The 72089-nt window shown below is 35.3% G+C and overlaps 3 protein-coding genes across 15 annotated transcripts; 2 read left to right on the forward strand and 1 right to left on the reverse strand.

Annotated features, from left to right (window-relative positions):
- Positions 1 to 4659: 4659 nt before the first annotated feature.
- LOC18431218 (binding protein) lies at positions 4660 to 36441 on the forward strand. 12 transcript variants are annotated; one of them, XM_088858953.1, is made up of 25 exons: positions 4660 to 4949; positions 8696 to 8776; positions 9293 to 9392; positions 9514 to 9592; positions 9719 to 9768; positions 9876 to 9941; positions 11607 to 11686; positions 13788 to 13914; positions 16478 to 16577; positions 16681 to 16758; positions 17789 to 17856; positions 18005 to 18073; positions 18163 to 18240; positions 18320 to 18415; positions 26824 to 26894; positions 27132 to 27209; positions 27340 to 27433; positions 27662 to 27760; positions 30563 to 30780; positions 30880 to 30994; positions 33581 to 33772; positions 33916 to 34023; positions 34607 to 34719; positions 34824 to 34925; positions 35453 to 36441. In XM_088858953.1, exons 9-25 carry the CDS (start codon positions 16553 to 16555, stop codon positions 36045 to 36047), a joined length of 2199 nt encoding a protein of 732 aa, XP_088715079.1. In that variant the 5' UTR covers positions 4660 to 4949; positions 8696 to 8776; positions 9293 to 9392; positions 9514 to 9592; positions 9719 to 9768; positions 9876 to 9941; positions 11607 to 11686; positions 13788 to 13914; positions 16478 to 16552; the 3' UTR covers positions 36048 to 36441. The 12 variants fall into 12 exon arrangements, with proteins under 12 accessions (XP_088715079.1, XP_088715081.1, XP_088715083.1 ...); XM_088858955.1 differs by having other exon boundaries at positions 33632 to 33772; XM_088858957.1 differs by having other exon boundaries at positions 33641 to 33772.
- A 5531-nt stretch (positions 36442 to 41972) lies between these two features.
- Positions 41973 to 44289, forward strand: ATOEP16-2 (Mitochondrial import inner membrane translocase subunit Tim17/Tim22/Tim23 family protein). 2 transcript variants are annotated; one of them, XM_088858959.1, is made up of 7 exons: positions 41973 to 42438; positions 42545 to 42596; positions 42880 to 42954; positions 43294 to 43325; positions 43457 to 43490; positions 43577 to 43644; positions 43804 to 44289. In XM_088858959.1, the coding sequence occupies exons 1-7, from the start codon at positions 42310 to 42312 to the stop codon at positions 43945 to 43947; spliced, it is 534 nt and encodes a 177-aa protein (XP_088715085.1). In that variant the 5' UTR covers positions 41973 to 42309; the 3' UTR covers positions 43948 to 44289. The 2 variants fall into 2 exon arrangements, with proteins under 2 accessions (XP_088715085.1, XP_020520323.1); XM_020664664.2 differs by having other exon boundaries at positions 42093 to 42438; positions 42886 to 42954.
- Positions 44290 to 50891: 6602 nt separating this feature from the next.
- LOC18431217 (pyrophosphate-energized vacuolar membrane proton pump 1) lies at positions 50892 to 58379 on the reverse strand. The gene is made up of 8 exons (XM_006841344.4): positions 58033 to 58379; positions 54762 to 55336; positions 53941 to 54320; positions 53696 to 53782; positions 53047 to 53377; positions 51656 to 52066; positions 51459 to 51518; positions 50892 to 51353 (listed from the first exon to the last, which is right to left on the reverse strand). Exons 1-8 carry the CDS (start codon positions 58274 to 58276, stop codon positions 51147 to 51149), a joined length of 2295 nt encoding a protein of 764 aa, XP_006841407.1. The 5' UTR covers positions 58277 to 58379; the 3' UTR covers positions 50892 to 51146.
- Positions 58380 to 72089: the final 13710 nt, after the last annotated feature.

The raw sequence follows: 72089 nt of genomic DNA on the forward strand, positions 1-72089 counted from the left end.
TTATGGATGTGAAAATAAAAATAATTTCAAGCTCTAAAAATAATGTATACTGTAACAAATTATCTACACCATTTACTTAACCAAAAAAAAAATCTACATTATTTATTTCGCCTTAAAAATAAGTGTTTATAGATTCGTAAGATCTATATTATTTATTGAGTTTACAATTTCATTATGAGTGTTGGAAATTGATTTTAGAGTCATCATGAATTTTCCATTGCCAGAAAGTGCTTTTTGGACAAAGATTTAAAATGAAGCTCCATTTTGTTTTCATAATACCTAGGCCTTCTAAAGACCTCATCCATATGACAGGCCTATAGGGTTGCAGCCCAAATCAAGGGATAGGGCTGGAGCCCTATCAAAACATTTTCCTACTTTAAATAATAATTGATAGGAGACACTTTATTGCAAGCTTTAATATTCGAAAAAGAAAAGTCACGTAATGAACGATGAAAATAGAGGTCTAGGGCACGTGTATCATAAAGTTTGACTCTTGTGAAAGTCAAAAAATTGGTATATTGTTCTCGTGATGTGAAGCTAATTACTTTAAATAATAATTGGTACGACCCTCTTTATCTCAAACTCACATGATAAGTTTTGCTTTAATCACTTAAGTTGGGATAAATATCATTGGCGTATTTTTTTACTATTGTTTTTCTTTCTTTTGTATTTCATGCAGCTAATTTTATATTTATGGACACTTCACTTCATGGTCCGACAATGTTTCCGAGCGTTTAAAAACTTATTGATCTGATTTGGAATTGATCTGGTTTTTATTGGAATTGGGAATTAATATGATTTCAATGCATTTGCCCGATTTTGTCAAAAAATTGGATGATTATATCGGGCAATCAGAATTTTTACTGAATCGTCTAATTCCAATCAAAATTCATTTTTATTGTTTTTAAAGTTTTTATTTATCCAATTTTAATTAGACCTTTTTTTTTTTTACATTCCAATTCACGTACCGGAAAATTACTCCACTCCAACCCTGATTAGCAATTTGGATCGGTCTGTGAGAGATCCCGATCAGATTTTAAAGCATTGCCATTTACAAAACTCGTGGTCTCCACAATTGGATCCTCGCCACGCAAGTTGAATGTGGGATGGAGCTCCATGAAGACCAACATTCTTATAGCCATCGACCATCTCCCTCTTTAGATGGTGGGGATCATAGTAGAGAATTGCAACGTGTAACGACATGTTTGGTACAAGTAAAAATATTTATGTGAATGTATTTTTACATAAAAGAAATCTCTTATGTGATTAGGTTTGAGGTTTTTTTCACATCGTTCCCGATACGTTATTTCACACTAATTGGTGTGACACCTAGGGCATGTTTGTTTTGTATGAAAATGTTTTATATGAAATATATTCACATTAAAATAATTCCCTTGTGTGGCTAGGTGTTGAAATATTTTCACACAATCGGTCCAAGCCTGCATAGGAAAAATAGGTCAATTAGAATTCTAACCGCTCGGTTAATCCGAACTGGCCAGGTATTTTTAAAAATTTGATTTATTTTAAATCTCAAAAAATAAGAGATTTGTTTAATGTATTTTTTAAGATTTTTCATCATTTTGGCAAATATTGAAAATTGCTTTGGCCATTAATACTTATTTTTTTATATTTTCCCATCTTATTTGGTAAATTTAAAAAATACCTTTAGGACCGATCGTTTCTTTAAAATCCATTTTTTTTCATTAATTTTCATATTCATTTTGGATGTGCTTTGTTTAATCATAATTTTTATATTTTTTGTATTTTTTTAGACATTTTTCTAACCGCTCAGGACTTGCCCGGTTTCGGCCCTATATATGGTTTTGATTTTTCCGACACTGGTCCCAATGCATATTTTCACACCAATTGATAACTAATTGGTGTGAAAATATTTTCACATCTAACTACATGTTGGAATTTTTCACAATAACCAAATGTGCTAATTACGTGGCGAAGTTTTTTCTTGTGAAAATACTATTTCAAAAATATTTGTACGCATACCAACCGTACCCTCTATCACGTGGACCACAGTCGTGATTTTTGTATATAAATATTTTGGTGCTTTTTGGACACAAAAATATAGCAATACCATTTATTTTGGTGCTTTTTGGACACAAAAATATAGCAATACCATTTATTTTGAATGTTTAACTTAAGAAAGATGGGAACGAAATTGGTAAGTTTGCATTGTAGAACCCCCTACCTTGTCAAAAACTACGAAGTGCGAGTGTTTTTCTTTTTTTAATAGAAAAAAACAACAGTTGGGGGTGTTAATGAGCCGAGATGGGCTAGTTCGGGACGGGTTTGGTTTGGGGTTTGATAGGCCAAGCGTATCTTTAAGCAAGCCCATACTAACCCGAATAGGGCCAGGCCTTACCCAAAAAAAATCATAATTTTTTTTAAAAATAATTTTTAATTTATGCACTTATAAAAAGGCTTGGTACGCAAGATTTTTGCCCGGGCCGGGTTGGGCATACATTACATTGGCTTCGAGCATGGTCGAGTCTAGCCCAAACCTCGCCCTTGACAACCCTATTTGCATCCATGCTTATTCCTGCAACACCCAAAACTGGGCACAGGACGATCAAAATAATTTGTTAAAAAAGGTATTAATTTGAATTAAATGGGCGGGGCCACTTAATGCTAAAATTATTCATGATTTTAGGTAAGGCGAGGTTTGCATAAGGCGCCTCTCGAAATTTTGTGTGGTGATGTAGTTTTGAAACTCTAATAATTTTTTTTTTGTTTTATATAGTACAACTCGAATAACTATTTAACATTTTACCCGTCATCAACTATTCAAACTCATGAACATGTTTATATTAATGTGTTTTTAAAGATTAAATAAAAACAAATAAAAATATGTAGCAGTTCATCTATAAAGTGTTCAAAGTGGATGCATGTTTTTCCATTTTATCATGCACGTGAACATGACCAGGAACTACCAGCACCATATATAGGCTGCTCCAAAGTTCAAGTCATTGTGACTTTTTTCGGTTGAAGCCCATGCCTCAAAAGGGAGGCACTCATGCTTTTAACCTAGACAGCTCCCCAACAAATAAAAGACATGCTGGGGTATCTCACTTGCAGTTATTTCCCTTTAAGGTAAAACGAATTGCTATTTTCAAAATCAGTCCTTGTATATCAAACCTCTTCCACTAACTTCTGCTATTTTCCACTTTCTGATGTAGATTTTCAAAAGGGACGTTGTCAAATTGCACTGGCCATACTAACATGGCCTGTAAGAGCCTCGGATTCTTTCCCTAGTTGGTCATCGCAATTTTTAACCTTTCGATTTGGGAGTTAGTGACTCCATAATTATTTAAGATATATCCTTTTAGCTTTTGGCATGCAGTGTTAATGGCTTGACAGAGCACTTTCTTTTGTTTTGGCATTCCATTACTAGGGTTTTTATCGCCTAATCGTTATCGTCTAGTCTCACCCGTTTCTGAAAACAAATGTCGTGATGCTATGTATTTAGGCTTCATTGCATCAATGTCTTCATTCCCTGGTGGAGCTGGACAGTAATTGCATAGCTATCTCTTGCTACCATCCATTTATGGAAAATGGTTATGCTTATGCCTGTAGCATGTTAGCACCATAGTACACTGTCCAGCTTATTGTCCAATGACCACCGATGATGAAAATGAATTGAACAATATATAAAGTTGATCGATCCTTCTTTTCTTCAAAGAGCAAAGGAAGAGGTGACACACGAGGTTTAGTCTATGTGAAATGGGCTTTAGAGATTAGAGAGCAATGTTATTATAATCCTTGGTTTACTTAAATTTATTACACCGCCGCCCATCCAACTAGTTAAATGTGACTATTAAAAAACATATAAACAATAGATAAAAATTTGAATACGGTTAAAAATTTGCTTAACTTTGATCAATGAGTCCATCATCAACATCACTGTATTTTTCCAATTATTCACAGTAGGCTACACAAATCTTGATCCATCATTGTGATTTATCAAGGGTAATACTCTCATTGTGGCAATAAGTATCAATATTTTTGATAATTATTTTCACCTATGTCATTTTGGACCTACTCTTTGTCATTTTTAAGTTTTATACTTGAACTAACTCGCACTTATTGACAAATACCATATTATGTATGAGCCTTTGATTAATTAGTTGAATTAATAAAAATACAATCAGTCTGACTAGAAAAAAATGGTTACGTATCATTTTAATTAAAATTTTTTAAGACAAGGGATAAGTCAATAACACCACACAACTGAAACAGAGGAGGGAGAAAGTTATTAGTGAGAGGAGAGAGAAAGTTACTAAGATGAAGAAGCAATTGAAATTTGGAAAACAAAACACGAGTTTCATCGAATCAGCTGTCACGAGGACACGTGTACACGCATAGTACGGTCAATAACCCATCCTCCTTTCGCAACTCTTTTCACCGCCCCAAACCTTTTTCCCCATCGATTTTATACGTTCAATATTCTCCGAATTGTCCCTCGTGGTGATAGATTACCAAATTGCCCATGTCCGGTTTTAGTCCCCGCGCTTTGAAGGGGAACAGATGATACGAGAGAAAAACGGGGGAATAGTGAGAAGAAAAGAGCGAGGAATACTTTAACGAAATTTAACAAACAAGAAAGGGTTAATTTCGGAATGTTTTATAACCTTATATTATATCTTCGTTCTCAGGGCGGGCGCAAAGCGGGGCAGGAAAAAGAGGGGAATGAGAGAGGAGAGAGAGGAGGGTTTCTGCATCGTTCATGGCAGTTAGGGTTTTTCATATTTAGTCTCTTTCTCTCTCCTGATCCCTACTGGTTTTACAGCACCCTGTTCTTATCTGTCCCAATTTAGGGTATTTTTCTTCCTCTCTAATTCACTTGTATGGTGGGCATTTGTCCCTGATTATTGAATACAGTGGCTCCGAGAATGGGGCCTCAGGGGAAGAGCGTTGCTTCTGGTAATTCTATGCAGGTTTGTGCTCCTTAAACTCTCTGTGATTATCAAAACCCTAGAATCAATTGTCCTTTATGTGTTTTGTGAGAAGAAGCGCTTTGAGTCTTTACTACTAAATTTTATTCAGATTATCTATGCAAATATAGTTTACTGGGAAAGAAAGTGGGAGTTCTTCGGGGACTTACTATATCAATTCATGAACATTTCACTATTTTTTTTGTTTATTATCTTGTTATATTTCATTTTTTTACCGTTCGCTGAGAACCATGGTATCATTTTGGGGTTTCAATTCAATTTTTTATTTGCCACTCTCTGTTGTTTGGGTTCTTATCGTTTAAAAAATAAAAAAGCTTGTTTCTGATTTGTTATTCATCTTGAGTATTTGATGATATAGTTGGTTGGTCTATATAGTTGTGTCAAAGTCTTCGTATTGCTTTCTTGTGCACTATCAATTTTGTTTTTACGTTGATTGTATTATAGTCATAGGCAACAGTATGTGTCAAATTTATTTTCTGTTTCTTATTTCATCAGTGTCCACCGAGCCACTTGTTTCTTGCATTTCCTGTTGGTTGTTTCTTCAACACATCGTGAGGTTGCCCATTAACATTTTTTCCCACTTTGTATTTTGAACACAAGAAAAATTGAAAATGGTATTGTGAAGGAGCTCACTTTCTTTCATGGGTCGGCAATTCTTGAGCGGGGGTTGAATTTAGGTCCTTGTGAATGGTATCCTGTGAAGATGGTTGAAAAACTGGTGGTAAATTAGGAAACATTTATTTATGGAAGCCCCACATTCTGGACTCTATGTTTCATTGAAATTATAAATGTTCAATAACATTTAGTTGGATCTTGCATCAATTAAACTACGTTTCATACATAATTATAATCATGATGACAAATGATTTATGCTCTGAGTCATCCAAAAAGGAATATGCTTGTTGTTTGCCTGTTAATTTCATCAGAATGGGAAAATTAGCTTGCATATAGGAACCAAAACTATTTTTTTTAGATTTGTTAATAATGGATGCTGTCACACTTGCAGAGAATGTCTTCACATATTTTTACCTTTACAGCCAGCACAACCAGACCAAACAGTTGACTGTTACTATCTGAGTAATTACACTATTATCCTGGGCGATTGGTTGCAAATAGGATTCGTGTGGCTAAAATCCTCATGCCAGGTTGAGAATCCCTTTGTATTTCTTTCTTGCACACATAATTGACCACAGCTCTAGTTCCTCACATTCAATCACACAAGGCTCTGACTGGTGAGAGAGTTTCGGGCTTGAAACTTACAAAACTTGAGTGTTCAAATCTCTTGACACAGAAACTAAGTAGCTTGATATCTTGCTTAGCTTCCTTTGCTAGCTCCCATACCTTGGGTTTGTAAAATTCTTCAAGTCCTTTGAACATTTTATTGTCTCATGAAGAAGTATGGAAGTAGCTCGAGTATCGTTTATTTAGCTTGAGTATCGTTTATTCTAGAGGGAGTGTGAAGGAGGGAGAGCTCCATGAGCTGTATTGTGTAGCTGTGGACCTGTGTTTGTTATTTTGTCTTCAAGGTATAGCATGGTGATTTGGTAGATGTGATGGCCTATTTAAGGTTGCTGTGAGGCTGCTGCCTTGTTTTGTGGTGGTTGTCGTTTATCATATAGGCTGGTGTTGATGTTGGATTAAGAATAGAGTAGGTAAGAAGAGGTTGTTTGTTGTTCAAGAGGTTTCTTTAAGACAGGATGGGTTGATTTTGCAACATTGGATTAGGAGGCTCTACCCCCTCACTGCCAATGTAATTTTGGCTGGTCTTTAGGGGTTCCTTCATTACATGGAGGTTGGCGATGTTGGTGGGATTTATAGTCCTCAAGGGTGCTGACCACCTTTCTAGATGCACTTCTCTAGTGAAGTGACTCACATCCTGCATCAAGGAGAGAGGATGTTTGGAGATTCATCATTATCTCCTAATGGAGGGCTCTTTGAGGGGAGAAATCCTAGTCCGTAAGGAGGAGGGTTTGCTTGAGAAAGTTAGGAGTGTCAAGTAATATGGAGTATTTTCAACCTTTCAACATATGAGTCAATGCGAAGGCTAGTTCCCTAGCTAGGTTGTGAATCTCTAGAGAATAATTGGAACTTAACGTGCTTGTGCAATTTTGGATTGCAAATCTCCTGTTCTATTTGATTATCAATAATGTTATTATTTTTTATAAATAGGACTTATTTTTGCATGCTGGTTTTGGTATTGCTTAGAAACATTGTTTAAAACCTGGATCCAATTTCTGAACTGGTCACCTGCTGGACTGGTTTGGATTGGTGAATTGGACCAGTTCGGTGTTTTGGATAGAAGTACAGACTGAATGATTTATTTTATTAACAAAAAATTGAGAATCGGGGAGAGATAGGCGTTCCTAGACCCATGAGATTGCCACCCCCTAACCAACCAAACAAAAAAAAGAAAAAGAAAAAAAAGAAACCAAGAACTAGTTCCGGTTCGAACTGATGATTCGGACCAAGCAATTTTTGGAATCCTTCCTAGAGCTGTTTTGTGTAGAGCGTATCTTTCCTTTTCGTCGAGGAAGTATGCTACTATACTGGGTTTCATTGTCTAGGGCATGGACTTCAACACATATTTTGGAAAAAAGGGCATTATGGGCCTTCAATACAATTTGACAGTGACACATTCTTGTTATTGCAAATTGGTTTTTTGCTTTTGGTGGTACACTCGCATATCAGCAACATTCTTTATGGTCTCTCAGGGAGCATTTAATGTAGCAACAAGGCCTGACTATTGGAATTGGTCTTGGTTTCATTGCTTCTGGATTTTGTCCATGCTTTACTTTGGGGTGGTAGACACTTAGCAGCAAACATAGCTTCTCACTGAAAAAGTCAGGACATAGTGCATGATTGCTGGGTGTAGGTAGAAGTGTACACGGTTAGGTGCCTGTTTTCCCTTTTTTCTTTTTTTTTGTCCATCGCAATGTTCTCTTTTGCATCTAATGAAATTTCTTATTTTATTGGAGTATGATTTACAATATTTGGTGTTGCAGAATTGGATATTTTATAGAATTGCAGTTGAATTTCTGTTCACTTAAATACTATAATTTAAGATTATTTGTGCATATTTATTACTACATTTCTTTTGTGTGGTTTGTATAAAGTTGCAACCTTATTTGTAGAAATGAGGTTCGGATACTCTACACCGTCCATTTTATTTGGATGGTATAGATTTGACACATCTTTTAACACAATGTAAATACATGGCATGTCTTTTAAGATAGTGTCCAATCTAAAATGGATAGTGCAGATCAGTGCAACCTTATTTCTATGGATAAGGTTGCGGCCTTATTAATTTTGTTTCCTCAATACAAACACAAAATCATTTAAGAGTTAACGTTTTGTAATTTAAATTATGAGATATCTTCATTTGGTCTCATCTTTGGTTGTAATTTCAGTGCTACAAGAATTGTAACACTGATGCTTGGTGTACTACCATACTTGGTAATTCTAATTGCAAACATATTCTGTTGTCTCTAAAAAAAAACATATTCTGTTCATTTACAGAGGACCTATTTAATGTTATTGTTATTGTCTCGTTATTTTCGAATTATGCATTTTTTGAACCATGCCCAGATTTCTTTGATCCAAAAAGTAATTAAAAAAACACAAGAAGAAGAAGAAGTAAAATGTTCAGAGACTTCCCTGCGTATTTTATTGTGACATTGAAGGAATGATTAACTCGACATAATTTGTTTAACCATTTTCATGTTTGCCAGCGTGTCAAAGTGTATCGATTGAACAACGAAGGGAAATGGGATGATCAGGGAACTGGACATGTTACTGTTGATTATTTGGAGGTTTGTGTTTGCAACTTCTTTCCCTTCCTAACTGTTCTCCCATTAGGTTGAAAATAAAACCGCTCTCTTAGTTTCAAGTTTACTTATTTATTGTAGATATTATGTTATTATAACTCGTAGAGAGATTTTTCATGGACAACTCAAGTTCCGATCATGAATTTTTTCAGTTGTAGTAAATAAGAGTATTAGTTCCGTGCTCTATTATCTGGGCTTGTTTTTCTCGCATGTGATGAACCTTTTGAGGGTTGCCCCCTTTAATCCCTTTCTCTATACAATTGAGTGATGCTAGGTACATCCCTCCTGCCTGCAGTGATTGCTAGAAGTAGTTTGCAACTTAAATCAGTTAAAGACCACTCCTGTTACTATCTATCTTTTCTATTTGTTGTTTAAATGGTGCAGCACATATTTTATTTTGTGTTAGATCAGTTGTTCGCTTTCATTCTTATGTTGGCACTGGCATTATTCCCATCTCATATTAGGACATTTGATATGTTACTAGTAAGTTCTGATTTATAGGGTTCGGAAGATCTTGCTTTGTTTGTCATTGATGAAGAAGATGATGGAAATATCCTTGTGCACCGTATTTCTTCAGAGGAGATCTATCGCAGGCAGGAAGGTACTTAGCACTCTGGGGCCATTCTGTTTTTTAAGTTACTTTTTGAATTGCATGATATTTGACTATTCTTGACCTTTTTGATACCTTTAGCCTGCTTGCTTTAACACTTAGAAATTTTCAGACACAATCATTTCATGGCGAGAACTTTCCACAGAGTTAGCTTTGAGTTTTCAAGAGAGTATGGGATGCTCATATATATGGTGATTTTCATCTTTCTTGTGCTGATAGGTCCTTTCCCTGTGTAGCATTTGCTAGCATAATCCATCTTGCTTTTAATTCTTCTTTCTGTCTGTTTTATCAAAAAATATATTTATTTTTGTTGTCAGGGACCACATCTGTAGTGTGCAGAGGAATATGCATTTTAATTCTATCAGCAGTAAGTGCCCATTTTCTTGATTTTGCTATACTTGGTTCTGAAATTGTATTTTATGCAGACTTTTAGCTGTTGTCAGATGTTTGCAAACAATTTCTTTTCTTCTTTAGGTCTGGAGATGCCTCTGCGTCCGGCAAATGATAATTTGGAGAGTGCTGGGGCATCACATGCTAATGGTTTGTGTAGACATTTTGTTGTCAATTACAGTAGATTCTCCCAGTTTGGGGCTGTATGTTTGAGGCAGGAATTAATTGTTCTGGTCTCTGGGTTTTCTTTTTATTAGAAGAAGTTGCTTGATGTTCTTAGAATTACAATCTTCATAGATAGAGAAATTTAGTTGCTGGCATAACTTCTTTTCAGTCGAATTCATATGTTCAACGCTCTTTCTTTAAAAGATTTCATGGTTTAGTCTTGGTCTCTGAATCAGTTTGGATTCACTATGCAATGGTTCATGTGGGAAGCCTGAGAGGCTGTGACTTGCGTAGCCCTCCCTCTGCAGTTGTGGTTCCTTGTTTGGGAACAGGAGTGTGCAATAACCACGCTTTGGTTTGTTGAAATTGTGTTTGGTCTCGGAGGAACTGTTATTCTTCTGAGGTCGGATTTGCTTTTCTCCTTGCTATGGAACGTCCTTTCACTCATGGGGAAGTGGGGTTCTGTAATGACGTATTTGAAGAACCACGGCTTCCAGAAACAGCTACAAATATCGTCTCAGGGTGATCTTTTCCTAGATTTTACTTTTAGTAACAACATCGCTAGCACATTGATTAATCATGAATTTGGTGTGGTGGGTCTTATTGGTGCATTTGGTCACACCCCAGAGCTGTTGGAGAAACTTTTGAAAATGTGATGGTTCTATGCTGTTTAACAATATGTGACAAAACACATCTACACTGCACATCATGGAACTTGTGAAGCAGAAAGCAGTTCTCAAAGATAAAACATTCTAAAAGATTGAAATTTAACTAACTGTTATGTAATTATTATCTTGAAATGTGGAATAACTGCTTGGAATCCATAATTGTAAAAAGGGTCTACGATGTTAACAACACACGAACTTTCCAACCAACCCCAAGAGAGGGAGGGCAGCTGGTTGTGTTTGGTGTCTAGTATTGCCATATGTAGCACATTAACTACCTAGATAGTTTTGCGGTTTATACTTGGAGGACTTTGGCATGTTATACGCATGGGTCATTTGGCCTAGAATGAATGGGGTGTGTAGACGATGTTAGTTGAGCCCTGGTACACTCACAATCGAATCCCTTAGTTCTTAGTTGAGTAGGAAACTGTTGACATCGTTTGTGTGTTTTGTGCTTGTCTTGCTCTACAATGGGCCTGCAATATGCAAGAGAAAGTATTGAGCATAACCCACTCAATGATAAACAATTTCTTCGTTTGTGTTGGTATATTGGTTATAGACTGAGAGAGATACTTACTAGTGCTTGCCACCTGGTGGTACATTGGGTCCTCTTTCTGAAATAAAAAATAGTTTGAGGTGTTCTGATTGCCGATGTAGTCTATTTTGGGTGTAGGCCAGCTAGGTGGTAAATGATTTCCTAGACAAGGGTGCATAAAATATAATTGTTTTTTGCTATTATGTTTCCATAACACATCTTTGGTAATCATTTAGGTGATAAGTAGCCATTTGATTGATAAAAATGTACTTTTATGATCCATTGATTCATGAGTTTGATTACTCTATAAATAATTTGCATGATGTTTGCCCTTTGAATCTGTGTGTGATGTAAATTCCTTTGTGCATGCTTTTTCTTTAGAGGAAATGTTACTAGTCCTGTTAGATTGCTGTACTGATGAATTGCAACCTCGGTCTGTATCTTGTCCAGATGAGCCTTTTCCTGGAGTTAGTGGTGAGTTGCAGGAGCTTCCTCCTGTTGAGCTATCTACCCTTCCTTTGCTTGTAAAGGTGCCATTATTCTTTTTAACCATGCTTTCTCCCCTTTCATTTATTTATTTATGTGGCCTTGGCTTTCGTGTTTCTGGCTTTCTGATTCTTCAAAATTACTAGTGATTTTTGAATTTTTCTGCTTCTTAATTGAATTATTGAATTGCGGTCATCCTTTTCTTTGCTAAGTTTGTCTTTTCAACTTTGATGAATAGTCACTTCTGCATTGAATGTAGTGGGAAATAAACACAATTCGATCCTTCACATGGAAACTAGAAGGCTCCTGTACTTTGTCAGTAATACCATGGTCTTCTAAAGTTTCTATGTATTGTTTCTCACTTTCTCTAGGTTTGATCATTTGTAGTTTCTTCAGATGGTTTCATGAATCAGTGCTGAAGGAGTTCTGATCAATATCATCAATTGATGCTAAAAAAATTGTATTGCCGCACACACACACAAATAAATAAAAAAAACAGTAGTTTATAATATAAAATTGAAAAGTTGAGATTACTTTTGCGAAACTGGGTAAGAAGAATATTCTTTTTATCTTGAGAACAGATCTGCTGAGGGTCTATTGATGTTGGCAATGAGGTTTATATTGAAGCTTGAAGGGGATTCGTTAAATTTTTCCGTAACTTTTTGTTTGTAAATGGAGTTATCTTGCAAGTAAACATTTGAAGCTCACAATGATGGGAAAGGTGCATTTGTGCTGGAACTCACTCTGGAAACTCCATTTGGGACTGTTACTTCAGCCATCTCATCGGGGTTGCTTTGAGAACACGTGGCAGGGAAATGTCCACTCTCTCTATTATTGCTCTGGAACACAAGCAATCCTTCAGGTCCCCCAGTTGACTTACTCAAGCGACAAAGTTAAACAAATACAGAACTGCCTTCCACTGTTAAGAATCCAGTGGATAGCTCAGTCTGTTTAAGGATTAGGTATGCCTTAGTTTGAATCAGTGCTTAAAAACTTAAAGGGGGTGGCCGACTCAGTCACTGCCACAGCGTAGTGACTAGCTTAGCGAAAATGGCATACTTGGAAAAACGTGTTGAGTTTTTCAAAAATTTGTGTGAGAAGTATTTAAGAAAACAATGTGTTGAAATTGAATCCAGTTCATTGATCATGCGCAAGCAATGCTATTAGCCAGAAGAAACCATTTTCGGTCAAAGCAACAAAAAAGGAAAATGTTATGTAAAAGGAAAAACTCATGCACATCCTAAATTTATTATTTATAGAACTTGGACAGTGGCTATTTCTATTGACTCACAGGAGTTTTCTGATTTTGAAAATGGACTTTTATTCATTGGTTTAAACCTTGGTACTGCTGTGCTTCTCTTCACTGCTTTGGATGGGTCCTTGAATTGAATAAGACTCCTATATCAATTGAACCCTGTTGTCAAGACGTCCCTCAAAATTATGTACAAATCTTTAAGAGCCACTTTGGGCAGATTCACATGTCCCTAATTCTTTCATGGGACTTCACTATCCAATAGTCTCCCTTTCTGTTGAGCCATGAGACTCACTCCTTTAAATTCCTCTCGAACAAGTGCCTATAGGATTATGCTCATCTTAGTATGTTCAACTGCCATTATTCTATGTAACCTTAACCCTCTGAGAATGTATTGTTTCTGACAAATTGCTGCTTCGAAATTTAGCCTCACTCCAAGAAAGGCTTGGCTGCTAACAATCAAGGATGCTGTCTTCCTCTTGTTATCATAGCTATGCTGCCTGTAATTTCTTCCTTTTCAGTGGCCACATCTAAAGCTGGTCACTGCATTACTGGATTTTGAAAAACTCTTTGTGCATTGAGAATTGTGGTAAGTAGTTTATGGATCTTCCTCTAGCCCTGTAGGGAAATGATAGAGAAGGGTTGGTTTTCTTGTTGCAGATTGACAGGTGGTATTTGAAGTCTAGTGTTTAAACACACACACATGCAATGTATGTTGTTACATATTTATTGATAATGGGATTTCCTGTTTAATACTTCAAGAAGCATGCATGGTTTCCTCATATTTGCTTTAAGTTTTACAAGTTCAGTTTATCCATATATACCTCAAAATAGAGAGATAATATCGAGTGTAGTCCAGTCTTTTACTAACAGTGTCAGTGTTTATGATGCAGTCAGTAGCTGAGGGTTGCATCACCGATCAAATACGTGTTGCGGAGCTTATTGCACAAGATGTAAGCTGCCGCTGATCTTTTGTGACCACAACTGAGGATATAATATACAAAATATAAGTTCTCTCATGTAATTCTGTTGCTCTTATGCTTCTATGTTTCTGGGACTAGTTTAATTGAGAAGATTGCACATCATTTACAGTTGTTCAGTGCTATTTGATTAGTGTATATGGGATTGAAATCCAACAATCCTGGAGTAGAATTTTAGAGAGACATTTTTGTGCTGTTCTATTTTGTAATGACCATTTACTTGAATGTTAGATGTTGTCCCTAAAATTTTTTCTCCCTATGTTATTCGACATACGTGGCTCTCTTTTTGTGGCCACTAACATCCAAATCCCTCTCATCATGAGTCCAAAGGTCGTGGTTTCCATATCTATACTTGAACTTACTTCCGGATCTATACTTGAAGTTACTTCCGGATCTATACTTGAAGTTCCTACCATCTGGGGAATATGAAGACTTCATCTTTCTGATAGGTCTTGGACCAAGTGTTGCTGCCATTGGAACAAGTGGTACCACCATTGACTAGAGTGGTACCACCATTGACGTCATCTTTCTGATGGGTCTTGGACCATGTGTTGCCACCATTGGAACAAGTGATACCACCATTGACTACTGTGAGTGTCATAATTGACAGGTTATGTGATGGATTAGGGTAGGTTAAATGGACAGTTTAAATGAAGGAAAGAAAGGGAAAGGAGTCGGCGGAGCATAGGCGGCAAGAGGAATTTGTCATTGTAATGTGTGAGAGTAAGAAGAGAAAAATGGTGTGGAGCATGGGTTGGAATTGGAGTTGCTCTCCTGCCTCCTCTTTAGTGTGGGTTCTATTGATAAGTGCAGATTTCGAGATTAGGTTTTAAGGGAATGTAGATATTTTATGTTTCCTTGAGGAATGGTAACAATTTCATCAATATCAAATGCGAGTATATGATGCATCAGAAGAAAGAACTCATTGGTAACAGTGAAGGATGGGGACCTTTATCTCCATCCACAAGACGGATATAAAGTGACTAACAGACTGGAGTAGGAATACCCCACTCCTCCTTTCACCAAAGAACCTTCCACCTCATTTGCGTTACAAGGGACATGACAATATGACATGGGCCAGATGCCATACCTTTGATGGCCTCCATTAAAACATGATTCGATCTCCATGGGACAGTTGTTCGTGGCACAGTATATTTTATTATGGCAGTCCACTTCTATTCAGTGAGAGGACATTGTAATTGAAAATTTGTCCTTTTCCAGGGATTTTTAAAGGTCTGGTGGGTCATTTTGGTTGAGGATGCAGTTCTGGTATTTGTTACATTATTTGGTTGATGAAAAGAAGGGGAACGTTCTTTCTTATGGTTGTGAAAACTATGAGAGGCTGGTTTTACATATCCTTCGTGTGGAGTCTCGTGGCCTATCGGTGATCTCTAATTGCTGGATTCCAGGTGGGACTTCTTTTCGGGAAAGATCACTTTTTTTTCCCACCTTCCTCTTTTATGTACTCTTGGTCCTTTGAGCGGCTGGATGTGCTCTAGACAATACCCCTCTTTGGGGGGAGAAGGTTGAGAGGAGTGGGAGTATCTGGGCTGCTTTGGGGATGGGGGTTGATGGTACCCAGTTATGTCATTGTAAATTATTGAAAATGCTCTTTAGCTGAGAGCATACTGGAAGGGCATGTAATTGGGTTAGGAGGTTCCAAGAATATGAGGTTGAGGGGAACTTGGAAGTGAAAGTGAGAAACTGAGCAGGGGTGGTGAAGGTGACTGGGCATGTGGGGAGCATAGGTAAGATGTGTTAGTAGGAAGGAACATGATATGCAGATAGAGCTATTTTCTGATTGTAAGCAGAGCTTAATTTTGTTTACCCATAACAAACCTGCCTTGAATAGTTGGGTGACAGACTGGATTTTTTCCTGGGTGTAAATGTTACATGGAGTTGTGGGGTTTATCAGCACTTCTATCGGTTCCACTATATATTCTACTGGCCTGTTTCTTATTCAGTTTAAGTGTGAGCACCGGCAATGATCGTTTTACCATAGAATTTATGACTTGATATTTGATTGTTTTGTTGCACATTGATTGCTTCAATCATATTATGAATATGATGAGTATCACGACAAATTTGAATGCCAATGGTGGTATTTCTCTTATTACGTATGTCCATCATGCTGTATCCTTGCAAGGTTTTGGCAAATGTTCTAAATCTACGGTTTCCATCGTAATAAGCAATTTTCCTGTATTTTGGATGGTAGAAGTGGTGTCTGTGTGAAACTTGTTTACAATGTTTTGGTTGTTTGCTGTCTAATAGTGTTGGTCTATGCTTCATGTGATGCTCGTAGATTCAATTATTTTCTTAATTATAGGTGTCCTGATTTATTCATCATGGAAAAATGTCCAGAGTTCTGATTTCATGGCTTGGGAAAGATGAAATACTCTGGAGTTCTGCCCATTTTAGAAAAAAATGTTGTTCCTATAGAATGTTCATTAATGTGTTTTGGATGCTTATATATGGCTAATTTTAGCTTTCTTTCTTTTCCCTGCAGACTTTCCTGAATTCATATATGAGTCTCTGATTGCTATGCTTGTAGTTTACCATAGCTGTCTGGCTAACTGGTTCTACACTCCTTTTCCCTTTTGTAGCGAACCTTCGTTCCTAAGCTGACGGACCTGTTTAGGGTATGTGAAGATCTGGAAAATGTTGATGGCCTTCGTTTGATGTATAAAGTGGTCAAAGGAATCAGTGAGTTCTAACTTGTACTTTCACAATGAAGTTTTGTCACTTTTTTTAAGTTTCAAACTGTTGTATAATTGTAAAAAAACTCTTTTTGTCTGTTGTTTTCCAGTTTCACTCAACAGCCCTCCAATCTTTGAGAGAATATTTGGTGATGATTACATTATGGATATAATTGGCGCCCTTGAGTGTAGGTTCCTTGCCTTTTAAGCCTTGTATATTTCTTGCTGTTGTCTGCTTAAAACTTTAAAACAATGGTTTTAATTATGTGCTATTCCCCTTATGCTTTATGTGTCTCACGTTTGATCGTGTACCTTGGGATGCTGTTATGTAAGTAACGAATGCAAGGTTAATGTTTCTTGTGACGTTTGTATTGTGTCTTTTACTGGTAGGAGTAATAGTTTCTTATAAGAACATTGTTGTATTTAACTGAAAAACCCCTCCACGATTGGGGTGCCAAGTCTTATTTTCATTTATTAATGAATAATAATATTGTATATTACGATTTTTCATTTATTAATGAGACAAAGTTGCATTTCCTCAAAATTGTTCCAATTTCTTGGTATATTATGAAGTACTATGATTCTCCAATAATAGCTAGAAACATTTTTGCAAGTCCTCAATGGCAGATGAATATCTTATTTTTTCGTACAAATTGTTCTGTCGTATATTCTGCAAAAGCACCTTTGCTTTTATTTATCATTTGGAAAAAAAGAGAGCAAAGCACGTACTTTTTTTGAATGACGGTTGGGTAGCTGTGTGCTGCATGAGAGGTGGGTAGGTCACAATTCTTATTTTAGAAACTAACAGCCTATAAATGTCTTCGGTTGTGGTCCTGATATATTTGGGCTAGACTTTATGAAAAATTTGTACCTATGAAATATCAGTCATCTTACCATGTCAAGAGCCTTTTTTGTAAGCGTACTTCGACAAATAGCAAATTACCGAATGCTGTTGTTTGTGCAATGTTTTCTAAAGGAAGAGAAGGCCTAAAATAATGGTGTTCAACATAGAGCGTAATGTACAAATTTCTGATTTTGGATGTCAGTTATCCCTTTTGCCAACATTGGGAAATTATATGATTTTTGATTAGTTTCCTTTTAAGTGTGACTGATTAGCTATATACCAGTACTGTGTTGTTATTTTGCAATCTTTCGGAATATCCTATCTTTCTTTGACATGGGGTCAAATTTTTTTGTGTTATTATCAATTATGTACAGACGACCCAGAGGTTCCTCAGGTCCAACACCACCGTGCTTTCCTTAAGGAACATGTAGTTTTCAAGGAGGTAACCCCCTTCTCTTTATTACAGTAAGGGTAAATTAATCTTATTTATTTTGTATCCTGCTGTCTGGTGTGACAGTGTATGATTGGTTAAGCTGAAAGTCCTTAGGTATTGTCTTCTTGATCTAACTTACTGCTTGATGTGGTGATAGGCTATTCCTATAAAGGACCCATCTGTCTTGTCTAAGATTCATCAAACATATAGAGTTGGGTACATAAAGGTTAGAGGCATTCGTTATTGTGACTTTCAAAATTACTAGGTACGTTGATTTTTGCAGCCCTGCTAACTTTCTTTTGATGCCAAATTCAGGATGTCATTTTACCTAGAGCATTAGATGAGGCCACGATTGCAAATCTCAACTCCATTGTTCATTCAAATAATGCTTATGTAAGTAATGCATCTGGGTTCTCCACCATGCCAATTTTGTCATTTCTTGGGAGTTTTATAACCTTTTTATTTGCTGTAGGTTGTCTCTCTATTAAAGGACGATAATGCTTTTATCCAAGAACTTTTTGCAAGGCTGAGATCCCCAGCAACTTCTGTGGAATCAAAGAAGAACTTGGTAATTATTTTTTCCCCTAAGCTGCTTGTCCTGATTGCATAGTTAGAAAATTCTTGTTTTATATGTCTATGCTTGTTTGATCGCGTCTTGCTTCATCTTCTTGCATTACTAGCAATAAAGTGGAATATAATGTATGAATATTTTGCAGATGAATTCTTATATTTTTTTTGATGTGTACTCTATGTAAATCTTTTTGTCTACGTTTACCTATGATCACTATCTGTAGTACTGGACTTGTTTTTTAAGTTTGATATCCTTCTTAAACAAGTGAGTCTTTTCCATGTAATACTTTGTAATATGTTGATTTTAGTTTTGTGATGAAATCAATTGTTGATATTCTGTTTGGTGTTTATCTCATCGATTATAAAAGAAGATATTTTGATTGACACAGAATGGAATTCAACATTTCATTTCTGTGCACTTACTGATTGAAATAAAAGCTGTTGCTGAGAACATAATACATGTTCTATGTGATTATTTTGATGGCAAATTACTCTGTTCTGCTATTTTGGGCCTTTGGAAAGAGAATAATATTTGTTAGAATGCAAGTAGGTGACACCAAAGGAGTGCATCAAATTGAGCACCTCATTGTCTAGTGAGACAGGATTTAGCAGGGGTGAGGGTTGGAAACTAATGTGGGAATGGTGAATTTGCGAAGCCCCAACAAGTGTAATTAATGAGGTATCCCACCCCAAGGTGGAATTGATGCTTAAGTGACCAGGTGGTTGCTCCTTTGGTGGTCTGAGTTCCTTTGAGGTTGGTAGTTAGCAAGGAGGGATCTTATGAAGTTTGGAGTGCTTTTGTTGATCTCATTGGAATAGCAGATTCTACAGAAACTGAGATCTGACCTCGTGTTGTGATCTCATGGTATCTTTGTCTGCATGCATCTTTTGATTCTAGAATAGGACTTCCATGATGTGATCAAATGGGCCATTAGACTCCCCCTTGGATAACAAAGTGCTGCGTTGTTCTTTACTGGTTATTGAACATAGCCGGCTTACTGGATATCTTCTTCCATCGAATGAAAAGGGAGGCCAGCAAATTAGTGGATTCTTAGATTAAGCTCTCTAGGATGAGCTTGAGTATGTGGATGTCTTCCAATGTCCTCTTATGTACAATTTGCTCAGATGACCATTTCTTCAAGAAATCAAAGTTAATTATAAGTAGGAAAAAGTTTATATAAGGTGGCAACCTTATACTAAGGTTCACCTCAAAACTCAGTAGAAAAGAGTGATCCAAAGTTGGAAAACTTTCCAATTGATCATCTCGACTTTGAGATGTATGGATAGAAAACGGGAAAAAAGAGAAGAAGGAATTTCCTGTCCTAATGTTAGTGCATCTTGTAACAAGTTATTTTGGACCGTCTATTTTCAAGATTGTCGAGTGTTTATAGATCTGCTTGATATGCACCTTTTTTGGAATTTTAAATTTCATAATAAAGGTTGAACATGGATTTTCAAGCCATCATAAGTTTCAGACATTGGACCTACATCTTCCGGCAATGCTGAGAGTTGCGCCTTACTTCTAGGATGATGTAGGCAGCTTATAGAAACCTCACCCTAAAGAATGAGGCTGCATTCATTTCTTCAACTTGACACATTAGTAAATATGCCTCTTTTAAACCTGCGATGCTTGATGGAAAAGTTCTTGGGCAACTACTTTTATGGAATCCATGATGCCGGTCTTGAAGTTACTAAATACTTGAGAATTGGATAGTTACTTTAAATGAATATCTCAAATGAAAGTTACATAGCTAAGAATGGCCAATCTCTCTTTCTAGTCCATTCCCCTTGATAAAGCCCTTTGGCTGGAACGCCCCTTCTATGAAAGTGAGATCACCCAAGCAATTTCAGGTCTCTGCCAAGATCGGGCCTGAGCCTTGGCTCGGACGGCTTCCCCATAGCCCTATTCAAACATTTTTGGGAACCCCTTTGCCCTGACGTCCTTTCCTTCTTTCAGGAATTCTATGACAGAGGGGTGGTCAGTAAAAGTATGAACACCACTTTTATTGCTCGCATTCCAAAAGTCAAGGGTGCCAAAGAACTTTAGGATTTCAGACCCATTAGCCTGATCAATAGCTCCTTATAAGATCCTTGCCAAAAATTTCTGGCCCATTAGCCTGATCAAAGCATTTTTTGACACCTCTCGCCCACTCGGTGGTTTTGTTTAGGGCTCCTGGCTTGTGGGTAGCCTATTTTTTGACATGTGCATTTCTTCTTATTTCAGTACAACGGGTAACAGTTTTAAAAGAGAAAACTTCGTAGTAATCCTTTAGGCATGCTCATGACAATGTCAGGACCTGTTATGGTTGCAGCTTGTTGTTATGATGCATAAATATGAGATGATGGACTCTTTAACTTCATAAGGATTTAGAGTTCCGCATGCTTGGATGTTACAGTTCATGCTATAGCATCTATATATTTGTGGTCTATTGTCTTATATGTAATTGTTATGTGAATCCCAAGTCTTGCTATAGCATCTATATATTGGTGGTCTATTGTCTTATATGTAATTGTTATGTGAATCCCAAGTCTTGCTATAGCATCTATATATTGGTGGTCTATAGTCTTATATGCTAATTGTTATGTGAGTTTCAATTTGAATTATGTTCTGATGATGATCAAAGCAAGTTTATGTGAATCGTGGCAAATAAGTTTGTGTCCAAAAGAGGTGCATGTGTTCCAAAGGAACCAATGTTAATTTTATGATCCATTAAAGAGAAGATTCAAAACTAGCTTGAAAAGGGTATCATTCCCCAGAATATGAAACTGTTGCTCCTCAGATTTTGACTTCTAAGTTACAGTGAGATGTATGTGGTGTTATTATGCATTGCCCCTGCTATGTGCACGACATGCTGGTACTTTAGTCAAGTACAAAAATGGAACTTCTCCAGGCAGTAAGTGCACATGCCAATATTGAAACTAAGGATTCTTTTTTATCATGTGGTTCATTAAAGGCCTCTCCGATTGATGGTGAAGCTATGTTGCCACTTTATCTTTTACTTGGTTATTGTTCTGTTAAATGTTACTTTTTCATTAAAGGATAAGAATGGTTGAGTGCAGGAACATCAGGACCCAATTAGGGCTGTAAGTAGTCTTACAAGCCCAAGCCTTTCCTGCTGAAGCAACCTAAGCATCGATGACCTGAAGGAAACATAACTTGTTCCTGCCAGCGTTTGAAATCAAATACAGGGTGCACGTAGATTTGCACCTTATTTTTGTTGAGTTTTTGCAGATCTTTGGATGCTCAATTCAATTGAGCATCTCACAAGAATCAGGGGTCTGAATGTATTGGTAGCTATAGATGGTTTTAATCTGGTTCATCCACTTCTTGCTTGCCATGGCAATTGATTTCGATAAAATTTTACAGGCTTATGATGCAGCTGGGAGTATCATTAATCATGAATTCTTCCATGGTTGATTTTTTTACACTTGCACTTGTCACAGGGCAAGCTATCGCCAAAATGAAAACAAAGTAGCAGTATGCGGTTGGTTCTTCTTAGTGGTACTTGTGGAGCTGTGTAATGGGGTTCTTTGACATTTTTTAAAGATCAACAGATAACCTAATTATTTTATAGCGCATTTTTGAAGGGTGTGGTTTGTAGAAGCTGGGGCCCTAATCAATCAAAGTAAGTCGCACGTTCAAATCGTGCCGTAACATGTTTTAGTATCAGAAATCTTTGTGATGGCCTGAAAATTTATTTTCATCTCTAATTATAAAATGTAAATATTCATTAATAGTGTAGATCAAGCAGATCTATGAGCACGTGAAAATCTTGAAAATTAACGGTTTAGATAATACATTACAGTATGCACTATTTCCAAGACTTGATATCTATTTTTTCTCATGTACATACATCTGGAGGTTGAGATGATTGAATTGAGGGTTTTTCAGCATCTAAACAACCTTTTCTAGTGAATTTTTTAGATGCGTCTTAATTTTTGTTTAGGACCTCACCCGTATATAAACCTTTTCCTTTTCTGAATCTTTCACATAAAAGATTACTTGCATAGAAAATCTCATGTATCTGGCTGCATTATAGGGTACACATGTGGCTTGGGTGGTTATAATTGAAATAATGGACGTCTATTGGAAGACGTCTTGGACTTAGGTATCCTTTTTTTTTATTTATATTTTTCTTTTGAGAAGTTGACGACTATAGGAGGCCATCTTGGACTTAGGCATCTGAAAGGTATTACAAGAGTCTCACTTTGAGGGGGTTACGGTGCCCTTTGTACAAAAGATAGGGCCACGGAGCAAAATGTACAAAAAATGGTGGCTCTCACAGGGCACTGTACAAAAGCCCACGAGTTGAAGCAAAAATGGCAAACATAGCTCCAAAAAATGCTGAGTTAGTTATGACTGTCAGAGTACTTGAAGTTGCAACTTCCTTTGCGAGCGAGAATCAGCATGACCGTTTCACAAGCTAATCTTTGACTTAGGAATCTTATGAATGCATTGTGAAGATGTCTATCGATTTTGGTGCATAAAATTATCATGGTGCATTTCTTATTGGAATGGATCGGGCTGATTCCCATGATGCGGAATGTGGTTATCTACTAAGGCTTGTGCTTATGATCCTTTCAAGAGCAACCTAGCCTTCCATTATCCCATGGAGTGGCTAGCTTTTGGAGATCAAGAGCTGGCTGATTAAATAGTCTTATTTTTTTTTTTTTAATTTCATCGATGTGGGTGTACGTTCCATTTTTTTTATTGGGGTTAATCTTTTAGGGATTGTAATGTGGGGTTAATCTCCAACTCCTAGTTTCTATTTTTTTGTTTTTATTTTTGCTATTCACTGGTTATTATTCATGGGTCACTGCTCACATAGGTATTTCTGAATTTTTTAATATTGTTTAAGTGGTATTTTAGAGTCTTATATTGTTTACTTGGATCTTAAGTTAATTTTAGGTTTTTATATAGGCTTATAAGAGGTGAGACGTCTTATTATGGGATGCTTATGTAGTTATGTTATTGGAATGAATTTTATTTTATGCAAGAAGAAATTTTTTCTTTTATTGCTTGATTTATAGCCACGATGTTTCTCTATTATTGGTATTTTTACTTGTATGAGGTCCGGGAAAAAGGTGGATTTAATTTCCCATCTTTCCTTTCTACATCAAGTGGCATCAGAGCATGGTTTGAAGATGGTTAGCGATTGGGATGGCTAGTCGTGGAGGTCTTAGCCATAGGGATGCGGATTTGATCTGATTGCACAAGGAAATGAACAACTTGAAGGAAAGGGTTACACAACTGTTTTTTTTTTTTTTGGGTAAATGGGTTATACAACTGTTGCACAAGAGATGCCCGCAATAGTGTGCCCTAAATGAAGAGGAATCTATAGGGACAGATTCAAAATCATGAGGTTTTATGGGGATTGGCTTGAATCAGAGTCTGAGCCTAATTAAGAATGAGCTGATGACATTTCAAGTTATGTAGATGTGTTTGATGTGCGATGGCAACAATGTGAGCGTAATTTTGAAGGAGAACAAGAAGGATCCAATCTTCAATTGGATTTAATATTCTTTGAATCGGTGGATGGTCCTATCTTTGATAGTGATCCAATTTTTGATAAAGAACCACGTGATCTTATCTTTGATGGGAATCTTATTTTTGATGAACGATTGGATGAAAACGAAGAACTGGAAGTTCCTATATATGACGAAGAACAAGTTGCAGGCGATTGTGGTGATCATCGCAATGATAGTAATGACTGCAACAATGGCGGTGGTGAAGAAGTAAATGAGTAGGCAATTTGAGGCAGCAACTGTAAAGGGCTGTTTTCTCTCACCGATGGTGGGGCTGACCTGTCATGTTTGCAATTAGAGGATCCCATTCCACAAAGGCAGGCTACTATAGCTGGGTGTACCAAAATCCTCAGACCTATAACCCATATGACCCATGATCAAGCCCCAATGTCAATGCGCAATATTCGGGTTGAGAGAGACCTTGTGTTTAGATTTCTTGTTAATCCATTTCGAAACTCGAGGGTGAGTTTTCTCCAACTAGGGGAGAATGATGGAGATCAAGAGTTGGGTGATTAAAAAATTTAGTTATTATTATTATTATTTTTTTAATTTCATGGATGTGAGTATATAGGTTATTTTTTATGAGGGTTAATTTGTTAGGAATTATAATGTGGGGTTAATCTCCAACACCTAGTTTCTAATGTTTTTATTTTTGTTTGGTTCTTACCATTCATTAGTTACTAGTCATGGGTGCCGTTTACGGATACTGCTCATGGGTATCGTTCACATGGGTGCTTTTGAATTTTTAACCTTGTTTAAGGGAATTTTAGAGTCTTCTATTGTTTTCCTGGCTCTTAAATTAATATTTGGGGTTCATTGGCTTATAAAAGGTGGCTGTCTCATTATGGGATTCGTATGTTATTGGGATGAATTTTATTTTATGAAAGAAGAAAGTTCTTCTCATGGCTTGATTTATATTTATCTCATTATGGGATGCTTATGTTTTTGAAATGAATTTTATTTTATGAAAGAAGAAAGTTTTTCTCTTGGCTTAATTTATATCTGTGTTTTATCTATTATTGCCGATTTTTACTTGTTTGAGGGTTGGAAAAACGTGGGTTCAATATCTCGCTTTCCTTCCTAAATCATTAGCAGTGAATCGAAATTCATCTTTTTGGTGTCCTAGGCAGGCTAGGGGTCCATCTGAACGAAATTGGCCCTAGGCGGGGGCCCTATTCAGATGTTTAGCCTGCATAGGCCTCCCAATGCCAAAGGCTGCCGAATGGAACCCTTGCTAGAAAAAGGTCCTTGGCCAAGGGCTCTCTAAGTGTTCGATGCAATGCATCCCTCGCTCTCTCTCTCACACACACACACACACACACACACCCATACACATACCCATATGCTCTCTTTTTCTCTACATGTAAAAAGATTAAAAACAAGAAGACAAACTCCAAGTATTCGATGCGGGGCCTTTCTCTTATGCTCCACATACATACGGATCCATATTCTTTCTCCACATAGAAGAAAAAGAAGCCAACCTCCTTGTGTTTGATGTGAGGCCCGTCGCTTACTCGCTTGCGAACACTTATGCACTCTCTTCATATAATAAGAAGAAAAAAATGAAGACAACATCAGGCGTTTGATGCAGGGCCTCTCTCTTACACCCACACATGGATCCTGTATTCTATCAATACGTATAAGATGAAGAAAATGAAGAAGATGACCTCGAAGTGTTTGATGCGAGGCCCCTCTCTCTCTCTCTCAAGTCTTTTTCTGCATGTAGGAAGAAGTAGAAAACAAGACAACCTTTAAGTGTTTGATGCGAGGCCTCTCTCACACGCACGTGAGCATATGCTCTCTCTCTCTGTATATATATAAGAAGGAAAAGATGAAGATGACTCCCAACTGTTCGGTGTGAGCCCTCTCTCTCTACATATAAGAAGAAAAAGAAGAAGACGACCTCCAACCGTTCAATGCGAGGCCTCACACACACACGTGGATCCTTAGCCAAGGTTTTTTGGGCACCCGCCACTCGGATGCCTTGGTGGCTGAATCACATTAATGGCTATTTGGTTACTCCGTTGGCTATTATCTGATGTCGTAACTGTAATGTACATGTTGCTCCCATTTATGAGTTGCTCAGTGCCGGGTTGTTTTTATGTTTTTCAAGTGCTGCTAATTTTGAATTGCTTCTCTAAGTCACTTATATGCGGTTTTTGGATTACGAGTCTATCATTATTCTTCTCTATGCTTCCTGGCACATAATGATGTCTGATTTACTGCTACTTAAACTGGTTGAGCGCTTCATACTTAATTTTCAGATGTTGGGAGTCCATGATATTTATGACCAGGAATTCAGCAGAGTTCATTGGGACATCTATCTCGAGTTCCCTATTTTGTTGTTCTCTGGATGTGTTGTTGTATATTTGTACAATCAATATTAGGCACTGTTGCCTTGAGAATGTGGCTGTATCCTCTTCCTCTCTTATTTCGCTTCAAGTTACAGTTTTTATGTTAGATTATATCCTAGCCGATGTCAACAATTTCTTCCTGCACAGGAAAGATAGAATAATATTGAATGGTTTATGGCAACTGGTTGCATTATTCCTTGTGTGGTCCTTCCATCCACTTTAAGGATACATGCTTGTGATGTGTCTTTCTTTTTTCTCTTTTTAACTGGGCCTATTTTGTTTGTTATGGTTCAGAGCATTTTCTTCTTGGATTGATGTTAATTATGTGGGTAGTGAAGCATTGTAAAGACATCATAGGTGATGTCTTTTAGATTCTTTGAATAGCTACAGATTTCAGTATATGGCTCATTCTTTTGATTTTAATCTGGATTTTCTTATTTATAACTCATAATAGCGATTAATCTTTTTTCTTTGTGTATTTCTTGTGGTAGTGATATTTACCTTGTAATTCATTTCTTTGGGGCAGGTATTGTTTTTGCAAGAGTTTTGTAGTTTAAGTAAGAGTTTGCAACTGGTACATCAAATGCGGCTTTTCAGGTATGTGAATATTATATTATATCATTAAATGGATGCTGGTGGATCTTTTGTTTTTGAGTTCAGTCTGTGGTTTTATTGTTTTAACTTGGGAACTGCTCGTTGAAGCCTACTGTCGGTAGCGTTAATTGATGACAGCATGTAAAGTTTACTTTGGTGTATGGCATTCTTTTCATGAGATCCTTCCATTTTCTTCACTCCCTTATGCTCTCTCATTCTGAAGTTACATATTTTCTCCAGGGATCTGGTGACTGAAGGTCTTTTTGATATCATCACAGACATTCTTCAGAGCGAAGATAAGGCACTAGTGTTGACTGGGTAAATAGATCATGAATTCTGTAGAGGATGTGCAATACTTTTTATACTTGTTTTTTCTTCAATTGCTCATAGCTGCATGTAATAAGCTCTTTCCTAAGTTTAGTGCAATGGGTGCCAACTGGATTTTCAGGACGGATATTCTAATCATCGTTCTAAACCAAGATCCAAATCTTCTCCGGGCATATATCATTCAGCAGGAAGGCCACACCCTTCTTGGACTCCTGGTATGCGATATCGAAAAAATTAGAGTGCTATATAATATATGTCGAAGTCAACTTCACTAGTGTCATGAAATCAGTTTGTCCAAGGGTTGATGAGATTGTTTAAGATGCCTACCTTCTTATACTGGCATCATTAATGAACTTTTGGTTATGTAGATGCATGATATATTTTGATTTTTATTTAGTATCTCAGTTAAGGGATGTGTTAATCAGACAAGGTACTGAATGCAGGTTAAAGGTATGATAACAGACTTCGGCGAGGACATGCATTGCCAGTTTCTTGAAATTATTCGCATTTTGTTGGACTCGTACACAATGTCGGGATCTCAGGTGCAATAAAACTATCCTTCCTTCTGTTTTACTGAGGTCAATATACTTCTTTGTTAAAGCTTGCCTTGGATGCTTTTATTTCTCTATTGTTTTTCAGTGCTTAAGTTCGCATTCTTGTATTGAACAAATGAATAACCATAAGTATCATATTGATCTCATGAATTCCACTTCCTGGGTCTAAGGCACTGTCCTTGGGATATGGAAGCCTTATAACAGTTTTTTTGAGAGCAGAAACTTTATAACAGGTTGTAGATAGTACTTGTCATACAGACTGGTCGTTTGTTTGGTGTAACATTTTTCTGGGTACTGTGATGCTCAAGACTGGGTTTCATGCCATGTTTCGGGAGAGTTGCCTACTTATTTGTAATTGATGGACCTGATGTCATGGATATCTTCTTCAGCTGTGAAAACTGCAGTTTCAACTGTACAGACTTTGCTTTAACTTATTGCTAATCACATGGTGCTGTTGTAGTTCTAATGGAACTAACATCCTTTATAATGCTACAGCTCCTACCTGCAGCACTTGTGGGTGTGGGATTAGAAAAAGGGTCTTTGCAGTAATTAATGGGCGTAGTCAACAGCCGTGATATCAGGTTTCCAATTTTAGTAAGTAGTGATAATAAAGGTAAATATTGGGCAATATTTTCTAATTAATGGTTTCTTTACAGAAATAAAATAATGAATTTTACAAAATTTCTCCCTGTAGCTCTCTTCCAAATTTGTTAATGATTTTTCCTTTCTTATTTATTTTAACTTTTTCTTCTGTTTTCTTACTTCTTTTTGTCCCTTTTAGTCAGTGGCAACTGCCCTGAGATGATGGCCGTTACTGTTACCATAAACAAATGGATTTGGCCTGGTTCTGTTCTATTGTGCCCTTCTTTCATACCTGCGCTAATCATTCAGAGTCATACTTCTTATTCATCTGATCAGCTTATGGAGCTTCTGTCACCTTTGGAACTAAAACATTACATGAGAAGCTTCAGATGATATGAGAACTTCTATAAAGTCACTCTTGATGGTAGGGCCGACATTTCCTAGTTCTCTATACTTCTTCCCACTCCACAATCATGGTGATGATGCTAAAAAAATTTATGTTGTTCTGATTATGTATGCGTGGAGTGGGAGTTGTAGAACATAATAGAATTTAGAGTGTGGAAACATCAATGTTTAGGATTAGAGTTGGCAGTGATTGGGGAGTGGGTCTTGGATAAGGGAATGGCATCCTATGTACAAGTTTCTATAATTCTAGTCTTAAAAGGAAATTCCATAATGATGTCTTCCGGTTTGCTCCTCAACGTGGGGGTTACTTATTTTCTCTTAAGTCCGACATATCCGCAGGTCAGCAATTCAGACCTTCACTTTACTAAGTGCTTAATAATGAAGGGTTGTTCTGGTCATTATATTGCATAATGGCTAGACTTCCTAGAAATGTTAGAATTGTCCTAGACCGATAGCAAACTATGTCGTGGACTACAGAGCCCTTGTAAATCCTTTTTATCGCTTTAATTCATGTGGTTTCTACATTTAGATAATGCCCTTTAATATAGTAAGGGCGCATTTTTCTGTTTGACTTTCACTCTGTTCTTCTTGTGAGTTGCTAGGGACCTTTTATTCATCATTTCGTGTTCAACTACCAGTTGTATATTTTTTCATTATTTTTTATTTTCTGATTAATTTGCTTTCTAATTTTTTTTTATAAAATTTTCTCTTTTTCATGAATAATATGTGTTTGTTCTTCTTTGTTGCGATTTCTATTTGCCAATGCCGTAGATCGTTGTTTCTTTACATTTCTACCTGAAACTTCAGGGGCTTCACTTGATGGCCCTTTCTCTGTTGCGCTCTGTTGTGAGTTGTGTCTTCATTGAATGACCAATGGTTTATTTCTTATGGTTGTTTTATATTTTGTTTGATTTTATTTTCATGGCTTTTTCATTCTCATGAATGACATGTATTTTTTTCTACTTTGTCAGTGTTTATATTGATGTTTTATATTTTATTTGTTCAATTAGGTTTTATGATTATCTAATTACTGGTTCTTTAGATTTTGTACATTTAATTAAGTTTTTAGGTGGTCAAAATCGCTCCATGATGACTTGCCAAATTGACTTCTTTTAGAGTCTCAGTTGAGTGAGGTAGAATTTCAATTTTCATTCAGATCCTCTGCAATACATAAATCAATTTATTACACACGATTGCGTAATGTCATGGGTAGGTTTTAATCTAGCTGCATAAATTGTCTGTTCTGCTCTAGCTAGTTTATTTTATTAATTTGTTTTGGATGTGATTGGTATATTACCAGCCTCACGATTAGCAAACTTCATAACTGCTTTTGTCATTTTTTTTAATGGAAAAAATTGTATAGGTTGACTGTTCATATTTGAAATTTGCTGTCATCCTTCCTGCCATTGGAGTGGTAGCAACTATAGGATATGCTTGACTTGTTTGGCCACTTACTGTTTTAATAAAAAGGAAGGATAGAGTAGCAGCCAAGGAGATTCAAACTATGAACATGAGGTGTAAGAACCATCTGTGCTAGCCAGAAGCCATTTTGGTACTGTTAGGATTTGAGTAGGTAAGAGTGTACAGCATACTTGGCCTTGCTAGTCTGAGTAACTCGCCAGAGTCCGAGTTGACTCAGGCGCGTCGCAGAACACTGCTTTTTCACTTGGACCTTAGTCTCACTAGATCGGATTCTATTTTATGATTTATGCTTTTAGTGGCTATCTTCTTTCTATGTTTTGGTTCCAATTTTTTAGAATTGTCACTCTCAAATGTTGTGATGAGGCTTTCATTTGGTTGCAGAGGGACACAATTGTGGAAATTTTTTACGACAAGTACATGGATCAGTTAATTGATGTTGTTGCATCATCCTGCTGCTGTAAGGGGAGTGTTCGAACTAATGTTAAATCAACTGGTCTTGTTGGAAGAGTTGGACCTCAGTCTGTGACTAAGCCTGATATCTTGTCAAACATCTGTGAACTGCTCTGTTTTTGTGTCCTCCACCATCCCTACAGGATAAAGTATATTTCAGATTTAAGTTCATGTTCTTCAGTGATTATTCATCATGTTCTTATGGCTTTTGTAGTTGACATTGCAAACATGACATTAACCTTTTGCAGGTGCAACTTTCTTCACAATAATGTAATAGAAAAGGTCCTGTACCTTACTCGCAGGAAGGAAAAGTATCTTGTGGTTGCTGCCGTTCGCTTTCTTCGTACAATTATTTCTCGCAATGTGAGATGTCACTTCCTTTATTCAAGATGGATGTACTCATATTATATAATATTATAGCCTTTAGCCTTATCAAGTATATCTTAGTGATACGTTTCTTTTGCTTCTTGTCTGAAATGAGAAAACCAGGACCATTATTACTTTGCCTTTTTAGCAGAGGCACTTTTGTTTAAAATGTTAAAAACAATGTTCTCTTTAATTGTCCTTGAAATCAATGGATGTTGGGAGTAGTAGCATGACACTTTAATGGATACTAAATGCTATGTTTTGTTTTTGAGATTATCCTTGTGATAAGCGTTTTCCATCTTTCCTGCACAAGACATTTGGATGCCCAACTTACATGGGCTCTTATATAAGTGTCACTAACATGTTTAATGTTAGTTATGCAGTGGCACTGTGTCCTTTCACTCAAAGCTTAGGATGTGAACAGTGTTGGCATTTGGCTAACACCTTCTAATCCATTTATTTTATTATTCTTTTGAACATAGATTTGTGTTTTGCACGCCTTTGCTTTTTTATGTGTGGGAGTATCTACAAAGGCACCAAACAGTGGTTTAGGTTCTCTCCTTCAATGATAGGGACCATATTGGAGGCCCATTTCCAAGAAAGATTACTTGGAAAATAGAACTTTTTAGTGAGTCGCACTTCTGGACTAGGGCTATAGTCCCTTACCTAACATCCAAAGCTAAGATGAAGTGATTCAATCCTTAATCTCCAAGTTGAAGAGTTGAACACATGGAGATTTCTTTCTTTCTTTCTTTTTTTTTTTTTGGAAAAGTGATTTGTATCAAACCCCCATAGATCATCTGAGTAAACATTGATCTTCGTGAGTAAACATTGATCTTCTGGTAATAGGGCTTCCATTTTTTATATTATTATTTTAGTATTAGGAAATTTATTTAAGATAAACAAAAAATTAGAATTAAGAACAGAATAAGGAAAGTAATGATACTTCTCTAAAGAAGGAAAGAGACTTCCCTGAATGAAAACCAGTTGTCTTTTTAACTGCTGCTGATATAGCTGACTTAAGCAAAAGAAGAAATTAATCCAAAATATTATATATGCCTGAAACATGACAGCTGCAAGAAGCCTTTTTTCCCCATTTTATTTTCCAGTGGTTGCTTGGGTGCCTTTGGACCTTTGTAGCTGGCTGGACATTGCAGTCTGGATTTGAATTGAGGAGCCACATTTATTAAAAAAAACATCTGTTCAGTGCGAGGTAGCTGCTTTTTGTTGACACTTACGAAGAACAATGATCAAAAGGTTGGCCACCTCTCTGATTAGGCAGGCCTCCTATTGGCCGAAACATTACAGCTGCAAGAAGCCTTTTTCCCCCATTTTATTTTCCAGTGGTTGCTAGGGTGCCTTTGGACCTTTGTAGCTGCTGGACATTGCAGTCTGGATTTGAATTGAGGTCCCACATTTATTAAAAAAAACATCTGTTCAGTGCGAGGTAGCTGCTTTCTGTTGACACTTACGAAGAACAATGATCAAAAAGTTGGCCACTTCTCCGATTAGGCAGGCCTCCTATCAGCCGAGAGCCTTAGGTACACCGCCTAGGGGTATAGGCGGGTGCCCACGGCAGCAAAACCAAAGGCGCCCGCCTTTTGGTCTATGGCAGTACCTAGACCCATGCTTTGGCACAGGCCAGGCCCCCTTATTCCCCAGCCAAGGGTGGAAAACAGCCCTTTGACGGGGGCATTTTCTGCCATTTTTCCTCAAAATGAGGGGAGTAGGTTTTTTGGGGGCCCTCCCTTCCTCCCCCACCCAAAAAATGAAAATAAAATATAGAGCCCCTGCTTTAAGGGAGAGAAAGAAGATTAAAAACAAATTTTTTGAGATATCCTGAACTTTTTTTGTTTTGTTTGGGGAAGGGGGGGTTGGGTTGGTGGGGTGGTTGGGGTGAATTTGAACTTTTTGATTTTGTAAAATTTAAGAGTACGGAATCCAATATTTTGCGAGACTTGTAGGGGTGGGGGTGTTTCGGCAACCAAAGCTCACCGATTCCAGTCAACATTGCATGGGTTTCCAATCACTCGATTTCGAATTTCAATCTCACGTATGAGTTTAAAATAGTACAATATAATAACGCACACAAAGGATCTTTTTTTTTTCTGTAAGTACAATTAGGGGTGTTCGGTATCTAGCAAAAACCCCCAAGTGCGAATCCCTCTGGTCTCTATTCGGGCCATCGAAGGAACTAGCTGTGGAATCTGCAATTTTGAACATTGACATAGTATGGTGGTAATGATCTATTTATTCCTTTTTTGTGATGATGATGTTGAGTCAAAGCCATCAAATTGTGCAGTGATGGAAATGCAAAATTAAGTTTTAGGGAGCCAGATGAGTACCTGAATGCTGTATGGAAATTATCTCTGTTGAATGTACCTCTAATAACTTTCACTGTCAAATGGGAGGGATTGCTTTGAATATCAGTTGCTACTCTTTTTTTTTGAGGTCCTGCATTTCGGGAAAGTTATATGCATTATAATTCTCCAGAGAAATATGTCGTTCTTTTATTGATATATGATTTTGTTTTTAATTGGATCTTTCTTGATTCATAATTTTTGTTTAGTACATCTGTTTCAGTTTCAGCTTTTGAATAATGGCATGGGACTACATGATTGTCCTGAACTTCAGAATTTGCAGGATGAGTTTCTCCTCCGCCATATTGTGAAGCACAACCTCCTGAAACCAGTTGTAGAGGTTTTTGTTGCAAATGGAAATCGCTATAATCTGCTGCACTCTGCAGTTCTCGAACTTTTTGAATATATTCGCAAGGTTTCTCTCTCTTTATCCCTATATCTGGTATCTTTCTGTGATATATTCAGTTCAGAATGTCCTTTGGACTATTTTTTTTCCCTCGGTATTCTTTTATTTGGCACCCAAAAATTTGTTCCCATAGTTATCTTTGTTTTGTGCAGGAAAATCTTAAATCTTTGATTTTATACTCAGTTGAATGCTTCTGGGACCAGTTGGAGAAGTTCGAACATTTAGATACATTTCGTGCTCTGAAACTTAAGTACGAACAGGTGAGATCTTTCTTTCCATGTAAATGGTCATAATACCAAAAGAGAACTTGTTTATCAGTGGAAATGCTTATCGTAATTGGCATGTCTTTAAAACTATACTTTTCCCTAAAATTTGTGAAGCATATTTTTTGCTGCACTTTCCCCACATGTTCTGTCTCTGGAAAATATGTGCAAGTTTTGTTTGGTGAGCAAAATCAGAGATAACAAAAATGGAACTAGAAAGGATAAGCTAAGAATAACAGATAATAGTTTCAGGAAAAAAAAGGGGCAAGGTAAGAATAAGTGAAGAACATAATGAAGATGATAGGTATACTAAAGGCCATTCCAAAGCAGCAATATTCAATTCACAACCTTGGAAGAAAGGGCCCCCAATCAGAAGCAAAGTACAAAAAGAGTTGACATATGACATGGGAGAACAATTATAGAATGTATAGACATTTAATAGTGGAAAATTTAAATAAAGTGTGACCTGATTAACGAGCATTGTACTGATTTGTGATTCAGAAGAAAATTCATCTATAAATTTTTTTTGGCTCACGTCAGAAGCACAATTGTTTCTCACTTTCTCTGTTCTCTGAATTAGTCTATGGAGAGCTGTCAACCAAAGAACCCTAGAAGTAGCATTGGTGACCCTAGGAAACGGATTGATGAGCGTGCCCTTGAAAAGGAAGAGGAGGATTACTTCAATGAGGATAGGTATATTCTCTACTTTTTTTGTTGTTTACTGTCTTTTTATTAACTTCGGAAGGTATATTCTCTTATATGATACCAATTATCTTTTTATCTGGTTTTTTTGTCAGCGATGAAGAAGATTCCACATCAGCTCGCATCTCAAATTCATGTAACCAGCCGGCAGCATCAGTTTTGATCAATGGAGATAGTACTAACTACTCATCTTTCAGGTATGTCTTGAACTCAGCCATGGGTGTCTTCAATTAGATGTTATTTTCATTTGTGTAGAATTTTTTTTTTCAAATATAGGATTCCAAATTTTCAATCACAAAGAAAACATATGTTCTTGGTTCCTCCTGTTATTTTGTGAAAAAAGGAGGTTTCTTGTTTTGGTTCAAACATGGAAAGGAAGGAAAGTACGGTATCCAATGGATTGTAGAAAACCATGGTGTCTTGGGTTCAGGGTCATCACCATCGTATGAAAATGGGACCAATGTTCTGTTGTGTTGGGTCCCATATTCTCCCCGCACTATCCAATCGTTTCTCTGAGCTGTGGTGACCCCAATGCAATATGGTATTTTATTGCCTAATGGATTATGATGTACCATGTGCCAAGGAATGGTGGTTCTCCATTGGCTATTGAAGTATGTTAACTTCCTCGAATGAAATGGCATTCTCTTCCTTATGCAGTTGATTTGAAATTTTTTTTTATGAAGTACACAAATAGATTTCTTTTCCTTTTTGTTTAAATTTGTAGGGAGGGATCTGTTGGTCTAGTAGACTATGAAGATGACGAAGAAGAAGATGAAGATGGCCAAAAAGAAGTTTCCACTCCCCATGACATGCCACCAGACTCGCCTACGTCCAAACGTAAAATGGAGGTTATAGACCACATTGATCAAGAGCTACCTACCAAGAAACACCGAACCAAGAAAACTCAAAATGAGATAATCCCATCTCGAGATGATAAAACCCTGAATGACACTATCCCTTCTCGAGGTGGAGATGCTGCATGTTCAAATTGCGGTCCTGATCAGCTACTCAGAAAGAAGGCTTATCATCAAAACTTGAATGGAAGTCATGATGTGGCTGAGGGACAGAAGGAACCAGTGGCCCCAAGTCGATGTTCTAACTGCTCTGCCAATAACAGTTTTAATCTTAGAGAAGCAAGTGAAGAGGAGCCCTCACCCTTAACAAACCAAGTGAATTCCTCCTCTCTAACTGATGGTTTTGTGAATGTGTCAAAGATAACGGGTTCGGGCATGCCCAAATTCAGTGATGGGAAGCCTGAGGCCCTCTCCTCAGAGCCACCTTCTGGAACACAAGCTTCGGAACCTTATTCAGTCCGATAATGGGCCATAATTATTTCCCTCTTGTTTTTGAATCTTGGTTTGTACATTACAAGCAGATATTTGAAGGAAAAGAGGTTATGAAGGGGAGCTGCTGTTCCTTCGGTTTGAGAGAGAGAGGGGGAGAGTGAGTCCCCTGCAGGCCAATGAAGGGTTTGATCCTCTTTCTGGCCACCATTTTCCTCAGATTCGAGCAGGCCATGTCCGAAATCCGCATAGAGCCTGCAATTAGCCTTTGAGCTTGTTCCAGAAATGCGTTTAAGTTTTAATCTCAATCTAGAGTATTTGGTTCTGCTCAAACATGCTTCTGCCTCTGTAAAAACATTCATTTTGGTCTTTCAGGTCCTCATACTTTTGTTTCCTTTTGCTTTTCTATATATATCTCTATTCTGGTGCCTCTTGAGCTCTCATTTCTTTAAGAGCCCCATATGTGTGATTAACAGGGACTATGGGGTGCCATGGCATAATGCATGGGAGTGGAAATAACAAATGTGGGCCCCTTTGAATGGCCATGTAATTCATATGTAGACTGTACAATATCATGCTGAGCTTGTCTTTAGGAGTTTTGACAGTGGCTTTTCAGGTCATGAATTAGTCAGGCTGGTCCTCGTTGCCGTCAAGGGCACCATCTGATGCAAAGCCAACAATTCTTGACTATTTATTTTTTTCATGATTTGTTTCCTTCTAGTATAAAATGAGAAACCTTCAGTATCATTGGTGGCAAAACCACATTGCTCTGTACATGGATTTCAATGAAACAATGTTCTTAATTTAATGGTGATCAGTTTATTCCATAAAATCATCCAGTGGGTACTTTTAAGGGTAATGCCATCTAACCCTCGTGTACTTTGGGGAAACTTGGACTTGATTAACCCATTGTTATATTTTCTCTCTCTATGTAAAAGTGTTGGCAGAATTTGGGTGCAACATATTACATTAATCTATGTAGCTTATGGTGAATGAGTTGGTACATTCACGTTACTTTGTCCGTGTTTATTCAGGTTCAAACTGGACATATCTGATGTACATCTCTAGAACCCCCTTCTAGATGAAGGTTTGGATCTAGACTCGACTTGTTTTAATTCAATCCTCTCATATTGTTCCTCATTTGTTAGGAAATATAGGCAAATTCCTGCAGCATCCACAAGTGAGTTCTCTCTCAAGTTATGGTTTTTCGGGTTGCAATTTTGTGTTACTTTGGGGAATCTTCCTTCAAAACCTGCAGAAAAATTCAGTTTTGGAGTTTAATATCCTTGTGGTGGTCTAAAAACCTATTTTTGCCCCGCCTTAAAGAATTTGAGGTTCCAAAAAGTGAGATTTAATGTCTAAACACTTAGAAATGAACAGTTCAGAAAATGCATTCTAAGTGATCATTTCTAGTGCTTGAAATCTATTTTGTCTATATTTATGATTTGTCAAAGTTGAGATGATCATCGGTTTGCTGATTTTTCAGTACGAACTAATTTTTCTTGGAAGTTTGGTATGGCTTTAGGCGACGCCACAAAATGCTTTCGCATCAAGCAAATTTTGTCACCAATAATCCAGACCCCAAGATACTGATATTTGATTGATAGACGGTCCCTTTATGTGCACCAATTAACAAATATGGATACGAACTGATTCACTATTCACCAGCCATCAGTTCCTCTTTGAATGTAAATCTCGCATGGTTCTCGCTACCAGTTTTTAACTTGAAAATCAGTAGTAAATATCGAGAAATAACCCTATTGCATCCAATGTTTAATGACCCAATGCAAACTTGTAACCTTCTTCCTTTTGGTTGGATAGTTTTTAACATTGTTCGACACTTCTTATATCGCCATTATATATATATATATATATATATATATATATATATATGGAAAAAGTTGGGATTATTTCACTAGTTCATATGAATATATGAGTCCAATGGTCCAGATTGAATATGGGCCGATCTGACAGTCACGGATGTCTGTCAGTGTTTAAATTTTAATTTTTTTTCTCTAAATTCAAATCACTTGAAATTTTAGGTGTGTATTTTTCTCATCAAGCTGCACTTAATAAAAATATATAAAAAAAATTTATTTGTGAAAAATATAATGACCAAAATACTCTTCGACACTTTTCGGTGGTATTTTAGTCAATTTATTTAATGTAAAGTATTTTTTTTGATATTTTTTGAAGATTCACCTATTTTTTATGGACACACGCTTAAAATTTTAAGTGATTTGGATTTATTGAAAAAAAAAATTAAAATTCAAACACTGACAGACATCTGTGACCATTAGATCGATCCAGATTCAATCTAGGCCATTGGGCTCACATGTTCACATGAGCTAGTGGGCTAATCCCATATTTTACCTATGGAGAGATGGTTCACTAATAGACCGAGGGATAAGTAATTCGGCTCATTCACATACAAATTATTAGTATTTGGAATCCATATTATACAAGGAGACCTTGCTTTTGCTAATTTTAATTGAGGGGTGATATCAAACCGGTCCATTTTCGGCGTCATATACGTAGTTAGTACATTCATCGTTAGCACATTTGTCATAGTTAGCAGCTCCACATCAAGGTCATCATCATGATCGGTAGACCAGTATCCCATAATTCATGGTGAGCGAAGGTCTACAGTAGTTTTCTTACTACCATGGTAGCACGAGGGTTCACCTTTAGACTAAGTTCGAGCCTATTTACTTACTAGTGAATAAGTGTTCACGTATAGTAAAGAATATCATTAGGTCAAGGTAGCGTTATCGTATAGCATGTATGTGATGGTATCTAGGCACGAGGATCTTATATGAATCGTATAATAAAGTACCACATGAGTAGATATATAGGAATCCAAATTTGCTGAATCACTCATCCTACGATTTTTTATATCCTAGATCTTCCCCTTCCATCTTCTGACTTATGTTTTTTATGTAGCACTCAAAACAAATGACTATGAAATTATATCGACACTTCCACGCATTCTGAACCCATATCTTGATTGATCTGATCATATGCTTGCTCAACCATAAGGTGCAGTCCAACTCTGTAGTACAGTCACTAGTACAACACTGGCTCTTGCAGCAAGCAGCAATAGCTGCCAGTACGGTTTTGTAAGTACAACAACAACAATTGTTCGGTTTGGAGGGGTACTTTGTAGTCGTGGTTCGGTTATTCACATTTGCGTCTATCTGTTGGTGGGGAGGTATATGAAGGAGCGAAGAAGTTGATTGAGGAATGAAAGCTTGAATTGAAGAAGTGGGGGGAAGGGACCCGCACGATCAGATAGGGACCGTCGTCGTTATAAGCTGACTCGTTGTCTATAGCCAAGCGAAAAGCTTATCCAGCGGAGTAAGCAGACTTTTTTATTTTTGTCTATAGCCAAAAGCTTCTCTTTGATAGCGGTCATAGGGGCCTGATCGTAGCTATACTAACTGAGTAAATTGCATTTTGTGCAAATTCATATCAATTTGCCAAAGGATTCATATCCTCATGAAAAAGGTCCATTGATATTGATGGAGCGTCAAAGTCCATTAATCCTTGACCGAAATAATTCCTATAGACCCAACGAACAAAGTCAATATATATACTACAAAACGTCTATAGGCGAAAATGATCAGTGATTTCGCTTACTTTCATCATCGTCCAAAGTTCATCGTATGGTCACGATTGTCCGGCAGTGTTTTAATTTTTACAAATCAGAATGATCTGAAATTTGGATCTTGTATTCATAAAAAATATTTAAATCTATTAAAAATATAAAAAAAATATTTTATATGAAAAAATTGATCAAAATACCCTCCAAAATTTTTGGGGGTATCTTGGTTAATATTTTTTACGAATTATTTTTTTAATATTTTTATTAGGTAAGCCTTACTAAGATCTACATATGTTATAAATTTCAGGTCATTCAGATTTGTAGAAAAAAAAAAGAAAAAAAATGAAATACTATCGGACGATCGTGATCATGGACGGTGATGAGAGTAAGCGAAATCATTATTTATTTTTGCCTATAGGCGTTGTGAAGACTTTTATTATATATATATATATAAAACAAATGGGATTAGCCCATTAGGTCATATGAAAATATGAGCCCAATGTTCCAGATTGAATCTGGGCGATCTAACGATCACGAATGTCTGGTAGTGTTTGAATTTTAGTTTTTTTTTCTACAAATCCAAATCACTTGAAATTTTAGGTGTGTGTTCATAAAAAATAGTTTTTTTTATAAAAAAATAAGTGAATCTTCGAAAATATCAAAAAAATATTTTACATGAAAATATTGATAAAAAATACCTTTGAAAAGTTTTGGGGGTATTTTGGTCATTTTGTTTTCCTTGAATAATTTTTTTTTATATTTTTATTAGGTGTGCCTTGATGAGAAAAATTCACACTTAAAATTTCAAGTGATTTGGATCTGTAGAAATAGAAAAATAAAATAAAATTCAAGTACTATCGGACATCCATGATCGTTAGATCAGTCCAGATTGTTGGGCTCATATGAGCTAGTAGGTTAATCCCATCTTTATATATATATATATATATATATATATATATATATATATATATAGCATCCGTGATTGTCAGATTGTCCTAGATTCAATCTGGGCCGTTGGGCTCATATATTCATATGAGCTTGTGGGGCTAATCCCATATATTTCCATATATATATATGGGTTTGTCTAGAGTTAGCAACCCCTTAAAATACAAAGGTTGAAGTTAGATGGGGTTGTGATTGGTGTATTTATCAAAACAGTATTTACTTTTTTATTAAAAAATTATTTAAATAGATAACTTTACCATCAAGTAAGAGTAAATTTGAAAATTTCACAAAAGTACAATGCCATTTTGAAAATTAGTGTTTTGTAACTGTATTTTGTAGAGTACCATTGTCCTTTAGTTAAAATTTTAACTTTATCCCTTATGGAGATGACAAAAGTGATATTTGTCTTGTAGTAATATTTACAAAATTGCCTCACAACAGTAACTTTTTTAAAAAATAGGCTACAAAATTAATAAATCCACCATTCACAACTCTCTCTATCTTGAACTTTTGTAATTTGACGGGTCATGAAGTTTAGATTATATATATATGGGTGCAGTTAGCATTCGGATGCATCCGTAGCTGTGGAGGTAAGGTGCACCTTTAAATTTTATCGTGGTATATAATTTTGATATAAATGTTCTTAGGATTATCTAAAAATCTATTTTTATATCTAATTATAAAATTTTAAAATTCCAAATTGGTTAAAATCAAGTAGATCTATAAACATACAAAAATCTTGAAAATGGGCGGTGTAGATAAGATGTTGTAAAATACACTATTTTTGAAACTTAAAATCTTTTTATTTTTGATGGTCATACATTTGGATGTCGAGATGATCAATCAAAGGGTTTTTCAACATTAAAACTACTATATATATATATATATACAAATTCACTTTGAGAAATGCGTGAGATCTCAACAACTCTATAGCGCTGCGCTAAATTCAACGTCAGGTTACGTTCCAATTGTCATTGCGAGTATAAAATGGACTTCAAATACAGTTTCATTCCAATAGTCATTACGGGTATACAATGGACTTCAAATACGAAGTAAATAAGGCTGCAACTTTAACTCTCACAGGAAAAGCAGTTTAGTGACAAAAAAAAACCCTGCAAGTGGATCATTTCCACCTGGATTTGGAATAAAAATGGACTTGAAACATTAAAGCGGTCTATCTTACTACACCCAACCTTCTTCAGGACATTTCCAGATCCCCAACCTTATTCGCTCCCGGATTAGAATATGCAAGTTGTAGATTAGATTTGGGGTCGGGATCATGGATTTCATGTCCGGCTTCGGATCCAAGACCCGGACCCGGATCCGTTCACACCCCTAGTGCAGGTTGTTCATTTGGTAGACAGTGAACTTCCTCTTTCAATAAAATCAATCTTTAAAATGAAGGGCAAATATGTGGAATTCTGTTAACGTTACGCTAAAGGGTTGCAGAAGGTGACACGAATCACCCTTCTCATGGGATTTCTTATGACACGTTCCTCCCTCAATATTACACCTGTAATACTCATGCCACCCCTCTCTCTCTCTCTCTCTCTAACAGACAAATCAACTCACTACCGGAACATCCCCCCTCTCTCTCTCTCTCTCTCTCTCTCTGTAACAAACAAATCAGCTCAACCTTGATGCTCTCTCACTTCTTCCTTCGTTAAGGTTGACCCACTTTTTAATTCCTTCAGCTCCCCACTTACCTCACCTGTACTGTACTCTCTCTCTTTCTCTCTCTCGGCAGGTATGGGTTCAAATCTTGAGACGAGGTCCCTCTTAGATGAGCTCAAGAGTTTGGACAAGAGAGGTGGATTCCTTGATCTCGGTCACCCTCTCCTCAATCGGATTGCCCACCCCTTCGTCAAGGCTGCGGGAGTATGTCATTTTTCCGCTATTTCTGTCTTCTTTTTCCCGGCCCTCACTCTTCCTCTTCTCATGTTTTGATTCTTCAGTAAATATGGAATTTGTTTGTGGTCGCCAGATCGGAGCAGTACAAGCGGTTTGTCGCGAGGCCTATTTCACTGCCCTTGAGGGTACCTTTTTTTTTACTAGTACCAATTTACAATGCTTGCTTACTGAAATTTTTATGCAATTCAGTAACTGACGATTTAGAAATATAAAATGGGAGAATAATTCTTTACTTTCTTTTGATTAAGTAAGGAAGCAAGAATGTGGAGGCAAATTTGTCACAATTTTCCAATATTATATGAACCTGCAACTGTAAGAAGCAAAATAAGGATGGTCATTTCACTTAGTTTGTAGAAGATCAGAAATAAGGGACTTGGTTGTGGATTCTACTCACTTTGCTTGTGACAGGAGCAGGCCTAGACACGAGCGGGGTACCGGATGCCTCAAAGCTTGCTCGCCGACAACGCTTACCCGACCTCAAAGGTATTATTACTGTGAGGGTATAATACTCTTCTTTTTTGTAATTAAGGATCTTCTCTTCCCTTTTCTTTTGTGACAGCATAAAAATCTATTTATTTATTTTTATGTTTTTTAAAAAGCATCCTTTTGGGACCACAATCAATGGTGTCGCATATGGATGCAGGACTTACCAATTTTTTTTTTATATGGATCGAGTCTTTCTTTTATGGACTGTGTGAAGTAAGAAACCGGAAACGAACCATATGGAGAACTTCTTCTTTTTGCATTAGTACTCTGTTGCCTTTATGTTTTCAATAAATTATTTTCGGAGAGAATTTAATTTAAGTTTTGGATGATTTGCAGGAGAGACATGTGCAAAATCCCTTGAAGCTATGGTAATGTTCCGTGGAAAATTTGAATTCTCTCTTCTTTTATTGAGTGAAAAACATTTACTTAAATCGGTTCTTCTGTTAGTTTTTTTTGTGTGGATTTGTTTTTTTTTTAACAGTGTGTGTGTATTTTACAGGTGAAACAAACTGGCAAAGAATCTATTCAATGGGGTGTGAAATTCATCACCTCTTTCTTTTTATTCTACTTCTCTCTCTCACACACACACACATACACAATTGATATCTTGTCATTGCAGGACTGGCTGCAGGGATGTATTCAGGCATCACGTATGGTCTGAAGGAAGCTCGAGGCTCTCACGACTGGGTAATTTGACACCCCTCTCACTCACACATTCTGATGGTTCTTAAGAGTCATGCATCTTTCTATCATGCAATGGTCTTTAAAAGTTAGGAACACTCACATTCCATCTGTTATTGAAGTACTTGACATGGGTCATCTCCTAAATTTTTTGTAATTTGCCAGAAAAATAGCGCGATCGCAGGGGCAGTAACGGGAGCAACATTGGCTCTCACCACTGAAGACCCCTCTCACGAGCAAATTGTGCAGTGTGCAATCACCGGTGCGGCCCTGTCCACCGCGGCCAACCTACTCACTGGTATATTTTAGAGAGGACATGGGCCTCACTCTTCTTTTTGTCTCGATCCCTCGATTCCCCTTTCCCTCTGTTACATGATGGATGAATGTTAGTATTTCTCCCTCGATTCCCCTATCCCTCTGTTATATGATGGATGAATGTTAGTATTTCTCCCTCGATTCTCCTCTCCCTCTGTTATATGATGGATGAATGTTAGTTTTTCTCCCTCGATTCCCCTCTCCCTCTGTTATATGATGGATGAATGTTAGTTTTTCTTTGGGCAACTTTCCGGGGTTCATATGTTTTGTTTCATTAGGCAAAGATTCTGGCTTTTCTAAAGCATATGGTAATGTCTATTGCTGGGTTCTTTTTGAGTGCTCTGTCTGCAATTGTCAAAAGTGTGTGTCAACTGCTGAGGTCTAAAATTCTAAATAGCATTTAGTCCAATGTTAATATATAAACAAATTATTATATTTTAGTACATGATATGGTTTGTTATTGCGAAACTAATTAAAATACATCAACCAATGTTTTAAAAGTGTTCAAATGAAGTGCTAACAAAAATATACAAAGGGATCATTTACTTTTTAGTATAAGGTGGTCACATTCAACCGTCTTGTCTTATCGGATTTTAAATCGGGGTTTTAAGTGTATTGTTTACCAGACTCAAAAAGTTCAAAAATAAATTTCTTGAATTTTTTGGCATATCTCAAGCTATTAAATTTGACATCCAGTAGGAGTTTCTCTTGTAATAATGATAAATCCTTATAAAACATTCAAATTGTAGTTAAACTTTTTCTCCAAAAAAAAAAAAAACACTAATTATTTTCACTGTATTTTGGTGCTTTTTTGAAATTAGATAAAAGATGGGTAATATGCTAAATAATTTATGAGTTTGGTATATTTTTGATAAATTTTTGGCCATTTTATGATTTCCATATGATGTGGACGTCCAGATATTGATGATATAGAGATGGTCGGAGTATCGTTTTCTATAAGACCCGGCCGGTTGCAGAACCCAGCCAGTGGCCTGGTCCAAGTAACCAGGAACTGGTTCGTGGGTTCCAGGTTTTGGCTATGCATAGTAATATAAAAATTAAAAAAAATACAAAAAAAAATCTTGAATGTTTAAACTAAAACTAAACAACACATTCAAATGATGTTAGAAAAGTAGCAGTGAAAAATAGGTTAAAAAAAATCAATTTTTGACGGGGGTTATTTTAGAAGCAATCCAACAAAGAAGGGAAATGTTAAAATAAATATTCATAGCCAAATTGTTTCGTAAAAAATACACAAAAGATGCACATGGTGACATTTTTTTTTTTGGGATTTGAAAACGGTGTGAATTTTCTCATGGGAAAATACCAAAATTGGGTCTAACTGGACCTCTCTAATATTGATATGCAAAGATTTTATCAGTACTGATAAGGACCTGTCTAAACAAACATGTCTTAAAAGACATTTTTTCTCGAGTCTCTTTGTACATCATGTAATGGAAGTAATATGCCTATTTTGAATAAAAAATGTTCTAATTGGTGTATGGGGAGCATTCATGGTTATCACTAGTGTTCCAATCTCCTCGTTAGCTAATAATCGCCTCGGTAGCTTAATAAGGACTACTTAATCATCTGTTCATATACAATGTATAGATAATTCAAAACTTCCAATACAATATATAGATAATTCAAAACTTCCAATAGGTATAGGACGGTATTTATAGTACTTTACAAAGCATTTGCACATGTACATTAAATGAACTGTATAATTTGCAGTGTCTAGCATTCTATAAAGTAAAACATCATGATATGTTATGGTTACATAATGGTCTCCTATCAAAAGTATGACAAACCAAATGATGGCAAGCATGCTAAATTACCCCAAATAACATGGTAGGAAGTGTATTAGCTTGGATAATAGCATGAAATATGCTACCCTTTTGTTTTATTTTATGTTTATCCAAGGATGGTAGGTGATGAGATGTCGCCAACTTTTATGGCTTCATTAACTCTCTCCAGTAGTGCGTGTTGGGTACGAGTAGACAGTACGTGTTGGGTATGAGTGCCTCAATACTAGTAAATTATATGAAGTATAATATTTGTGTCATGGATTATTTTAAAACTTGTAAATTATATGAAGTATAATATTTGTATGGTGGATTATTTTAATACTTGTGATAATCTTATAAAATAAAATTTAAGGAAAATGGATGTAGCTTTTTACAAAATCATCACGGAAGTAAAAGTGCCCCAATTGTGATTGATATTCTAGTGGTTTTTGGTTACCTTAAAAAAAAAAAAGGGCCCCAATTAATATTAATGGGTTTATTTTCTTAATTTTAATCTCACACAAGTACTTTTTCAAATAAGATCTTAGGAAATGCCAAAATAGCTATCGTTTTATGTTGCCAACCTTGAACAAATAATGGGTATTTTGGTTAACTTTGAACAAACAATGGGTATTTTGGTTAACTTTGAACAAACAAAGGTATTTTGGTGGGCTTAACCAAATGGTAAGAACATGAAAATACTCTTAAAATTATTGCACCTATTTAAAGCAACAATGAAGAGGGGCATTTAAAAAAATTTTAAAGAGAGATTTTGAATGGGTATCTAAAGGAAATGAAATAGATGATTCAAATCGATTTTTTTTTTTTTTTTGGGTGACAATATTCAAAAACTTCTATTGCTATAGCAGAAAATTACAATCATCCGATTCACAACAAAGAAATTATATTGTGAGGCACCTGTAGAAGAGAGTGAAGCACTTTTTTGGGTCAAAGCATTAGCCAGACATGAAAGCTCTCACCAAATTTGCCAGCGTTGTCGCAATCGCCATGGCACCCACTATTACTTGCACCAAGTAAATCGAGTAATTTTAACTACCACTACTAGCACCAAGTAAATCGATCAATTTTAATAGGAAAGCATATAATAATAATGGGAAAACATACAATAAGATCACTTATTTTTGGTACGAGGAGATCGTAATTAATTGACTATTGAATGTAAAATTAGGTGGCTGTATTTATTTTATTGACCAAATTCAAAGTTCAAAAGAATTTTTTTCAAACTTTATGATACATCCAAGCTATTGTATTTTACATCAGATGGTTGTAAGTAATTATAACTTCCTAATACTTTCTATTTTAGTTGGGATCTTTTTAAGGATATCTTAAATGATACTTTCCCTAGGAATTATGACTTCTTAATACTCTCTATTTTAGTTCGGATCATCGGTTGTAAGTAATTATGACTTCTTAATACTCTCTATTTTAGTTGGGATTTTTTTGGGGATATCTTAAATGATGCTTTCCCTAAAATCACTATGAAACATGTGCGCATGGAAGGGTTTTGAATGTGGTGGAGAAAAAGCAGAAAAAGATGTCAAAGGAATATATGCATCTTCTGATTTGACCTTTTTGGAGCAAGAATCTAAAGTTATATTAGAGCCAAAGAATATATGCATTTCTAATTTGACCTTTTTGGAGCTAATAAAGAATCTCAAGTTATATTATAAGGATTAGGAAAAAGTTTATATAAGGTTGCAACTTTAAAATGTAGAATTAAAGATGTATCTTAAAAATGCCCTCTAATTGATCTTTTCGACCTCGAGATGTATGAATCTGAAAAAGGAAAAAGATTTTGAGTCCCAAAAATAGTGTATTTTGTAACATGCTATTTAGACCGTCCATTTTCAAGATTTTCATATGTTTATAAATTTACTTGATTTTGAGTTTAAAATTTTATAATTAGATATGAAAATAGATTTTAAGATAATTTTAAAAAAAAAATTATTCCAAAATTATATATTATGATAAAATTTGAAGGTGCTCCATAATTGGATGGTTTAAGGTTAACCACACCCTAAGGATTAATAATGGAGCACATACATTTATTCTTAGCCAACAAAGGGCAAATGTATATGCGCTTGAAGAAAACGGATTGTATTTATATAACTATTCTCATTTGGTACAAGGTCACAATCACTTCTTACTGTTGAATGGGAAATGTATATGCGTTTGAAGAAAATGGATTGTATTTATATGATTATTTACATTTGGTACAAGGTCACAATCACTTCTTACTGTTGAAATTCGACGGCTTGACGTGTGTAACAAAATACAAGAATTTTTATTTTGGACTTTGTGCTTTGTTAATGGTATATACCTAGCAAACCAAATTTACATTCAATGGTCAACAACAATTGCTACCTTGTTAATGGTATATACCTAGCAAACCAATTTTATATTCAATGGTCAACAACAATTGCTACCTCCTTATATCAAAAGTAAATGATCGTATTGCATATTTTTTCATGAAAAAAAATAGTTTTCAAAGATTAAAACATGGCTCAAATTTGAAAAGTTATAACTGTTTAAGAAGTCAAGATCCAATTCTTTTTTTTTTTTTTGTTGAAAATACTCATATGATGATTAAAAAATCGACAATTTCGCACCAATAAAATCTTTGTAAGTTCTACAAAGATTAACTTCAACTAACCGTCAAACCGTGAAGATTAAGATTAGAGAGCAACAAACGACATTGCCAAAGAAAAACCGTTTAATCTAACAAAAATCTAACAAACTTATTCAAAATGGAAATGACAAACTTTTAAACAAGGTATGCTATCCATATGCCGAAAACCCTTTTAAGGAGTTAAAATCTATGTGAAATGATTTCTACAATCGTGGGAGCACACTGTTCATTCAGTCCCTCGGCAAAGCTAGGAGTATTTTAGGATCCAAATTTTAGGGATGTAACCTCTTGAACCTATTGATCAAGCACAAAAGAAAAAAATAAAAAAAATCAAATCGCATACAAAGTAATGCCTCAAAATTGAATAGGGGCAGTCCAATTTTTGAATGACAAGATGAAAATGTTTTAGCACAAAAACCCGTTCTTTTTGTTTGAAGGTTAGTTTTAGATGGAACCCAAAATTTAAACATAAAAAACACTCTCTAGTGCCTCTTTTGCTTGATGGAGTTAGCAGATACCCTTAGATCAGCATGCTATACCTGATAAGGGATTGTCTACAAAGAGGCTGTCTTTTGTACATGGAGATCACAATTATTTGTCACTCATTGGATGTCCATTTAGATGGCTTAGAATGAGCCACGAAGTCTGAGAATATTTTTTTGGGAACTTTGTGCTAATTCAACGAACTCTTACAACCACCCATTTTGAAATTTAAGGGACAAAAATGATTGTGACCTCCATGTACAAATGATAAAGCTCTATTGTCATGTAGCGTTCTTCTCCATTTAAATCAATTCGGGGGACACACCTACTTCAAAAAATACTAAAGTCGTCTGATGTAAATTGACAAATGGAATAAGATTTTAGGCACAATACTGCAAGCCAATATTGTTTTATGATTTATTTCTTCATACAAATCATTTCGAAATGATATGTGGGGCATACATTTTTTTTTTTAAAATTGTTAAATTAAAATAGCAAAAATATATATGCATGTTATAAGAGTATTTTGGTCATTTTGCATCAATATTTTTCTAATTTAATTAACATTAATTTTTAAAGAAAAAAATAAAAAAAATACTAATAGGGGTGACATAGCGACTGAGGCTATCCCAGTCTGATCGGATGGTTGGGAATGAGGGTCACATGTATTTTATATATGTGAGGTACCTATTATAGACCATATGAAAGTTATATAAAGGTTATACCACATGATCTATGGTCTTTAGTATAGGATTATAAAGAGTAGTCTATAAACTATAGACCGTAGTACTGGATAAAACTATAGATTATAGTTGAACGACTATAGTCCGATGAATTTTCAACTCGGGCTTGGAGGGTCTAGGGGTATCCAGGGCACAAAATTTATTGGGCCTAGTATGCCTGGTCCAAGTCCACCCCATAGCCCACAGGCCTAAAAGTACGCCTAAACCCTGTTGTAGGATTAAACAAGCAGCTTTGTTAACTTTTCACTTATATCATGGGGCATATAAGGTTGCAATTTTATAGAGAAGCAATGTGCATTTTAAAAATCCAATAGAAAAGAGTGCCCAGAGATGAAATTTTTTAATAGATTATCTTGATCTGGAGATGTATGGATATAAAAAAAAACGGATTTTTAAGTTTTAAATATAGTAAGAATGGGCTTAAGTCTAAGTGGTCAGGATGATGGGACACCATAACATGATGTCTTAACTCTTGAGTTCTATTCCTATTACGGGTAAGTTCTATTCCTACTACGGGTAAGAGATCCTTTTTCCATTGAAATACAAATAAATAAATAAATAATAAATAAGTCCAAAAATTAAAAATTAATACATTTTATAACAAGTTATTTGGACCGTCTATTTTCACGATTACAAATGAATATCTTAAATAACATAAGGTGGGCACCTTCTTCAAACCCCACCCTGATTAAAATAGCATTGCTTGTTAGGATTCCACACAGTGAACATGACATATATGAGGCACAAGTGAAATGAAATTGCAAACATTATAATTATAGTAAAGGAAAAGGCTTTGGGGTGCTCAATTTTTGTGGTCTCCTTCCAAACATCCATTGTAGTTTTGGATTTGGATGTAAAATTTCGTAAGGTGGTAATCTTGATAACCATGAACATGAATCTTAAGAAAGCAAAAGGCTTAAAAATATGTAACTTTAGAAGAATTTAAATGAAAGTCCAAAACTAACACAAAAATGAAGTTCAAAATTGTCTACTTTTAAATTTGTACGTTATTTTTTGGATTCATAATTATTGTAGACAAGATTATATACCGATTGAATTTTAGTTCTAAAGTTTATCTTAAAGGTAGATTTTCGGAGCCCACACTTGAATGAACTGGGTAATGCACTTTTTTTTTTTTTTCCAAATTAGTTGATTTGATCACTCTAGTGACTATTTCAAATAGTTGACCTTTACAATGATATTTTTCCTAGCTTTATCCAGTAGATATCCGATTTTATGTAAAATGTACACCATATTTGTATCAGAAACTGTAAATGAAAGACAGAAGGTAAAGCTATAATTATCACAGAGAAACCAAAATGTGAGCCCGAAGACACAAAGCAGAAAGATTATGCAGGAGTTGATTAGACCCAACCTGATCGAGATGATAAATCAAAATACACTGGTTTCAAAGGCTAAATAATCTTATGAGGGCAAAACTACAGCCAAGATTATGGCTAGCTTTTATCTCTTGTTTTCCTACCATGTTCTTTTGTTAGATAAACCGTTGGGACTTTGCAGCTAATAATTTCACAGCAATTTGAAGAGAAGACCTCCATGGGTAGCAAAGAAGGGAGCGAACACGAGGGACTCGACAGCCATGAGCTTGATGAGAATGTTGAGAGATGGGCCTGATGTATCCTTAAGGGGGTCTCCAATGGTATCACCGATTACAGCTGCCTTGTGAGGGTCAGAACCCTTTGGGCCCAAAGATTGAGCATGCTGTGAAACACCGGCCTGGATAGATAAAAAACGAACCCATGATTAGTTTTCTGCTCTTTGTTTTAAACTTCCTTTTACATAGAAAAGAATTACCCATGAGAAACTCTGAATTAAGGTTACCTCAATGTATTTCTTTGCATTATCCCAGGCACCACCAGTGTTGGAAGCCGATATAGCCACCTGCATGCACCCCATAGCCAAGTATCAGCAACAGCACCAAAATGCGTTTTGCACATGGTTCTCAAAGAAAATGAGAGAGAGAGCGGAAGGGGGCAGAAAACTGTCACCACTGTCAAAGATTAAAATGATATATTCACCTGCACACCCGAAACAAGAGAACCTGCAAGGACTCCAGCAAGGGTTTCGACACCAAAGAAAGTGCCAGCAATCAACGGGGTGAGCATAACAAGGGCACCTGGTGGTATCATCTCTTTGAGAGAAGCATCAGTTGATATCTTAACACAAGTTGCATAGTCAGGCTTTGCATGCCCTTCCATCAGGCCAGGGATGGTATTGAATTGCCTCCTAACTTCTTCCACCATCTTTAAGGCTGCACTTCCCACACTCTTCATCGTCATGGCAGAAAACCAATAGGGAAGCATTGCTCCCACTATTAACCCTATGAAAACCTTTGGTGACAACACATCAACAACCTTGATGCCGGCCCTGCTAACAAATGCGCCGAAGAGAGCCAGAGAGACAAGAGCAGCTGAACCAATAGCAAAACCCTGGAGAGAGAGAGAGAGAGAGAGAGAGAGAGAGAGAGAGAGAGAGATCATCAGGAATGCAGAAGGAGCCAACCTTAGGAAATTAAAATGGAAGCAAAGGTTCACATAGACTCGTTTTCAGATGTGCAAGTGAAACAAGATAAAAGCTTGACAAAGAAGAATCAATCCAGACTAAGTATTGACGAAGTCTTTTAAATATGAAAGAAGATTCCATGGTACAAAGAAAAATGTGCGGTTTCTTTTTTTTTGATGCTGTTGACTGAAGAAAAATGTTCAGTTTTAATAAATTTAAAGAAGGAAAATTTATCAGACTATAAATCAGAGATCAATTATTTAACATTTCATCCAATCCAACAATTGACGACCCAGGATGGCATGTCCTGGTCATTTAAAATTTGATTAAAAAAGAAATTATATCAGAAGAACCGAATGAGACGTTAGATAGTTCAACTCTTTAGTGTGGTTTGATAAAATTCCCCTTCAAACAAAATAACAGTTTCTGGTATGTAGATGAATGCAAGGAGCAGATTATATATCCTCAATCTCGCAGAAAAAAGGACAGTTCAGGTTAGCTAGTCTTAAGAGTCATGTAAATACAAATTTACCCAAATATGAGTACCATGTGTCATTGTATCTTGAACCAAATTTGTAGATTTCAACATCTTTCACCAGTTTCCTCCAAGATATATTGCAAATGCCTCAGCATTTATTTTGTAAGAATTGCCCACCTCTGTATAAAAGGTCCTAGACTTACTGTTCTGCTATGCCTCTATATTTCACAAATTCAATTTTTTCTCTAATTTTTGGCAAGGCTTCACTTTATTTAGAAAATTTTTCCATTTTGTCAAGTTAAACAAATGCTGACAAGTAGTATCCAATAATGATGGAACTTCATCACTCCACACAGAGAGAGAGAGAGAGAGAGAGAGAGAGAGAGAGAGAGAGAGAGAGAGAGAGAGACCTGTGGAAAGAGAGTTTACCTTGCCAATGGCAGCAGTCGTGTTTCCAGCTGCATCGAGGGCATCTGTTCTCTCTCGAATCTTGTGGCTCATCCCAGCCATCTCTGCAATTCCTCCAGCATTGTCACTGATGGGTCCATAGGCATCAATGGCAAGACCAGTGGCGATTGTGCTAAGCATCCCCAAAGCAGCAACTGCTATCCCATACATGGCGGCCAAGCTGAAGCTCACGTAAATTGCAACAGCAATGGCAAAGATGGGGATAATTACTGACTTGTATCCAAGTGCCAAACCAAAAATTACATTGGTTGCAGCACCAGTCCGGCAAGAATCTGCGACATCCTGCACAGGACTGCAAGATTTTTGAAGAGGTCAATTGTAATATCTCAGGTAAGAAGGGAACAAATGAGAATGAATGAAACAACCAAGGCGCCGGTTTAGAAATTGATTAGTAGTCACAAACTCACCATCACCATCACCATCTCTCTCTCTGTCTGAGACATATCACACACACACACACACCTCTCTCACTAAGAGACATTCTCTCTCTCTCTCTCTCTCACACATACACATACACACACATACACATACACACACATATATACACACACATGATCTTTTATAACTTAAGGGCATTTGACAAATAGGAGTTTTGAAGAATGAGATTTGCCTGTAAGCATTGCTAGTATAGTACTCAGTTGTGTATCCAATAACAAGTCCAGCCCACAATCCAATCGCCACACAGACGAAGAGGTGCCTATTATTGCAAAAAGAAGCGGAACGAAAGGAAAAAATCAGTGACGGAGAAGAAAGTTATTGTGATAAGCAAACTCTCAGGAAAAGATCTTGGTTCACTCCAAGAGGTTCCAAGTTAACATGAAATAACAAAGAAACAAACCAAAAAAAGGTTTGTACCAATTTTTAACAGTCTTCTCGGTCCCAAAGTTGAAAAGAGTGAATTCAGAGGGTAGAGAAACAAAGCTGACAATTGCAATGCCAATAGTCATCAGGATTGTGGAGATGAGTAGCTGCCGCTTCAATGAAGGCTCAATCTCAGCCACACTTTTGATTTCAAAGAAATCAGTGGCAAAAAGAGTGGTGATAAGGCAGACCACGATCCCCATGGCACTGATAATTAGAGGGTATGACATTGCCGAGAAATCATGGTTGATTCCAAAAGATGAAATTGATGCCACAAAGAGCGCTGCACATGAGGCCTCAGCATATGAACCGAAAAGGTCTGAACCCATTCCAGCAATATCCCCGACATTGTCACCAACATTATCAGCAATCACCTGCAGTAAAAACCCAAGAATAAAAAAAGCGATAAAAGTTAACATAAACATGTCTAGTATTTACTTGGTAAAAACAGAACTTGGTTGATAAAAAATCCATTCACAAGCAGATTATTCAGCATAAAACACAGAAATAATAATAATAAACCTCTATTTTTCTCCTTTTCTCCATTTGGGTTTGTCTTGAATAGATGGAAAGCAAAAGTCTATTTTGGAGCCCCATAATATCACCAGCTTGATTAATATTATCCAATCAAGGTCTATAGATTCACCACACATGTGCGGTAAATAGGCTTTCAGAAACAACGAAACTTATCAAGTGAAAAAGTGACAGCTTTAGAGATAAATTTGAAGTAGAGATAAATTTGAAGCCAGACACGTCAAAACAAAAAGTAATTGATCAAAACTCATTAGAAAAACTATGAAGTTAGTAAAACTTACAGCTGGGTTTCGAGGATCATCTTCCGGAATATTTCTCTCAACCTTCCCAACAAGATCAGCACCAACATCTGCAGCTTTGGTGTATATTCCCCCACCCACTCTTCCGAAAAGAGCCATAGATGAACCACCAAGGCCATAACCAGTAATGGATTCATAAAGGCCTTCCCAGTCATCACCATAGTAAAGCCTAAACAGATTAATGGTAATATACAAAACTAGAAGCCCATTTGCAGCAAGAAGAAAACCCATCACTGCACCAGACCTGAAAGCTGTAATGAAAGCCTTGCCAACCCCTTTCCTTGCCTCGAGGGTAGTTCTGGCATTTGCATAAGTGGCAATCTTCATGCCAAGAAAGCCAGAAAGAACTGAGGTAACAGCACCGAGCAAGAAGGCGACAGTGGTAAAAACGGCATTAGCTAGAGCTGGCTTGCAAAGTTTCTCCTTGTTATAAGAGCAGGGTTCACTCTGAGTGCTAAAACCCTTTACGGAACCAAGGAATAGAAATATAATGATAGCAAAAGCACCCATGAAAATGCCCAGGTACTTGTACTCGGTGTACAGGAAGGAAGTAGCACCTTCAAAATAAATTCAAACAAACGAAATAGAGAGAGTAAGAGATAAGATCATGCAGTCTTTAAAGAAGTATTGAAAATCACTAAGAGAAATCATATGAAACCCAATTTCATTGTTTAGATGAGTATCAACACAGTGTAATTAGATTCAAAACAGGGAGATCAAAATCTCTACCTAAAGGCTCTCAATGGGAAGTCAAAGGAAATGCCTTCACCTCCAAAGAACAACGACAAAGCAATTTATGATCCACAGATTTTCAGTTCACGATGTTTACATTACAGTTTCTTTTTGCAATAAATTAACACTTGCATCTCTAGAGTTTGTGGGACCTATATAGAACGAAGCCAAAATTTGCAAACAGGAATGCCAAAAACCTAAAGAAAGATGAATATAATGAGGAAAAAACAGTTCAAAAATAGAAGTGTATCCATTAAAAACAGAGATCAAATAACTATCACAACACCAATTACCCTTTATCCTATGATATCATAAAAGGACAATCAAATAACACCAGAGGACAATCCATCACCAGGGAGGTTAACTTAAGGGAAATTATAAAACAATCCATCTTCTAAAATCGAACTCCCAAGTCTGCAACTTCTACAGGTTACAACTGAGCAGCAAATGAAATAAAAATTAAACAAACATACATAATTTGTAAACCAGTAAAACATTTAATACACAAAATGAGAAACACTAAATATGTGAAAGATATTTCAAGAAAAATAAATATAACTATTAACAGTACCTATAACTCTGCCAAACCTAAACATTGGAGTACAAGTTGAATCCTTCAGTCAACAATTTAATAGAAATTAATGAAGAGAAAAAGTGTGCTCTCAAACTCATGCATCTGGACAAAAATCTATAGCAGATTTGAAAATCTAATTAAAAATTGCATAAAATAGGAAGAAACAAAGAAGAAGAAAAGGGTATATAGATCTTTTTTTAAGCAGATATAGAGATAAAAAATGCTTGAATGTTTTTAATGAACAAAAACTCAATCAGAAATTCATGATTTATCAGTTAAACAACAACAAAATACGAGGATAATGATCATGCTAACATGACAAGGATGATGATGACAAAAGCACTAATTGGGGGAACAATAGAAGCAGAAATAACAACAGCGATGAGAAAACTTATAATATTGACAATAACAATGACCAAACTTGATGACGGTGAAAAAAAGAAAATGTAGATTTCAGTATATAATAAAGTACCATAATCCTTTTTCTTGTCAAAATCCAAAAAGTTTTATGGACAAAAGGCCAAAATAACATCTGTATTAAACAGATCCTACAAATGATGAGAGATACCATGATGAAACCATTGATTAGAAACTTTAACAGCAATCAAATGACATAATCAAACATTTCAATTAAAAAAGGAGACACTAATATGCGCGTGTGTGTGTGTGCGTGAGAGAGAGAGAGAGAGAGAGAGAGAGAGAGAGAGACTTTGAATGAATATGATCCAAGAAAATGTCCATTTGTAAAGCACCCCAACAGTATGATGCACAGTCCCAATCATTCAACAAACCAACTCGACAACTCTATAAAATAAATTACATTAAAAAATGGAAAAAAATAAGAAACCTTTCTACCATTTGTTTTCAAATGATAAACAGAAGAACATTTTCCTTGGATATCACAAGTCAAATTGCATAATAAAAGGAAGGCGGAGAGAGTAGCGAGATCCACTTGAGCCCTTAACAATCCACCAAAATACGAACCAAAAGTGCAAACTTTACAACAATGGAAAACAAAAACCACAAAAAAGAAAAAACAGAGAAAAAAAAACACACAAAAAAATAAAAATAAAAAAAAATAAAAAATGAAAGCGTGAGAGAGATTATTTAGGCGACGAACCATGATCCCATCATCCTCAATTACACTGCAAAAAGATGATTCATGAACTCAAAACCTAAAACTACAAATAATCTGAAAAACTATAAAAACTACATATCACACTAATCTGAAAAAAAAAAAATAAAATAAAATATATATATATATATATATATATATATATATATATATATATATTTATTTATATTTATTCAACGGAAAACAGAATGATGATAATCCATAAAATAAAGGCAAGTCATATTATAAAAAATTAAAAGTCCAAACAAAACACCCATCAGTTTCAAATGTAAACCCAGAGGAAGGGAGGGAGAGAGAGTGTCCAAATGTAAATCCAGAGAGAGATCCTCTTGAAGATATATTTGAAGGATAATCCGCAATAATAAAAAATACAAGATAACAACTCAAAACATAATCCGATAGATTATTGATAATTCAAAGACAGTTTTTTCCAGTAAACACCACAAATTAAAAGAGGACTCAATATTCAAATTTTGAACATGAAATTTACCATCCAAATAGAGAAAATAACTAACGCGGAAGTAGAAATAAATGTTTTCATAATCCTCGACAATGGAATTCAGAAAAATGGCAGATCGGAAAAGCATATGTTTCAAAAATTTAAAAACACACGAAAGGTAAAAAAATCGGTAAATAAATAGATGCCTAAAAACCGCTAGATAAATGTTGTAAAGAACAATTCAAAACAAAATTGTATTTCTCTCTCTCTCTCTAAGACACTAAATCAATAGCAACCAGTAAACCCTCACTTCTGAACCACAAGAGAAACCAGATATACCAAATTGATTGAAAAACCTAAGAACCAATCTTACCCTCTGATATGGCTTGCTGAATTTCTGCACATTTAGTGATAACTCCAACACTATCTGCTCCCTCTTCCTCATCTTCAATTAACCTATCATCATACCCATTGTTCGCACCAGAACGATGTTCCGGTGAGACCCTAACTTGTGAAACCAAATACCACTGTAATAGCGCGAACACTATCCCTATAATGGCGGCCACAGGTATCAGGACCTGGGCCAGCGTTTCCCCTAACAAAGCAGAAGACGCCATTAAAACCAGAAACGCCCAACAAAATAGCGGTTTTTTATATGCCCAAAACCAGTTCCTCTCTCTAACTTCTCTCTGTAACAAAACCAGTTCTCTCTACTGGCTCACGCTCTGAAACGTCCAAAGGATTTATATACCCACTACCACGGCTACTGGATTTTAAGCGTTCATTGTATTCTATTTAATAAATGTGATTACTGACAAATCATCATGTAACCCTGTCGTAATTATCTAGCTTTTTTTTAGTTGATTTTATACTCGATTCTACCCTTTATCAATAATATACTTACGGTGATACCCTTGTGTCTTTAGGAATTTACAGTATTACTCATGCAACTCTAATAAAAGAAATGAAATGACAAAATCTTACTTCTATTTTTGTTGAAGTGTTTTAAAATCTGAAGATATTAAATTTAGGATAAATGAGAATCGGTCTAGACTCTAGAGATGGCGATCTGAATACGAATCAGACCAAACAGCCCAAAAATTTAAAATTAATAAATAAATAAACACTTTTTATTTTTATTTTAAGCTTGTCTATTTTTTTTAGGTCCCAGTAAATCGCTTTCTATAAACTTATATTTTTTACTTTTATATTTTAAAATAGTATATCTTGTAATATATTATCTGAACTATTAATTTTTAAGATTGCCAAATGTTTGTAGATCGGTTCGATTTGCAATATTTTTGAGTCTTTAAATTTTATAATTAGATACGGAAATAAATTTCAAGTCATAATAAATATTTATATTAGTGAAACAACATATTTCGGAACTATTTGAACGTGCACACACTTGTAGGGCCTCAACCTTATACAAACCACCTTTAAAAAATAACTCCACTTGCTTTTTAAAATTATTTATAAAGCAAAAGACATAAGACATTCTAATAATAAAAAAATTCAAAAGTAAATAGTCCCCCTTTCTATTTTAAAATAAAAAAGTTATAATTTAATAAAGGATAAAGTTTATATGGAGCCGAGGTTCTAAACAATCAAATTAGAGCCTAAACTTCATTAGAAGATATTGCTTTGATGCCCAACTATCCTCAAATGGCTCATCTCGACATCAAGATGCACGGACATGAGAAAAAAATAGATTTCAAGCTTTGGAAACAGTGTATTTTGTAATACATTTTTGGACCATCAATTTTCAAGATTTTCAAGTCTATTTACATTAATTTTGAAGCTTTAAACTTTATAAATAAAAATGATGATATATTTTAAGACTATCACAAAATTTTTTGGTATCGAAACAACATTTCTTGATACTTTAAAACAACATTTCTTGATACTATTCGAAGGTAGGCTCTAATTTGATTGTTTCGAGCCTAGGCTCAACACAAACCGCACCCTTTAACAAATTGATTGTTTTACCATTTATTAGATGTTACAAACAGAAACTTTTAAACAACGATTAAAATAAAAATAACACAAAGTAAATTTAATTAAAATATAAAAACGGCAATTAAATGATTAATATAGAGGTTCATGTGAGGCACGAGACATTAACTAGTTTAATTTTTTCCATTTTATACACGTGCTAATACTGAACGGCTATGATTACTCCTTGTCTAGAGGGTTGGATGAAAAACTATTATTTTCAGAAATTTTTATTTTGTTTGATAAAGAGCATTATAATCTTTTGTTTTTTAAAAAAACATATCCTCAATTATTTTATGGGTGCGATTTGTATAAGGCCCAGGCTCTAAACAATCAAAGTAAAGTGCACTTTTAAAATGTGTCAATAAGTGTTGTTTCAATATTAAAAATCTTTTGTGATAGTTTTAAAATATATATTTCATCTCTAATTATAGAATTTTAAAAAATAATAGGTCGAGTAGAGATATATGAAAACTTTAAAAACTTAAAAATTGATGGTCAAAATATGCATTACAAGATGCACTATTTTCAAAACTTGAAATCCATTTTTTTCTTCTTATCATGTTCATGCATTTTTTAGGTCGAGGTGATTAATTTGAGGATATTTGAGCATCATAACTATTTATTTTAGTGAAATTTTTGAGCTGCGTCTTAATTTGATTGTTTAGAGCCTCACATTTATGAAACATTTATATAAACTTTTTTCTTATTTTATCTTCTATTTTTCAGACAAAGACCAAATTAGTTTCTTTGATTCTAAAAAAAGTATTTATAAATTAAAATTTCTTTTTTTATGAAATTAATTTATCCGAAAAAAAAGAGGAATAGCCTACTTGTGCTTTACTAAAATCAATGGAGCAACGGATAAAACTTTTCAAAAATGACAAAAACCGCCCTTGTCTCATACCCATGATCCAAGGAATTGAGCCTTTTCAGAGCTTTTGTTGATTAGTAAAGGGCCCACAAATTCATATGAATTTTCAAGCCTAGTCCTCCACGAAGTACGATGGTTAGATAGGGAGTCTGGTGCTTCATAATAACTAAACGTACACACATGAATCATGTTTTTTGGGGTAGTCAAGAAAACATGGTTTTTTTTCTTAGGGGATAAAATTAAAGTATTAGACAAAATGTGGACAAATATCCCATGTTTATATAATGGACATGGTGTCCATGAGTCTATGTAGAAATGAGTCACCTCTCATATGTCATAATAGAATTGGTGGGTCCAAGACTCCCATGAAAAGCATTCTATACCATTCATTTTCCATTTGTTTTCCAACTTTCTTTTTTCTCGATACATTTCATGGGTAAAAGGGAAAACATGGTTGTATAGAAATGTCAAAAGAATGAAAAAATTTATACAAGTGCAAGGCTCTAAACATTCAAATTAGAGGGCATCTCAAAAATTTCACTAAAGATGTTGTTGGGATGCGCATCATCCCGACCTCAAGATTCATAGACATGAGAAAAGAATGGATTTGAAGTTTTGGAAATAATACTTCTTGTAATGCATTTTTTTACTATCAATTTTCAAGTATTTTTATAGATCTGCTTGATCTACCTTATTTTTAGAACTTTAAATTTTATAATTAGAGATAAAAATATATTTTAAGGCCATTACAAATATTTATAGTATCAAAACCATGTTTCTCTGCACTCTAATGAAGGTGAGTTTTATTTTAATTGTTTAACACCTCGGTTTTTATACAAACTGCACCTTCTGGGGGTATTCCGGATAATTCTTGTAAAAAAAAGGGTTTTATGTGATCCTAAATTTTGTAATTTATAATTTAGGGGAACTTTATATTTTTATTTTGTTTTTCATTTGTTTACTTTTTCCACTGATATCGTACTAGAGCAGGTAGGTGAAACCTCCATCATGGTTCTAGAGGCTTGCTTTCCACCCCTGACTTTTCATCCTCTTCTTCCCCATTCTCAATTTGATTATTATTTTATTAATAGCCCAAGACTTTTACTCCTAAAAATAATAAAACTTGCATGGTATATGAAATTGACAAAATGCCCCCTTCTTGACTCCAACGGTTTTAAGATTTTAGGAAAGGTAATGTATATGGTGAGACCATTTATTTTTGAACTTGGTACAAGAAGGTCATAATTATTATAAATTATTGAATGTGAAATTCGATAGATGGTGATGTATCACTAATTGAGTGTAAAGTTCGAAAATAATTTTTTTCAAAAGCTGTGATGTATTTTTAATATGTTAGATTTTACATCCAATGACTAAAAAAAGTTGTGATTTTTTTGTACCAAAAATAAATAATCTCATAGTATACGCTCCCTACTCTTTGTGATAGACCAACTAGCCATCTCTCTCTAGTTGGTTTTCATGGTATAGTCATGTGTTCGAAAAAATGTCAATGTGGGAACTGCTGATTTGGATTAGGTTTGGTGCATGATGAACCTAGTCCTTCCTTTTGAATCACACTAGTACTATTTATCTAATTTTTACTGAGTTTCACCGCTTCAACTAATCTAAATTGCTGATTCAATCGATCCAGATCGGTAAAGTGGAGGGTTGATCCACTCAAACGATGTGACTTTTAAAACACTTGGACTTGTAGTAGATCTCCCTCTCCCCATAAGGTTTCGTATGTAGGGGTGATGCCCTCCTCCTAACGATAGATGGGGTTCGATTTGTTTATAAGAGGACGGCACTCTCCTACCTGGTGGGAGAGAAAAGTATGTGCCACCAACTTTTAAGATTAGGTACTAAAAATAAATAGCCTCATAGTATACAATTTTTTTAGAATTTACACACACAATTCACTTAGGCTAAATAAAAGAAAGAGTTTACATAAAGTTGCAATTTTATATAGCAAACAAAAAGTGCACCTCAAAATTCATATAGGTCATTTAGATGTTGAAAAACTCTCTAATTGATCATCTTGACCTCGACATGCACGAATGTAAAAAAAAAAAAATCCTACAAATGATACATCTATTAATATATTGTCTAGAGTATCTAATATCAAGATTTTTATCAGTTTGCATATCCACTCTATCTCTACCAATTTTTTAGTATTAAATTGTATAATTCGAAATGAAGTAGATTTAGGTTATCATTAAAATTTTCAACAACAAAATTATATCTTTTGACCCATGCTTTAATTGGATTATTTAAGGTAGACACCTTATACAAGACACGCCATAAATAAATAATATATGGAACTTTGTTCCCCCTCCTCCTAAGTGTTATTTTTTGGTAGATAAAAGTTAAATTATCCTAAGAAGTCCTCGTACACCGTGCATCTTAACCTCTAAGGCACCAAGATATTTAAAATGCCTAAACTTGCATTAAAAAAGTAAGATGCCTAGACATAAACAACTGCCCTAAATCATTAGTGTAACATACTCCTGAGGAGCATACTGTGTGTTTGGAGCATACTGTGTGTTTATTCTCTTGGGTAAAGAAACCTAATCATAGGTTTTTTTCTTATATTTTGAGATCCATTTTATAGTCACAAGATGAGCATTTTCACTAGAGAATTAAAATTATCATTTTTTAATATTTTATTTTTGACCATTTAAAGTTTAAGGAAAAATAAAGTCTCAAACTCTCAATTCAATAATACTAGTATATTAGTTTTTAAGGCAAATATTTAGTACTTGGACCTGGTTTCTACGCAGTCAAGCCTGCACATATAGAAATACGGGCCTCTTAATAAATCTATTTTTGACATGGATTTTAAGAGTTAATTTTTAAGGACATGTAATCTCTAGCATAGAGATCATGAATATAAAAAAATAAAATAAATTTAAAAAATTAAAAACAATAGTTTTAGTAAAAAAACATTTGGACTGTTAGTTTCTATTGTTTTTAAATGGAACACCTACTTGCATCCATCTTTAAGATGTATGCTTTATACTTTCTGGACCGCATATGTAGAAATGCGGTCCAGCCCACATAAAACAATTTTCCTTAGTACTTTTTGTTTTTGTGGGGTTAGTAGCTAGGTTGAAAATAGAAACGTTATACCCCGAAATTTAGAATCCTAAAAGATTTCATGTCCTAAAACCTTTTGTTTTTTGTTGTTGAAATTTGTAATGAAAAATGGAAAGGACGGAATCTAGATGCACTAATATAAACTAAAATATCTATATTGTATTATTTGAACTTTATATGCAACAATTTAAATGTTGGAAAATGGATATTATAAATATCATAGAAAATAAAATAAAATGTCTTGTGACTCGATGCAAAATTATTTTCGCCTTTAAATAGTTTAAGGACAACTCCACGTTACTAAAATGGCACTCTTGTCACTCTCTTCAACCATATTATTTCTTGTGGTTCAATAAAATCATGCTCTAAAGGAAGATGATTATTTTTTAAAAAAAATTAATTCCATTTCCACTTTTGATGCTCTTATTCAAAGGAGGTCTGAAATTTTATAGACGCTAAGCGTGAGTTGTCCTTAAAAATTAGGGCTCGTTTCATACAATTGGTGCATTGATGGGTGTTTGATTTCTTTATACTGGTGTTTCATACTAACTGGTCAAATGAACTGGAAATCCAGTTTGGATAAGAGAATCATTGATCCAGATCGGCAAATCATACTAAAAGAACAAGTATTAAAAAAAAATACTAAAAGAACCTATTATATATATATAAAGAACAAATAAATACTGAAAGAACCTATTATATATATATATATATATATATATATCTAATAGGTGGTTACAAGCAATTCGGTCCTTCCGGATCATTGGATTCCCCAATGAAACCAAGCAAATCCATCTGAGTTTGCCGATTCTCGGTATCCAAATGCGAACTTGAAGTCACTGCCCAATGCAAAAGTCATTAAACTTGGGGAAAAAAATTGATTAGTAAAAATATACAATGAGACCATCTATCTTCAGTACAAAGAGGTTACAATTAATTTTGACTATTCGATACGACTTAAGTGCCAGGAAAGTCTTTTGGTTTACTAAAGCTACGTGCAATGAGCTGATGGAGCAGTAATGAGTGGCAGTTTGGCGAGTTAGGGTTGACCAAGCTCAAATTTTGGACTTTGTGACACACCCGAACTATCACATTTTATATTGGATAGTTATAAGTAATTGTAACCTCTTTATATAAAAAATAAATGGTCTCATTTTATACAATCCTATTTATTCACCTTAAATTTCGAGGAATATGGGATTCCATTTGCCAAAGGGTTCCAAACAGATGATAAATAAACTTGCACAATTTCAATAAAAAATGACTATTTCCATTATATTGATCACGACACGAAAACAAAGAATTTTCAGCATTTTAATGTTAAAAATGGACCAGCCGTTTTGACTGGTAGATTGCTGGAGAGTAGATCTTCATTGGCAATCAACAATAAAAAATAAAAAGAAAAATAAGAAAATAGACTTGACTTTGGGGGCCACGTCAGCCATGAGCGTTATCTCTAATATAGAATGGTAGTTTTGACTGCCTGGTTTGTTGATAAAACTTGGATTTAAATAAATAGGACGCAGGATAGAGAACATCATATACCCAAGACAAGTCACCATGAAAATGCACCCCTCATGAATATGTATCATGTGAATTAAATTGAAAAGGACATCGTTGGTCCGTATTAAGGCCATAGCCTGCCAAAAGATTTTATACTCTCGTGGGAATATACTATCTATTTGTTCCCTAAGGTAAAACCTAATATTGGAGTAATTAGCAGCATATAGGCTAAATTCAATAATTGTTTTGTTTTTTTTGAATTAAACTCTCTATGTGTTGGAAAAAAAATAATATATCAAAATTGAACAGAGATTGTCTAACATTTGAAGGAGGCTATCTAAGCGTCAAAGAATTCATAATTCCTCTCTTTTTTTTTTTTTTTTTTTATAAATAATCTTCTAGTGATTTTGACATAGTTCCTGAAATTTTATATTGAAAAGAATCATCCCAAGGGGCCTTTTCACTTAGGGAGTAGTTGTACAGTTTGCTCCTGGAGGAGCATAATGTACGAGCTACTAAGAAATTTGATAAAATTGCATCTCAAAATTATTGGTGTTGGAAAATCTTTTGACGAACTTGAAAGTCTATTTCAGCCGCTACTTATCGAATTTGAAACTCAAAAAATAGAGTGGATTTCGTAGATATGCAAATTACTTGTACTAATGATCCACATTAAGTATTGTAGAATGAATATTTTGGAAATTGAAATTCATTTTTTTTTATATCTATGATATTTGAAATGGAGATGATTGATAGATTTGCATAATTTTAATATCAAAACTGCGAATTTTGATGAAATTTGAGGTGCAGTTTCATAGTTTTCAAAAATACTTTTCCAATAAAAAATAAGTATGAAAATGTCATGAGACCAGGGAAGGTACGGAGCAGGAGGGTAGTTTTGGCAGAACTTTCATGAACTTGAGGAAATTGACAAAGAAAAGTGATTTGTTATTTTTATTACAAGAAATCGACAAAAAAATGTAAGATTTACTATGATAAATAGTATCAATTCAACTATAGTCAAATGAAATTTATGATATAAACAACCAAAAATAGCGGTAAAGGTGGTGAATTTATGGAACGTGTGTGAGTGAGAGCGGTGAGTCATGCCTGATCAACCAAACCCTCTTTTGGATCCGAGAGGATAAGAGTTCCAAGAGCTTACGGCTCGACAAATTGGCCAGCTAATGTGGCTATTGGACACTGCCACGTGTTGTACATCTTAGGCATTTATGATTGCGTTGGAGAAGTGACGGGGGCCTATCAGCGTACACTTGTCACGCAATATGGACGAATGAAGTTTGTAGAGATATTTTGGTTGACATTAAACACTTTGGTTGCATCCCAATCTACCTAAAATCAATTTTGGATGATTAATTGATGACTTAAAATCATGCATAACTTCATCACGACCACTACAATCATGAATTAATTTTTTTTAAAAAAAATTATATATTTTTAGATTTTGGACCATTCAAGTTAAATATTTAAAAATAATAAAACAAGAATAATGATCCTATAGGATCCTCCCCCTTCCATGTGTGTAGGATCCCAAAGGATCACTATTAAAATTGACATGAATATCACATGGGTGTCGGACTTGACTTTTCTATAAATCCATACCAAATTTAATTTGCGATCCTTTGGGGTTCTACACATAGGTAAGGGAGAGTCTTCTAAGATCATTTCTCATAAAATAATCATGAAGGCAATCCTACCTAAAATGCTCCAAAGGGAGTATAGCATCTACTCGGACGATTGTTTTCCTATGCAATTTTAGGAACTATCTAAGAATCATCATATCATTCTTTAAAAAAAAAGAAAATTTGGACTTTAGAGTTTTTCAAGACTTATATCTCACACTCTAAAAAATGGATAGTCCCGTTTCTATATTTTTGCCAAATAAGCTATGATTTGCTTCTTTTTTTTTTTGAGTTTCAATAGGTCATATTCTTGAAATTTGAGGTCCTAACAATCCTCTTAAAAGTTTTTACTTGAAGGACCAAATAGACACAATGATCCTCTGGGAACAAAAATAGAAAATATTTGCATTCAAGATGCGTTTAGATTCTAAATAATCTTTTAAATCAAGGACTCCGTTTCTACGCGGCCAAGCCTGCATATGTAGAAATACGAGTCTCTTATTAAATCTATTTTTGAGATGGATTTTTGGATTTAACATTTAAAGACATGTAATCTTTAACATGGAGATCATGAATATGAAAAATAAATAAATTTTAAAAATAAAAAATAATAATTTTAATAAAAAAACATTTGGACCGTTAGTTTTGATTGTTTTTAGATGAAATACCTACTTGCATCTATCTTTAAAATGGATGCTTTACATTTTTTGGACCGCATAGGTAGAAATGCGGTCCAGCCCGCATGAAACAATTTTTTTTAAATCAAAGCGAATGCAGATGTACGAATGGAGGTAATGTGAGTATTTTTGTTTTATTGCATATGTAGATATGCGGTTCCGGCCGCATGAAATAATTTTCCTCAAATCAAAGCAAAAGCAAGAGTGGATGTAATGTAAACGGTATTTTTGTGTTTCTGCATATGGAGAATCTTGTCGCCAAAGGGTAATAAGTCGCGCGTAACAAAGTGGAAAAACGATGGGACCACGTCAATTAGAGTGCTTGGGAAGTTGGAAGGACGAACCTTTATTTCAAAGAACGACAAGAATACCCTATAAATGGGATATTTATGTGAAAAAGCAATTGATAAGTCTGGCATTGCTTTTTGTTTTTGTTTTTTGTTTTTTGTTTTTGTTTTTGTTTTTTTTTTTTTTGTTTTGAAATCTGAGAACTCATGAAAGTTTCCCATAAAAATTAAGACTATTTTATTACTACCTTCATAATGATGCGTATTCATAATGTTTTAAATTTTTGCTTTTCCCCTTCAAAATGAATAAAAGTTTTTGGCCTCATTTTGAGTTATATCAATAATTATTTGTATGTAACACATTAAAACATTCAAAAAATAATTCTTATTTATAACGGCTAGGGAATTTTACCAAAAAAATAACATTTTATTTTTAAAATTTTAAAATAAACCGGTATACTTTACATTTTAAACTCAAATCACAAGCATGTATTATATTTTAATTTTTTTTTTTCTATACATCGAACGAAGCTCTAATAATTCTCACCATAACATATATGTATAAATGAAACAATAACTCGATAAAAAGTACCAAACCACACCTATAAGATTCATGGCTATTTGATTGCCCTTATATTTTTCATTTTTTTCCTATTCTTTATAAGTGGATGAGAGTGAGAAAGAAGACCCTCAAATATAAGCGTAACCCAATGTATAAAAAAAAATAAAAAATAAATTGCATTATACCTTTCATGAAGTGTGACATCAAATATTGGGATGTTTTATAAATTTTAAATAAAATAAAAAATTTGTATAACTTAAAGATTATATGAGCATTTGAGGAAATGACAGAAGAAAAGAGAAAAAAAGAACAAGAAATGACAGAAGAAAAGAGAAAAAAACAACCTTTTTTTTTTTTTTTTTTTTTGTGGGTGTGGTTTGCATGATGTTGTAATCTTAAATAATCCAATTTAAGCGCTTCTCTAAACTTTATATGTGATTTTGATATTAGAAGTTGTTAGGATGGCTTGATAATCTATTTGTATTTCTAATTTTAAAATTTTAAACTTTAAAAATAGTTCAAATCAAGTAGATCTATAAACACATAAAAATCTTGAAAATTGAAGGTCTAGATCATCATCATAGCTTTTTTCCAATTATTTGGGGTCGAACTACTTTTAACCACGTTTTTTTGGGCCTAGCGCTTGCCTTTTTCAATCCTTCCACTTAAACTAACTCACACCTCCTAACATGTGCGATACAGGGTCGCTGCCACGCATGGCTAGCCCACCTGAAGTCTACTATCTCTCATATTATCGTCGATTGCTGCCCCACCTAAATTTTTTCGAATGAATTGATTTGGAATTCTATCACTTCTTATCTTGTAACTCATCCATCTCAACATCCTCATCTCCGTTACACTCATTCTATGGGTATATTGTTCTTTATCTACCCAACATTCCTCCCTATAGAGCAAAATTGGTCTCACAGCTGTCCTATAGATCTTGCCATTTTTATTTACCCAACATTCCTCCCCATAGAGAAAAGTTGGTCTCACAGTTGTCCTATAGATCTTGCTCTTCAGATAAAGTGTTGCACGATACTCTATTTCACGGACTCGAAATCTTTTTTTTTTTGTATAAATTTATACATCTCGACGTCAAGATGATCAATTAGAGGATTTTCCAATATCCAAACAACTTTTTATGATTGATTTTTGAAGTGCATTTTAATTCTACAATTTTAAGTTACAACTTTTTATTTATATATATATATAATTTTTTTTTTTTTTTCCTAAAAAATAAAACTGAAATAAAGGGCAGGAGGCAGTCAGTCTTTTGCAATTGGAGTCAGGTAAAGTGCCTCTCACTGTACTTTTCTCTCAAAAAATCCAACTTCCAAAGTTGGCACATCTTCCAAAACATAACAAAAAAAAAGGCGTTGATTCCACCCATCATTGGTTCCAACAGCTGATGGCCCACACTCCGACGACTCAATGCTTATCTCAAACTTTATTGATTCCTCGTTTACGAACTCACTCAGTGTCTTGGGATTACATTTATTGATGGGAAAAACCACTTAGAAGTTATGATATTTTAGGTTACGGTTGTTTGGATGCTTGGTTCTTATGTGGAATCTATATTATTAGCCCCTTTTTATTTTTTTTGGGTGAGGTTTGCATAGAGCCGAGGCTCTAAATAATCAAAGTAGAGAGTCAAGAAATATGGTTTCAACATTGAAAATTTTTGTGATAACTTTAAAATATTTTTTTATCTCTCATTATAAAATTTAAAACCTAAAAAATAGAGTAGATCAAGTAGATATATGAAAACTTGAAAATCTTGAAAATTGACGGTTCAAAAATGTGTTACAACATGCACTATTTCTAAAACTTGAAATCCATTTTTTTCATGTCCATGAATCCATTTTTTTTCATGTCCATGCATCTTGATGTTGAGATGATCGATTTGAGGATATTTAGGCATCAAAACAACCTCGTCTAGTGACGTTTTTGAGATTGGCTTTAATTTGATTGTTTAGAGCCTCAGCTCTATATGAATTTTTTCTTTTTTTTTGTTTTTAATATATCGAGATTGTGTACAGTGAGACTGTTTATCTTTTGTATAAGGAGGTCACAATTAATTACAGCCATCCAATGTGAAATTTGATACTTGAGTGTATCAGAAAGTTCGAAAAAATTTCTTTTAAACTTTGAGTTTGGTCGATGGAATGAATACAGCCACCCAACTTCATATCTAGTAGCTAAGATTAATTGTGACTACCTTGTACCAAAGGCAAATAGCTTCATTGTATACTTTTCCTAATGTATATCATTCCTCGCAAAATCCATGCCCGTCAACCGAATATACATAAATTAATTTTTTTGGAAAGGAATTTATCAAAAGAAAAGTATAGAATGAGACCATTTACCTTTAGTATAAAGTGGTCACAATTAATTTTGTCCATTGGAAGTGAAATTGGGCAGCTTCATTTATGCCATTGATCAAGGTCAAACTTTAAAATAAATTTTCTTGAACTCTGTGACACACCCAAACCGTCAAAGTTTACATCAGATGGTTGTAAGTAATTATAACCGCCTTGTATCAAAAGTAAATCGTCTCATTGTATACAACCCCTTTATCAAAATACCTACACGAGATGAACTACTCAACAATTTACCTTTTTGAAACTATTCTAACTCAAGACTCTATGTTATTTTATGGGTATTTTGAAATTAAACAAAAAAAAAAGTGAGTAAGTGTTAAATTGTTAATTTTAATGAGCCATTTGATAAATTTTCCTTCCCTTTGCACAATCTCCAAAAAAATAAAAATAAATTGTATGGTACCTTGCCTATCTCTAAAACCATAAAAAAAACACAAGCAATGAAGCTAAACTATCAATAAAAATTGAAGCCCTCTGTGTTCAAGGCTAAAACACAACCCAGGTTTCGAAGCAAGGCGTTTAGTCCACTATTTTATTCATTCAAATTCTCAAATAGGCCCATTTATAAAACTTGGGTTCTACATGAAACCTGAGTTTTGGACAAAAACTTGAGTTCTGAACGAAACCGGGCTTTCTTTATTACCCTGAGCCTAACAATGCCTAAGTTTAATTAATGCTTTTTTTTCTTTCGAAACTATAATTAATTCTTAGTACAGGGTGATCCCATTTCACAACTAGACGTGTAAATGGGCGTGCTTGGCCTCACATGGTCGGGTTAGGGCCCACTTGTCAGGCAAGCCGGGGCTTAATGGGTGGGGCTCGGTCCTTTAAGGCCTGATACATCTTGTTCATGCAAATTTTTTTCTTTTTGTTCTATCGAGTGTAAATGAGCCTAATCGGCCCTACGGCCCTCCAAGGCAGGGCCCAATGTGGGTCAACTTCAGCCCCTTTGCAGGTCGGTTACTTAATAGGCTAGCCTGTTTGTACCTCCCTTGTCACAACGATGGCATATAGAAGTAGGACTTGGAGCATAGTTATCGAAATCGGATTGAGGGGAGGATTGACCAACCAGACCGTTGGAGTAGTCATTTTTATTTTGATAAACTAGTTAAATGAAGTTGGGTAAATTTTTTTAACATAATTTATATTTTTAAATTATTATTATTATTTTTTTGAATATTTAGTCCACCCGATTTGACCAGCGGTTGGATTCGATTTGACCAACCCCTTGTAACCCATCTGATCCTTATAATACGGACTTGGAGTTAATGTTAGTCCTAAAATGCAGGACATCCATGATGCAAAATCTGTAAAAATTTAGGGTCAAAATTTTAGGTATCGAACTTTTTTTTCTAAATTCAGGGCTACGACTTCATCAGAAGGGAAGTTATTTTCTTTTGAACTTTCAA

The sequence above is a fragment of the Amborella trichopoda genome, chromosome 2, assembly GCF_054954075.1.
Source record: "Amborella trichopoda isolate Santa Cruz 75 chromosome 2, AtrichopodaSantaCruz75HAP2 v2.0, whole genome shotgun sequence".
Classification (NCBI taxonomy): domain Eukaryota; kingdom Viridiplantae; phylum Streptophyta; class Magnoliopsida; order Amborellales; family Amborellaceae; genus Amborella; species Amborella trichopoda.

Bases quoted from the DNA above. Each gene is read 5' to 3' on its own strand.
- ATOEP16-2 (XM_088858959.1), top strand. From the start codon at position 42,310: ATGGGTTCAAATCTTGAGACGAGGTCCCTCTTAGATGAGCTCAAGAGT. The intron at 43,491-43,576 runs GTGTGAAATTCA...TTGTCATTGCAG, and splicing joins CAAAGAATCTATTCAATGGG to GACTGGCTGCAGGGATGTAT. The intron at 43,645-43,803 runs GTAATTTGACAC...GTAATTTGCCAG, and splicing joins CTCGAGGCTCTCACGACTGG to AAAAATAGCGCGATCGCAGG.
- LOC18431217 (XM_006841344.4), bottom strand. From the start codon at position 58,276: ATGGCGTCTTCTGCTTTGTTAGGGGAAACGCTGGCCCAGGTCCTGATA. The intron at 54,321-54,761 runs GTAAGTTTTACT...TTTTTACTGCAG, and splicing joins ATGATCCTCGAAACCCAGCT to GTGATTGCTGATAATGTTGG. The intron at 51,354-51,458 runs GTAACCTTAATT...TTATCTATCCAG, and splicing joins ATGCAAAGAAATACATTGAG to GCCGGTGTTTCACAGCATGC.
- LOC18431218 (XM_088858951.1), top strand. From the start codon at position 4,905: ATGGGGCCTCAGGGGAAGAGCGTTGCTTCTGGTAATTCTATGCAG. The intron at 9,942-11,606 runs GTTTGTGTAGAC...TATCTTGTCCAG, and splicing joins TGGGGCATCACATGCTAATG to ATGAGCCTTTTCCTGGAGTT. The intron at 30,995-33,580 runs GTGAGATGTCAC...CATCTGTTTCAG, and splicing joins GTACAATTATTTCTCGCAAT to TTTCAGCTTTTGAATAATGG.